This window comes from Myxocyprinus asiaticus, chromosome 29 (assembly GCF_019703515.2).
Source record: "Myxocyprinus asiaticus isolate MX2 ecotype Aquarium Trade chromosome 29, UBuf_Myxa_2, whole genome shotgun sequence".
Lineage (NCBI taxonomy): Eukaryota > Metazoa > Chordata > Actinopteri > Cypriniformes > Catostomidae > Myxocyprinus > Myxocyprinus asiaticus.
The window spans coordinates 19,370,142-19,442,230 of NC_059372.1; the positions used below are offsets into that span (position 1 = coordinate 19,370,142).

General features: G+C 38.5%; 3 protein-coding genes across 8 annotated transcripts in view; all 3 read left to right on the top strand.

Moving 5' to 3' along the window:
* Positions 1–1,463: 1,463 nt before the first annotated feature.
* LOC127420608 (ankyrin repeat and SOCS box protein 8-like) lies at positions 1,464–9,477 on the top strand. 2 transcript variants are annotated; one of them, XM_051663034.1, is made up of 4 exons: positions 1,464–1,697; positions 2,739–2,923; positions 3,007–3,111; positions 5,791–9,477. In XM_051663034.1, exons 2-4 carry the CDS (start codon positions 2,795–2,797, stop codon positions 6,424–6,426), a joined length of 870 nt encoding a protein of 289 aa, XP_051518994.1. In that variant the 5' UTR covers positions 1,464–1,697; positions 2,739–2,794; the 3' UTR covers positions 6,427–9,477. The 2 variants fall into 2 exon arrangements, with proteins under 2 accessions (XP_051518994.1, XP_051518993.1); XM_051663033.1 differs by lacking the exon at positions 1,464–1,697 and adding an exon at positions 1,728–1,940.
* Positions 9,478–9,870: 393 nt separating this feature from the next.
* Positions 9,871–59,969, top strand: LOC127420603 (cyclic AMP-dependent transcription factor ATF-7-like). Of its 4 annotated transcripts, none has more exons than XM_051663028.1 (12): positions 9,871–9,944; positions 30,175–30,246; positions 37,787–37,883; positions 38,420–38,550; positions 38,743–38,907; positions 41,180–41,337; positions 41,619–41,712; positions 47,040–47,159; positions 48,088–48,237; positions 50,477–50,665; positions 51,829–51,934; positions 55,410–59,969. In XM_051663028.1, exons 2-12 carry the CDS (start codon positions 30,199–30,201, stop codon positions 55,643–55,645), a joined length of 1,494 nt encoding a protein of 497 aa, XP_051518988.1. In that variant the 5' UTR covers positions 9,871–9,944; positions 30,175–30,198; the 3' UTR covers positions 55,646–59,969. The 4 variants fall into 4 exon arrangements, 3 of the variants coding, with proteins under 3 accessions (XP_051518988.1, XP_051518987.1, XP_051518989.1); XR_007893827.1 differs by lacking the exon at positions 9,871–9,944 and adding an exon at positions 52,447–52,530 and having other exon boundaries at positions 30,155–30,246; positions 55,410–55,547; XM_051663027.1 differs by lacking the exon at positions 9,871–9,944 and having other exon boundaries at positions 30,155–30,246.
* A 3,575-nt stretch (positions 59,970–63,544) lies between these two features.
* Positions 63,545–72,089, top strand: part of LOC127419814 (disco-interacting protein 2 homolog B-A-like) — a 102,770-nt gene continuing 94,225 nt past the window's right edge. For both annotated transcript variants that reach the window (XM_051661566.1, XM_051661567.1), the window contains exon 1: positions 63,545–63,780. In XM_051661566.1, coding sequence (XP_051517526.1) covers positions 63,696–63,780 — 85 coding nt within the window. In that variant the 5' untranslated portion in view covers positions 63,545–63,695. The remainder of the gene's footprint in view (positions 63,781–72,089) is intronic.

Consider the following 72,089-nt stretch of genomic DNA (forward strand, 5'->3'; position numbering starts at 1 on the left):
GATTTTTTTTTTCACAGCCTTCTTTGCTCATATTTACCAACGGTGCCAATATTTTTGGCCACCACTGTACTAGTTAAGTCTTCCCTTAAGAACAGGTGGTGCAACCAAATTAAGCACTGACTTAGTTACAAACTAACTAGTAGTTACTAAGCCCTGAGTGTGAACTTTACGTCTTAACTTACGTGAGAACTTACGCACAGCTGGTGCAACCCTACCCAGGTATACTTCGTTTTTGCGCGTTCCGGATCGTCTTTGTGAGCAGACTTTTTTGACCGCGAACGAACAGGATCGCGTTCGACGCATGCGCACTGCAACCGCTTATGACAGTCGGAGCGAACTCCAAACAGCGATTTAGCGCCCTTGAAGGGCACTGCGGGAAGGGGACACCACACGAAGGGGTGTACCAAACGAAAGTGGGCAACTCAAGCCCTCCACGAAGTGCCCTTCCACAAGGCCGTTAGCGAAGGGTACATACGATGGTCACTTCGAGGAAGTAATTTTACCGTTTATGATCACGTGACCCTGGATGGCGCGTCCTCGGAATATATTTTAATGAAAGGTTGTGGATCAGAACATATTATTAGATGTTCAAACGCACGGGCAAGCGCTATAGCCCTTTTATAACAGATACTTCTCCTCCGCTGTTTATATTAATCCTCATACATATGATAGTAGACAGCCATAAGCAGAGAGATACTCAGAAAACAGGGCCATTTTTTTCTGAAGGCTAGTCTAAACCCTGTGGTTTATTATTATTTATTTATTATTAAGACCTCTCGTGCACCAAATAATTTTCGGCAAGAAACTTTCATTCATGTATTTTATATACATTTATGTACATATATTATTATTACTATTATCAATATTATTAAAACAGCATCAGTAAGCAATTTTAAATAAGACACAAAAGGCAATGTTTGGAGAAAAACTATTACAAAGAGTGCTTGTGAGTAACATTGCTTTCAGACTTCTTATACTTCCTAATATGTATTGTTTATTTTATTTTAGACTTTATATGTCTATATGTACTACTTCTCAGAAACTTAACGGGTGAATTTCAAAAAACCCGTTAGGAAATGAAATATCATAATTCACCCCATAATGAAAATAAATTAATTATATAAATTTTTATATTTTTAAGTGGTTAATTTTCATGAAAATATATCATGAAAATGGTGTGACAAGGCAAAAAAAAAAAAAAAAAAAAAAATTGTCCTTAATGGTCCTAAAATAAACTTCATTAATCAATATGGCGGATGTAAAAAAGAAAGTCCCGCCTTACATGTCAAAGAGGCAGTCATCTTTTAGATACAGACATCACCTGGCAGTTAACTCGAGAATGCGCATGCGCATTAGCTGGACCAGCCCCCCCCCCCCTTTTTTTTTTTTTTTCTTTTTTTTTTGTTGCGTGATCTGAGTTAAAGAAGCACAATTTATAATATCGTTGTTGTCAGATTTTACTGTTGATTTTAAATATGTTCGTTACTTGTAATCTTGACCAAAGGTTATGGAGATTTCGGTCTTTCCACATTCCAGTAGACTGGAGCTGTCCTTTTAGGCCGCTTGTCTCCATAGAAAGTAGCTGGCCGGGAGCGGTCCCAAGATTGCCGCCAAGTGGACTGATTTGCCTTGAAAGCAACTTTGTTGACATTCCCTCAGCACCGAGCCCATCATGTCTAAAATGGTCATGAACAACGGTACGGTATGGAAAGGCAGACCTTTCACACACACAGACGCGCATGACTAATTTTAACCGTATTTCTAGCCTATCCTCGCTAAAACAGCGATTCGTTGATGAAAACAGACCGATAAATGGAGTTTTAAAATGCAAACGATTTGTTTCTCATATATCACTTCCTCTCATGACGTCACAGTGTTTGTGTTGAGCGGACACACTCGCGCATTCGCTTCAAACCTGCAGCTGTTTTCACTTCGTTGAGGTACCGTTTCACATCTTAAAATTTTTTGAATATGTACTTTACCTTGTGCTGTTGTTATGTGAATGACTAAGAAGATCCAGTGGTAAGAAAATATGCTATGTCGCGCGCGTTCCGGGTGTCGAAACTAGCTCCAAATGGCTAATGCACTCCGGCAGGACATTCTCCATACAACCACAAGCCGGAGTAATAGACATAAACGCAACACTGTCTTTTAGTGAGAATATTTGATTTCGATGCAATTAGATTAGTAGCACCATGAAGCTTGCATATTTTGGACTTTATTTGCTTGTTTAAGCTTGAATGTCTTCGCTAGCTGAGCTGTCATGATGCGACCTTTTGTTGACAGCATAAGACAGGAGGCGGGCAGCAAACAACGCTTTTGCTTCTTTTACGTTCGTTATTTGCATCTACATTCTGTATGCATGTTTTGATCAACACTATTACTGCATGGTCGAGCGTTTCAATTAGCTATTATACGAAAATAACCAAACATTATGAGCATACATAAATATAAACATTATGACTGCAGCCTTATAAAACCCATCAGACGGAGTTGCCACTTATACAGTCATACAGTTCAAAGTGAACTGAAGGGGTGTGCTTTAAAATATTCCTCTGATAGCTATTAAAACAATGGGAATGTAAACATGGCAGCTACAGTAAGCACACACCCAGTGCTAAAATACAACTGGGGTTCTCTCTGCTCAGAATGATTGATTCCCAATGCAAAATGTTGCATTTACTTGTATTATTAACATTGTTTTTTTCTTTCTTTGGATTTTTCTCTTGTTTTCAAAGCCTTCTTATCGAGGTGTGGTGTCACCCGTTCTGGGTGAAATGTTCTTTAGTTCCACATGAGCTCTACTATGTGGTACATAATGCAGAGTATTCAGAGCAAATACTCACTGTCGGAAAGGCTCATTCGAACCATAGCTGCCATTCGCTCCTTCCCACATGATAATGTGGAAGATCTTATACGCAGGGTAAGTTGTGTAACCAAAGCTTTAATAATAAACTGTTATGTTCGAAATAAGTTGGTTGGTTAATCAAACGTCTCCTTTCACAGGGGGCAGATGTCAATAGGATGCATGGCACACTGAAGCCTCTACATTGTGCCTGCATGGTGGCTGATGCTGATTGTGTGGAGCTTTTGCTGGAGAAAGGTGCAGAGGTAAAATATGCAAGACAGATTTGTAACAAGACTAAGTCCTGTCAGTCTTTATGAGCATTGTATTTGCAGGTGAATCCTCAGTGTTTTCACTGTGTGCAATTTCTGTGTCACTGTTGGCAACAAACTGAGTTGCAGAAATAGGCCTAATAGAGCACAACAGTGCCCATCCACTTTTTCAACTGTCTTGATTCCGGAAGTATTTTTCCCATTCATTTTTTCCTTCGGGATTTCATAAAATCCTTCATAAAAGAGTTCTAAGCCATGAACCAAACCAACCAGCTCCAATGTGAATTACAACATTGCAAACTTTGATTTGAAGCCAAAAGTATTTCAAATCAGACTAAAAGAAAAAGGTACAAGACATGAGGGCATGAACTACAATCCCATGAAGTATTGTGAATGACATAATCGAAGTAAAAACGATGGAAAAATATAAAACTATTGATTTAAAGTATATAAGATATATACTTTATATACTTTTGTACAGATATATAAGTAGCTTGAGAGTATAGGACGATTGCATCATTCACAGTATGTCATGCAACTGGGCAGTTGCTGCAGTGCTTGTTTGGTGCACTTTTCTGATTGGTGGATCTTTCTCTGGTGGATCATGGATGGTGTAGTTTTTCACCTGGAATTCCTCTATTAAACTTGATTTCTAAAAAATTACGTTGAAATAATACAGACTGATGGCTTTGAACAGAAGCATATACCATCGATTAACAACCTCGGAGCTCACAGAAGGACTCTCTTAAAAGGTTTATAATTTAGCGTTAAATTCTTCTATGGAAAGGATTAATGGGATTTTTACTTCTGGGACCTGACTGTTGTTCTGTATTGTTTCCATGCATACGGAAGCCCACATAGGTTATGTATTATTATTAATATCATTACTTTCTCTTCCTGTTAAAGGGAAGATTCTCTTGGAATCTTTTCTTCCGATTCTCTTGGAACTTTCAAGAAAAATCTAAAGACTCTACGTAATCCTACTAATGCACGAACTGTCTTCTTTCTTAAAAAAAAATTTAAAATTAAATCTTAAATCAGTTTTTTCACCACTGTCTCTAACTGCCCTCTCTGTTTGTACTTCTCTGAGCAAATTTGAAACTTTGTATTGCAATACTTTTCATAATATTTCCTCCTTACACTATAAAATCTTATTAGTTGACCTTACATAAAAAAAGTAAATGTACTTATTTGGCTCTAGTAAATTGAACTTATTTTTTTAAGTAACGTTAACTAGTTACAAGTAAACCTAACTCATCTGTAATTAAAGTATCATTGTTTTTATTTAATTATTTAAATTGAGTTATAGCATATCAAATACAGTATAAGGGAAATTATGACTGGAATCTCGGTTAGTCATTTCGCACATTGGATTCTCCTTAGAACTTCTTAGTGCACATAAATCTGCACTTTTGTAAAGTACAATTGAGTAAAAAAGAATGGCTTAAATTTAACAGGCTCCAAGTTCACCAGAGGTAACACTAACCACCCTAATGGTGACTTCATACAAATCACAACTATCAACCAGCTACAACAAAACAACAACAATAGTCATAAGTATTAAAACTATATACATTTTTGAACAGTTATTATTTTTCTACATAAGTTTTTTGTTTTGATCAAACATACACTACCGGTCAAAAGTTTTGAAACACTTACTCATTCTTTATTATAATTTTTTTTTCACATTTTAGAATAACAGTAAAGTCATCAAAACTATGGAATAACATAAATGGAACTATGGGAATTATGTTGTGACAAAATCCAAAATAAATCAAAACTCTGTTATATTTTAGCATCTTCAATGTAGTCACCCTTTGCCTAGAATTTGCAGACATTTACTCTTGACATTTTCTCAACCAACTTCTTGAGGTATCACCCTGGGATGTTTTTTAAACAATATTAAAGGAGTTCCCATCTATGTTGGGCACTTATTGGCAGCTTTTCTTTATTATTTGGTCCAACTCATCAATTTCAAAACTTTTTATTTTTTATTAAATTTTAGTTTTATAATGAAATAAATGAATATGTTGGCACAATTATATTTTTGTCTACAAAACTAATTTCAAACATTTACGCATACGCCTTCAGATCAAAAGATTTTTAAGATCATGAGAAACATTTCCGTCAAGTGTTTCAAAAATTTTGACCGGTAGTGTACTAAATTTATTCAAGTGCAAGGGCTTATGAGTATTCTACAAAGCTGAAAGTTTGTACTTTTATCTTTTTGAGTTAGTAGTACTTGAAGCCAAAGTTTAAAGAACGTATATATTTGAGCTATGATTCCAGAGTGTGACAATTCAAGTACTGTTTTATTTTTATTTATTTTTGTATTTTTGTATTGTATTTTTTTACAATTTGTGATAACTGTTAGTATTGACAGTGTAGGATGAACAGCTTTTGCTGAATTCGCTTTGTATAAAAGCATCTACGAAATGAATACATGCAAATGTATTATCTCTCTCTGTATTATTTGTATTATTATTATTATGTATTATTTCTCTCTCTTTTTCTCAAGATCAGAAAAATAATAATAATCCTTTGGCTCTGTGGGCTTCCATATATTTGGAAACTATTATTAAAGCAAATTTGTTTGGTACCCCTGGTTGCGCAGAAATTAAACATTGGCCTCATAAGTTGTTAATGCACGGCAGTCGTCTTGTTCTATTACAGGTTAATGCCTTGGATGGTTATAACCGCACTGCACTGCATTATGCTGCAGAGAAGGATGAAGGTTGTGTGGAGCTGCTGCTGGAATACGGGGCCCAGCCAAATGCACTGGACGGCAACAAGGATACCCCACTGCACTGGGCTGCCTTTAAAGATAACCCTGAGTGTGTACGAGCTCTGCTGGAGAGTGGTGCCTGCCCCAATGTTCGCGATTACAACAACGACACACCCCTTAGTTGGGCAGCCATGAAGGGCAACCTGGAGAGCGTGCGTGTGCTGCTAGAGTATGGTGCTCAAGTGCATGTCACCAACCTAAAGGGCCAGACGCCCATATCCCGGCTGGTGGCGCTGCTGGCTCGGGGCCTGGGCACGGAACAGGAGGAAGAGTGCCTTGAGCTGCTTTGCCGTGCCGCGGGGCGGTTCGAGATCCGCAGGGCAGATGGCTCCTTACCACGTGAGCTCAGTAAGGATCCTCAGTTACTGGCTCGACTCACTAGTTTGGTAGCCCAGCCACCTACGTTGCGAGCACTGGCACGCTGTGCTGTGCGCAGTAGCCTGGGAGTGCAGTTCCTCCCCACTGCCGTCAAACAGCTTCCCCTTCCAGAGTCAGTTAAAGAATATGTGCTCCTCAGAGACTGAGGGCAGGGTAGGTGAGGAAGAGTGAAGACTCCTTAATAGTAGATGTCATCTGTGTATGTGAACAAGTGATTGTATTCTGTTGTAATCAGACTGCAATCTGAAGTGTGTGTCCATATACAGTGAGTGAATAATGGAGGAAATTATTATATTTTCTTTTTTGTTGCTATAATATCATCAAACACATTCAGACTTGGGTTGCAGTACGATCAAGTGATGCAGAGAAGTACCAATCTGGTAGGACAGAGATACACGGTAATACTGAGATGCCAGAAATGTATGAACCTGTTATGTTGTTAACATCTCTGCTCAAACTCATAAATATATGTAAAATCTTCTAATTGTAAAAACAAGAAAATAATTGACTACTGTTATTTACCAGTTAATCATATGGAAACAAAATAATTATAAACACTTTAACATAGCACTTAAGTTATAATCCTATATAAAGTTTGTGTTGCAAACGTCTAAAAAAAGTTTTTTTGTTAATGTGTGCAGTAGTATTTGATTATTTTTAAAACATAGTTATTTATACCTTTTGCTCAGTTTTAAAGTCAAATAAATAGTCATTTTTATGTTCAGTTATTTTATGAGGTATCCCAGTCATCAAATATGAATCCATCCTGAAAGGCTTTGGAAAATGAAAAATGTGGTAAACCGGGCACAAAAGGCTAATTATATTTGTGGTGTATTGTCACTTTGAAACAGGACCATGAAAAAACACTTCTATAATGGCATCTATTTCTGTCCATCTACCACTTTAATAAACAAGTTCATCATAAATATTTCTCAATGATACTTCCACTACTACCTGATTTAGAGTGTTTGAATGATCTTTGGTGCTAATGATTGCAGAAAATGAGCTGTGATTCTAAGTTTGAGATGAAAATATAGCAGACCTTAACAAGAATTTTCTGTGTCGATATTGGGAATGTTCAATTCACAAAGTGTTTCACCTGCGGTTTGTCATGTTAGCTTGATCATTCCAATTTTTGGCAGACAATGAGGGGGATGTCTAAAAGGAATTAAGGTCAACGCTTGTATCACATCTTGTAAAACTCAAATATTTTTTTTCAACTCTGTTTTCATTTTGCTGTTGTCATATTGCTTGATTAAGAAGGATGAAGTGCTTACATCTGAACTAGTTTCATGCATGCAGACTTACAAGCAAAAGCCTCCATGCATTGTGCAAGCGTATTTGCTACAGTTATTTCTCAAACTAAATGAATCGTGAACGTTATGATAAAGAGAGCACGTGTGCGTGTGCGTGTGTGTGCGTGTGGCGTGCAGGTTTTACTATTTGGTCCCCACAAGGATAGTAAAACCTGAGATCACCTACGTTGTGAGGACCAGCCAGTGGTCCTCACAAGGGAAATGGCATATTAAATGATGTTTTATTGAAAATGTAAAAATGCAAAAAGGTTTCTGTGAGGTTTAGGGGATAGAATCTATAGTTTGTACAGTATAAAAATCATTATGTCTATGGAGGGTCCTCATAAGGATAGCTAAACCAACGTGTGTGTGTGTGTGTGTGTGTGTGTGTGTGTGTGTGTTTTGGTTTTGTTTTGTTTTTTTTGTTTTTTTTTTTCAAATATGGACCAGTAGAGGGCGATAGAATACTACATGACATAAAATAGTCGTAAAAGCAGTAGAATTACCATAAGAACCACTGCCCATAGGAATGTTTTTGTGCAATTGTTTTTTTTTTTTTTTTTTTTTTTTTTGGCCATTTTGCCTTGTTAAAAAATACAATAATGTATATATAGATTTTATATATATTCCCTGAAGGACCAATATGTGAATAGTATATATACACGTGTATATATACAGCACTGTCCAAAAGTTTTAGGCAGTTCTCAAAAATAATTCCATGAATATTTTTTATCAATTAACTAATTAACTAAGTCCAGTAAACATAAAACAAACTAAACAAATATTTTTTGTGACCACCCTTTGCATTTAAAACAGCACCAATTCACCTATGTACACTTGTGCACAGTTAAGTTCAAGGTTGTTGTCAGATGGGTTTTTCCAGGCATTTCGAAGGACTTGCCACAGATCTATGCATTTAGACTGTATCGATTGTTTCTGTCTCTTCATGCAATCCCAGACTGACTCAATGAGATCCAGGCTCTGTGGGGGCAATGCCATCTGTTGCAGGGCTCCCTGTTCTACTATTTGCTAAAGGAATGTTTGGGAATCTAAAGCTGATATTTCCTATTAATACACTGAAGCAGAAGATATAAAATAACCATCTTAAGACAAATGATTTTGTGAAACATCGAATGTGCCAAAAACTTTTGCAAAGTACTGTATATATATAATATTATGTCATACTGGCTCTTCAGGAATGAGTCAGAATAAAAATCATCCTAGTTATAATTACCTATATATTACTTATAATTACTTAATGGCCAAACAAACATCTTATGACACCATTAATTACTAACACTATATTATACTGATTAATTTCCCTCAGCAGCAAAACATTTATATTTGATTGTTGCTTACATTTCCTGTATGTTTTTTATATTGAAAAAACCACACTTCTCGAGTTTTTGAATAGGACATTGAAAAAGAGCACTTTTTTTTTTATTGTATACATACATTTTTCAATTATTTTGTTCAGCATGTAATGTTTGTTTTCCATCATGCTTTATTTAAACTCGTGTCCACAGGATGTCCTCTTAAAGAGAATTTAAATCAGTCAGGAAGGAAACTACAGTAGGACTGAATAAAGGCCCTCTACAACAATCTTCCTTTGTTTTCAAAGCCATCACCAATCACCTTCAGTTTTCTGTCAGTGCTATATTATTGCTTTAGTTTTACTAATCTGATCATATATATTAAAACCCCAAAATAATATGTACATAACAAAACTAGGAGTTTACAATCAGTAGCAGAGGACTGCATGACAAACAACTAAAGATAGGGGTAAAGCCAATAAGTATGTATGGTCTTTGGGGCTGAATGAATAATTAAAAACATTTCTTCCTTTGCCTTTTCTATAACTAATTTATGTCAGAATAATAAAAAAGTCTGTAAATAGAGAAATTGAAATTCCCCATATTTGTTCCACATCATTCTTTAATCTATGGCTTTATGATATATATTTTGCCATTTTCACATATTTGTCCTAGCTATATTTAAAATTGCATCTGGTTGTCAATTTTTACTGTGCATGTACAACGAGGAATAGTAATTTTGGCTATTACCTATAGCCAAGAGGAAAGGATTACTATTGGTCTGACTACAGCATCATATGGTTCAGATTTGCATTATGTACATTTACAGTCTAGATTAATATATCAAGATATGCGGGCAGTTTCCTACAGATTGAAGGCTACATTACATCTCATTTCATCTGTCCGGGTCAAATTTCTCACCACAGAACACTACGCGCCCTCAGGTGAGTGTTGATGGAGAGGGTCTGGTGTGACGTCAACATCTCGCGAGGCTTGACTGGGATGGGCGTGTCAGATTCCAAGAGAGGAGAGTGAGAGAGAGAGAGGGGCGCCGTGGTAAGTTTGTAAACATTCTTCTTCTGTCAAAAATGTCGAATCGATGGTAGCCTTTATTTGAAACCCTTCTCAAGTGTTATTTATATCTGATAAAAAATGGTTGTCTGTGATCGAGAGTAACTTTTATGAGGCGACTGTTCGGCTGTCAGAATGGCAGTGGACTACCGCATACAGTCTGTGCAGCTCGTCCAGATTTGTGCTCTTGACATGCGAGGGCAAAAATGTTAGGAATACAAAAATGCCCGCACGCCGTCATGTATTATCCGAAATATACTATAACCATATGACTTTAATTTTTGTCAATAATAATGTTTTAAACTGATATAAATAGGCAAATAAGACACCACAACAGTCACGTAATTTAGTTTATATGTTTCAAAGTACTCTCTGCATACTTTTTCTTTTCTGTCGGGGGGGAGTATGAGCGGCCTGTGCGCTGGAAGTCCTTGAATTCTTTTTTTGAGTGGGATTTCCGTCCACCAATGAGACTTAACTATGGCTCTTGATTGACGTGTATTGTAGCGAATCAGCAATCAGATTGTTTCGATTGACATGCTTGCGACCAATCACAACAAGGAATGGGCGGGCACATGCGGGAAAAGGCTGGCTTTAAAGTGGCATGTTCGCCTAACATCAAGTTAGCATAGGATGGCTAAATAGTTAGCGACATTTAGTTTCGGCGAGAGCACTGAAAAAGGAAGATCTTTTTTAGTCTAGTGCAGCAATCCAGCACACAAGTTTGAAATTGCACATTAATATGTCTGAAAACTATATTTAAACCTAAAGCCACCAACTCTTGTTAATTCAGTTGCCACAAGCACATTCCCTAATAAAAGTTGTATTTTGTTGTTGTTGCTTACGGACAAACATGCATGTCTAGGGTCAGAAAGAGAGTACACTGCTAGTAATGTTGCTCCTCATATTTTCAACTAAACTTCAGGTACTAACGTGCTCTTTGTTGCTAAAAGTTTTCCTGAGTTCTTGTAAAATTTCTGTTATTACAATTTCATTTGGGCATATGTTCACCTTAAAGGTTTTTGTCAAGAAGAGATAAGCCCCGCATAAATGTCAGGAATGTATATCACATAAGCAAATTATTCACATTTAAATAATGTGTTTTAAAACAGACACTTGTTGATGTGTGAACGAATTTGGATTTTTAGCCAAGATCATTCAGATTAACTGAGGTTTTCATAATTTTTATTCTGGTGCAAAAACACACCCCTTAAACAGCTGGATACAATCAACCTTATTTCATCTGAGCGTTTGAATGGCCCATTTTAGTGCCTATAAACACCATCTGTATGTTGGAGGACCTTTAATTGTAGTTATAGGTCATCTTGACATGGCAGTTGTTAAATTCCAATAATGTTGCACTTTGGAATGACTGGATGTCCCCATATAATACATCATTCTCTCAGTAGACATATATGTATGTGCACTAATGAGCATTTTTGCAGCTGTTACAGTAATTGCCTTAAAATGCTTGATTAATGGCTTGGAGCCATGCATGCATGTTGCTAATATGTGCTGTACCTCAAGGCTCTATAACTGCAGTGGTTCACAATGTATTAAATGAAGACGTTTCACAGGAAGGAACTTCATATGCCAGTTTGAGGTCTTTCACATGATGCAATCTGGTGTTTTTCAGTGCTAAGTCACCAGTTACATTGTTAAATTGTACTCAATGATTAGAAGTCAGAACTGTAAGAACAAATGAAGGGTTATTATTATCATTATGTAAGTTATCCAGGCAACAGTTGTATACAGAATAGTGTGATTGACCATGCGATGATGGGTGTCCATATGAAACAATGGAGGATTACAACAGATCAAATAGCAGACTGTTTAAACAATTCTGCACTTTTCCCCACTGTGAAAGAGACAAAAAGGGTGAATTGTCAACAGTGGTTGAGGTGATTCTGGGCATCTGCGCTGTTCTAAAGTTATGTAATATTCGGTTTGCTCTAAAAGGTGTGTCCAGCTCATGAAGCACTGGGACTTTCGAAGACGGCGGGAGTCACTCCGTTGTGGAAATAATGAATGGACAGTGTATGCGGCTGGAAAATGTTTTCCGGTTTTGGCAGGCATGGTGGGCTTGATGGATGCAAAGCGACAGAATTCTTAGATTTTGGGATCATTCAAATATGATGTTTACATTCCATCGTGCTGTTATAATGTTAAGGAAAACAGCAGAAAATGCCAAATTTGAGTTGGTCTGTCCATCTTAACTTAATTAGCAGCCCTTTCAGAAAATTTCCAGATCCGACTGGAATATTAGAGTTTGTGTAATGCGTATATACAAGTCATATTTTGCATTGTTTATAATCATAAAGCAGGATCTAACTTTCTTTGTGTTTGCCATATGCAGGTGTGGAGATTAGGCATCACTGTGTTTTTGGCTTGTAACATGTCTAATATTGTTATAACGACAGTATAAATTATCTACAGAGGGGAGCACATTGTTGCCAATTTCATAGCACTGTGTATTTCCTCACCATGGAAGTGGCACACTACAGTCATGCAGACATGCATATAGAGTTTCATTTGTTCCATTTTCCAAAGCTCAGATTCACTAAGGTTACATAGATCGCTTGTCCCTGACGCGTTCGATCCACACCATCCTTGGACTTTACCTGTGAGTTTCCGAACACACTCCGAAACCATTCATTCCATTCTCCGCTCCCTGCCCCCCACCCCCTTTCTGTGGCTCTCTTTTTATGGGGTCTCCCTTACTCTCTGGCAGCTCACACTCCAGATTCCTCATTCTTGGCTTCAGCTGGAGCTATTAATACAGTTTGTTTTGTCAGTTTCCTAGCAGACAGCATCAAACAGTGTATGCCTGAAGCTGATTATAGCTGGTCCTTGCTACACAATCCACCTGCTGTGTTGGAGAAATCCAAGTTAACAGCAGGATGCTGCTTGTCCCGGTGCTTGTCTGACTGATATGGCCCAATTGATCCCATGGAACTGGGCTGTGATGCAAAATGAAAATATAACAAAGGGTTCCTATGGTCATGGAAGACCTGGAAATATGAGGAAACTTTACAATTGTGATTTACAGGCCTAGAAATGTCATGGATATTAATAAGATCTTAAACGAATGTTCAGAGTTCAATTGAGCGCAACAGTCTGGTTCCAGAAGTAAAAATCCCATTAATTTCTTCCATAGACTAATTGATTTTCAATGCTAACTTATATAATAGTGGAATTCCTGTTGAACAACGACATTACCCATGGTCCAGCAGAGAAGGCTTCACCAATCATAGAACCGCGGCCAACAAAACCCGCAAAATAAGCCGACTGCCCACTCCCATGACGCACTCTGAATGACACAAACTAATCAGTCTCCTTGCATTCTCAAACTACTTATATATTTGTGTGTATCGGAATATTTTGCAATAAACGTAAACTGTATGTTTTTGTTTTATATAAACCGATTAGCCAAAACATGAACCACTCACAGGTGAAGTGAATAACGTTGATCATCTCCTAACAAGGACACGTGTCAGGTCTGGGTAGATTAGATGGTAAGCGAACAATCAGTTCTCGTAGTCAACGTGTTGAATGCAGTAGAAATGAGCAGGAGTAAAGACATGAGCAACTTTGACAAGGGCCAAATTGTTATGGCCAGACAACTGGGTCAGAGCATCTCTGAAATGGCAAGGCTTGTGGGGTGCTTCCAGTCAGCAGTCGTGAGTACCTACTGACAGAGGTCCGAGGAGGGACAAACCACAAACCGGCAACAGGGTGTTGGCCGCCCAAGGCTCATTGATGCATGAGGGCAACGAAGGCTATCCTGTCTGGTCCGAACCGACAGAAGGTCTACTGTGGCACAAGTCACAGAACATTTTAATGATGATTACGGGAGGAATGTGTCACAACACACAGTGCATCTCACCCTGCTGCATATGGGGCTGCGTAGCCGTAGACTGGTCAGAGTGCCCATGATGACCCCTGTCCACCGTCGAAAGTGCCTACAATGGGCCTGTGAGCTTCGGAGCTGGATCTTGGAGCAGTGGAAGAAGGTTGCCTGGTCTGGTGATTCCTGTTTTCTTTTACATCACGTGTACGTGTGCGCCGTTTCCCTTTACCTGGGACCAGGATGCACTATGGTAAGATGACAGGCCGGTAAAGGGAGTGTGTTGCTCTGGGCAATGGTATTCCCTGATAGCAGTGGCCTCTTTCAGCAGGATGATGCACTCTGCCACACATTGTTCGGGAATGGTTTGAGTTAGAGGTCGACTGATATATCGGATTTACCGATTAACCATGGCAGATAGTTGAGTTTTTTAAACTATTGGCTATTGGAAAAAATCAACTTTGATAGTTTCCGATATTTATTTTTGGACTAATTCCTCTGTGGCCGGTGCTGGAGGGTTCTACAGTCTGAACTCCTCTGTTCTATAGTATAACGGCGCCCTCTAGAGGTTAAATAAAAAACAATCAATGAATCCCAGTGGAGTATGTTTTGCAACCTGACTAGACTATTTATAGAGACGGATGCTTCAAAAGCTGGTTTAGAACATCGACAGAGAACAGCCAAGGTATGTATACAATAAAGACGTTATTATTGTTGTCATGTTACAATAAATCGATCATAATAAATTAATTTGTTTTTATTAATTTGTATAATTATTTTGTTTATAACTAATCGCTGCACTGGAGAATTGCATTGCCGACAAGGTGGAGAGATCATAACATTAGAGCTAACATTAGCTTTTCGAATGGTTAGAACAATGTTACAAGTCAAGGATAGAAACTGCTTACCTTTCCGCTTAATACACTGTTTTGAAGGAAAAAAAAGTCACTGATGAATTCGTGCAAATCCATTGAGTTTTTTTTTTCCGGGTTTGAGGGGCGTCCAATATGTTCCAGTCAGGTTATAAACATGAGTGCTCCGAAGAGGTTTTGTTTCAAAGTGAATTTATAATTTCCCAATCATTTTGCATTGCCCATTTTTTTGCATTGTATGGACAAACAGACATCTCTGTTAAAATATATTTGTTTGTGTTCCACTGAAGAAAGAAAGTCATATGAGTTTGAGACAACATGAGGGCGAGTAAGTTATGAGAGAATTACAATTTTTGGTTGAACTTTTCCATTATGTCTTGTGGCTATACTTTTGAAACTGTGTATTTTTTTTTTTTTTTTTTTTGGGGTGGGGGTTCCCCTTTTTCACCCAATTTGGTTTCGCCCAATTCCCAGTGCGCTTTTAAGTCCTCATGGTCGCATAGTGATTCTCTTCAATCCGGGTGGCAGAGGATGAATCCCAGTTGCCTCTGCGTCTGAGACCATCAACCCGCTCATCTTATCACGTGGCTTGTTGAACGCGTTGCCACGGAGACATAGCGCGTGTGTAGGCTTCATGCCATCCACCGCGGCATCCACGCACAACTCACCACGCACCCCACAGAGAACGTACCACATTATAGCGACCACGAGGAGGGTACCCCATGTGACTCTACCCTCCCTAGCATCTGGGCCAATTTGGTTGCTTAGGAGACCTGGCTGGAGTCACTCAGCACGCCCTGGGATTCAAACTAGCGAACTCCAGGGGTGGTAGCCAGCGTCTTTTACCACTGAGCTACCCAGGCCCCCTGAAACTGTGTATTTTAAAGTTTTGTGAATTGGCCCTGTTTACGTCCATTGTAAATGCCTTATTGTACACAATTGTTGCTTTACTGAAGAAAGAAAAGAGAGGAATAAGTCACATTTATTTTTTGTCGTAATCAACATTACGCCACAGATGCTGTCTAAATAGTATTCAGTTGTATTGAAACTGGAACATTCCTTTAAAAAGGAAATGTCTACAGTGAATAGAAAGATTTTACTTAGCAAATATCATATGTGTGACTCTTTCTGCCATTAGTTTTATTTGTATTTTAATAGCTTCTGACTGTTATATTAAAGCCAGCTTGTGATGTTTCTGGTCTACTGTTTTAATTATCTTTCTAACCACATGTAGGCACATCTGCAGTTTTAGCAACAGTAACACTACAATAACAATTATATAAAAAGAAAATGTTTCTCTAGCTCATACCTGATGGGGCCTATAGTTTTTCTGCATGTCATTTAAAATGTTCACTTCGACTCTTCCAGTGTAGACAGCCTCAAGCCGTCACGGCACGTCCGGTTAATACAGAGTGTTATACTGTATACAGCTCTTAAAGATTTCATTTAAATTGCTCTTTGTGAGTGCAATCTCTAATAAATGTCTCTAAAACTTCTTATTCAGTAATTACAAATGACTAGAAAAATTATGTAAAACTTATGATTTACTCTTAAAATTCGGTAATGCGGTCCTGCTAATATTGTTGGCTCTTGTATGATTTTTTTTATAACCCCCTCATTTGTTAGTCACTTTGGATAAAATCGCCTGCTAAATTATTAAATGCAAATGGAAATGGAAAAGTAATGGAGTTCATTGGTCTAAAGGTGTGTGAACCCTGATTGAGTTTTGAGATGTCAAACAAAGCAGTGTTGCTACTATTGCCAGCTGTCATCCTGTTTAAATGTTCAGTGATAGACAAACCCAGCTGTTGTTTTTCTTCAGTAGAACTATCAAAGATGGTGAATGTTGTCAGTGCTGTGGCCTAGCAACTAGTGTATGTGCAGCGTCACACTGAGTAGAGGTTCTTATGTGGGCAACACACATTCGAATTTGGTTTGCGTCAGTTCCCGATCTCACCCCCCTTCTTCTCTACATCATTTTCTGTCCTGTCTATCTATCACTAAATCAAAAAGTGACAAAAAGGCCCAAATTGTTTTGGATTTTTTTCCTTCATCTTTTTAGGCACACAGGGTTTGTACAAGGTGCTTGAAGTACTTGAATTTGGCTTTTTCGAATTTAAGTCCTGGAAAACCCTTGAAAATAGCAATTTTTACCAAGAGGTGCTTAAAAAGTTCATAAAATTTAATAAATTAAATGTATTTATTTATTTTCGGAAAAACAGACCACTAGACCACTGCTGTAGCAACAGCGCATAGATGGCGCTGTCACGTGGCACCTGTTACTTTTGGCAGCCCTGTTCAGAATGGGCCAATCACAATCAATTGTTAATGGAGGATTTAAAAAATATATATTTTATAGATACTGCTGTGGCGGATTTAGCAAGTATGAATCCTGGCAACTATCAGTTTTAATTAAAAATTACTCTCCAGAGTGAATAAATTATATGAGATGTAAAACGTTCTGAGATTTGAATGCAGATCAATGGAGGACTCAGTTTTACATTTACATTACATTTACATTTACATTTATTCATTTGGCAGACGCTTTTATCCAAAGCGACTTACAAAAGAGTGTGAGCCGTTGTGAGCCGTCTAGCGCCTCCTTGTGTAAAGAAAGCTTTGTGTCTCACAAAATAGGTTATTTCTGACAACATTTGGGTCAATTTCAAAATATGATGACAAACATGTCCTTTGACTTTTTAGTCATGAAAAAGCTTTCAAATAGCAAAATAAATACATAAAAAGGTATCATTCTATAACCTAACCTTTAATTATATGAAATGGCTTGACTCTTGTTTTGCAAATCTTTTAGAAAATATATTTGAATTTGTTAATTGCCTGAAAAAAATCCTTGTCCCCTTCATCTGGTACACCACTTCTGTGACATATAAAGTTATTTATGTATTTATTTTAAAAATTTTAAAACAAGCATTAGTGCAAGGCCGAACAAGTGTACAAAAAAGCCAAACAAAATTATTATTAATAATTTAAATAATTTAAAAAGATTGTTTGTCCCGTAATTTCATGGCATTGCTGTTATCAATGTTAAAACCTTTTTTTTTTTTTTTATGTTTTAACATTTTTTTTTTTAAATACAAAAAGTTGGTCAAAGTTCAGAGGCTGCTTAAATATGCATATAGTGATTTTTCCCAGCATGTTAAAAAGTTATTCATTCACATTTTAACTAATATTTTCACACAAAAATATTTGGCATCTAACCCTCATTAGTGTTAACTTAGTGTTAACTTGCTTCATTCGTGAAACAAAATAAAATAATAAAAGAAAGAACAACAGCCAAGTTGTCCTTAATGAATAAAAATGAATGTCAACATGTTACAAAATGTTTACCCTCAGCGCTTATATGCAAAAACTGAACTGAACAGAAAATTTTGTAAGTTGAAAAGTCAAAATATTTTGAGAATGACCCATTTGCAATATCGGTCAGTGACTTTAGAAAACATGGAACACAGCACATGAGTCATATGGACTGCTGTTTACGGACCCAGTTATTCACTTTTGTTGGGAAGCGAAGTGCGTTTTAAGGGAGCACACTACAATTGCACATAAATTTCATCACGAATTAACCAAGAAATGTTACTGAGAATATGTAGTTAAAGATGCTCATTGAGATATGTTGTACTTGTAATAAGTGGTGTTTTATAAAAATAAATGAACTGAATGAATAAAATATATTTATTTAAAATTAACAACTAAAAAATTAGTTTTAATGACATCTCGAGCATAGTCCTTGAAAACAAATAAAAATGTGCTTGAAAAGTCCTTGAATTTAACTTTGAAGCATCTGTACGAACCCTGGGCACACTTTGTTCCGTCAGCATCCCTCGGTTATGGAGGTCATCATTTGATCAATAAGGGTTTTATTAAGGATTATTTGGAAGTAGTTTCAAATGCTTCCTCTGATTTATATTGCTAACATAACCTTAATCATAACAGGAAATGGTCTTAGATTACTCTAGACTGTTTTTGTGAATAATTCATCAGGGCTGTATTTTTGTTCTGGATGGACAGTGTAATACACATAGACGCAGGTGGGACGATCTCTGATTTATTGCAGGGTTCCAGTGTGATGGGAAACTTCAGAGTATACTGTGAGCCCGCTCCCCTACTTTTTGTTCATTGAGACGTGGACACTACACCAAGGTTATAAGGAATGGTTGGTGGTTTTCATTTGTAAATGGTTTCCTTGCACTTCTCTGACAAAATTAACTGTGTGGATTGCAACCAGTCTGAAAGCTCTGGCACCAAGCTGTTGCCTGGCTTGCAGAGCGTGTGAGGTCTGCAAGAAATCAAGCTGCTTAGTTGTATGTCACTTTGATCTCAGCCATAAAGGAAGGATCTTTAAGGGGGCTTTCACACTGGGCACGTTTGCTGCAGTCCGATTCCGAGTGCGATTGTTCCCGGTGCCTCCCGCAGCGTTGGTCTGGTTTCACACTCACTTGATTCTATCGAACCCCGGTCCATTTGCGTTCATCTTACGTCATCATAAACACGCATGGAGAACACAACGCGGCTCATCATGCTTTTTGATTTTTTGTTATTTTGGTGCCATTATGCACAGCAGAGTGAACGACAACTGCATATATGTGCGCTTCATGGTGTAACTCATTAGATGTCCAGGGGAAGGCTGCTTGCTGCAGCTCGCAAACGGCGTTTTTTGAGGAGACAGCTGATTGCAAGGAATTCATCTGCATCTTTGTTGACACTGCACGCTTACTCACGCTCGTGTCCAAGGTGAAGTTATTGCCACTGTCATCTCCTATTATACCCTATATTTATTAGTCGAAACTAATGATGTCGTCATTGGCTAAAATGCATGCGCAGGTAACTTTACTTCCTGAACGAGTGCGCACCCGAGTCCAAGTTGCTTTCACATTCACACGAATCACGCTACAGTTGCATTGCAGCCGAACTCAGACCACCTCCTGCAGGTAGTCTCGGGTTCGGTACCGCGGTGCGCTCCCCGGTCCGCATGACAGCTTTCACATTACCAATTTTTCATGTGAATCGTGCTCTGTTTCGAACTAAACTGCCAAAGTGAAAGCCCCCTATGAGGCAAACAAGATGCAGTTATTTTCTTTATGGAAAACAGAACAAGGGTCTTGGCAATGGCTGCTAATTTCAGCTCATATCTGCACGACATGCCACACGGGACACATGAACACAGTTGATTTTAGGAGCTACAGATTCTGAGACTCTTGAGAGCAGTTGCTGTTGTTTACTGTAAACTTTATAGCACTGTGTTACCTAGAATGTCAGCTACTCATACCACATATCTGTTGTTTCAAATGACTTCTTTCTGTTATTAACATTTTTATTGATTCATAAATGAACACAAAAAATACAACAACATGTATATAATGAATCAAAAACTTTAAACATTAAACCCCCACTATATCCCCTCCTCCTACCAAACTCTCAACCCACCCTGACCCCCCCACGAACACCCCTGTGGTCAATAGAATATAGACACACACACAGAAAACTAAAACAACAACATAAAATAACACAATAATCAAGTATAATAATAATAAAAAAACTAAAAAACTAAACTAAACTCTAAATTACTCCCTCCATCGCCCCACCTCAAGATTCCCTCAAAAATGGTAAATAATTGCCCCATTTCTTATTGTAAGTTTCCCTAACCCCCATCCTAATGCTCGACCCCTCCTCGAAGGCAGCCACCCTCCCCATCTCCGCGCACCACTCCGGGAACAAGGGTGCTCCATCCGACTTCCAACTCCTCAAAATAACCTGCCTACCAATCATCACACCGGTCAAAACCCAGTCCTTCATGTACTTATCTACCAAATCCATAACCTCCCTATCTCCCAAAATACAGAGTCTGGGGCAGAACGAGATCTGAGTGCCCAACACATCACACACAAAACTTTGCACCTTCAGCCAATATTCTTGGATCTTAAGGCTACGTTGAAATAAATATCAGAATTAAACACTCTGGACACTTTTGTCCATATCGAGTGCAAATGCAAAATAACGGGGTGCGACTTAACCTCTCCAGCTAGTTTAATCGAAAGGCTTTGCAGTGGCGAGATAGGGGCAAGAACTTCCTTTTCAATACAAAACCAGGGAGGAGCTCTCTCAGGTGGAAGCGACCAATGAACCAAATGTCTAAGACTGAATGCATAATAATAAAATAAAATCTTGGATAGGCCTAACCCACCTTTGTCAATCGGCCTATGTAACTTACTGAAATTTAACCTGGGATGTTTACCATTCCAAATGAAGGACTTCACTATGCTATCAAATTGCTTGAAATAAGAGAGAGGGACATCTACAGGGAGAGATTGTAGCAGGTAGTTAAATTTTGGAATGCAATTCATTTTAATAACATTAACTTTCCCAATCATCGATAAGTGTAATGAAGCCCATCTGTCCACATCATTCGAAAACCTTTTTATTAAGGGATCAAAATTAACTCTAACTAAATCAGACAAATTTGCTGGAAATAAAATTCCCAAATACTTAATTCCCTGTTTGGGCCACTGGAAGGCACCTGGCTGGAAGGCCGTTACTGGACAGTACGCTGTTAAAGCCAAAGCTTCGGATTTAGACCAATTGACTTTGTATCCTGAGAATTTGGAAAAGGAGTTAATAATTCTGTGGAGGCAAGGCATGGATCTAGTGGGGTCGGAGACGAATAATAAAATATCATCTGCGTAAAGCAGAAGCTTATGCACCACACCTCCCGCAGTCACCCCTGGAAAATCATCCTCCTTTCTTATTGCGGCTGCTAATGGTTCCAGGGCAAGACAGAACAATAATGGGGAAAGAGGGCAACCCTGCCGGGTGCCCCTATCCAGAGTAAAATAATCTGAAATTAACCCATTTGTTTGCACCGCTGCTACAGGGTGTCTATAAAGTAACTTAATCCAACCGATAAATGTATTCCCGAACCCATACCTTTCCAAAATCTTAAAAAGATAATCCCATTCTACCATATCAAACGCCTTTTCAGCGTCAAGAGAGATGGCAGCAACCGGAGATTGATCATTCGCTATTGACCACTTGATATTGATGAAACGCCTAATATTATCAGAAGAACTACAGCCTCGAATAAACCCCACCTGATCTATATGTATAAGTGATGTCATAACTTTACTTAATCGATTAGCCAGAATTTTGGACAAAATTTTTACATCTAACTGGATTAGGGAAATTGGGAGGTAACTTTTACACTCGCTTGGATCTTTGTCCTTTTTAAGAACCAGACTGATCCGGGCTTGTGTCATGGTTGGTGGAAGCTTTCCATTCTTTAATGATTCTGTATAAACTTCTAACAAAAGTGGAGCCAGTTCTGTAGCATAAGATTTGAAAAACTCAGCGGCAAAGCCGTCAAGCCCCGGAGCCTTGCCTGTAGGCAAGGCTTTAATTACCTCAACAAGCTCCTCCAAGTTTATCTCAGAATCAAGAGAATTGTTTTGCTCAGTTGTCAGTTTAGGGAGATCTAATGGTTCCACAAAGTTCCTAATATCTTCATCAGTGGATGAAGACGTGGAACCATAGAGATCAAGATAGAACTCTTTAAAGGCATTATTAATATCAATAGCTGAGGTAAATATTTCACCATAAGCAGATTTCACTGAGGGAATGATAGAAAAAGACTCTCTGCTTTATATATCTAGCCAAAAGTTTTCCTGCTTTATCACCTGACTCAAAGTATGACTGTCTTGCCCTGAATAACCAAAACTCCACTTTCCGTGACAAAATAGTATTATATCTATATTTCAATCAGGTCAATTCTCTGAGGCCATCAGATGACATACGGCGCTTCAGCTATGCCTCAGCACTTTTAATATTTCCTTCCAACTTCACGCGTTCTCGTGCCTTGTATTTTTTGATGAATGAGGCATACTGTATGATCCGACCCCTAAGAACCACCTTAAGTGCCTCCCAAGCCACGCCCACAGAGGATACTGAGGACCAGTTGGTCTCCATATAAACACTGATTTCAGTCTTTAACATTTGTTGGAAATCAGGATTTTGCAAAAGGGACACATTAAGGTGCCAACTATATGATTTCTTTTTCTCTGTATATGGCAACACCTCTAAACTCACCAGGGCATGATCTGAGACTAAGATATTTCCAATTGAGCAATCAACAACAGATGAAATAAGGGATTTGGATATAACAAAATATATATATATTCTAGAATAAATCTTATGGACTGATGAAAAAAATTTATAGTCCCTACTAGATGGGTTCAAAAGTCTCCAAATATCTGCAAGACCAAGATTTTTACACATCCTGTGAAGCGTCAGTGTTGTTCTAGGGGGCTTGCACACTTTTGCTTCACTGTGATCAAGGACTGAATCCATCAAAAGATTAAAGTCTCCTTCCGATATTATATTATGAGGGGTGCCAGTGGCTTGCAACATCCCTTCAAGATCTATAAAAAAGCCCTGATCATCAGCGTTAGGTGTGTAAATATTAGCCAAAATCAACCTTTGCCCTTGAATTTCAACTAACACAATAATTACTCTTCCTAATTTATCTTTAATCTGTTGGAGACATTTGAGTTGTAGATGTTTATTTACCAATATAATGCCTCCCTTGCTCTTACTTGAGCCAGTACTAAAGAAAACATGTCCACCCCATATCTTCCCAAATTTTTCAGCTTCCTGCGGGGAGAGATGTGTTTCTTGAAGAAACACTATATCATATTTCTTACGTATAAGAAAAGCAATAACCTTCCTTCTTTTTATGGGGTGCCTCAACCCATTCACATTCCACGTGGAGAGAGTCAATCCACTCATATTAACATCTGACATATTGATATTGTAGAAAAAATAAATTGTGTGTCAAAAACAAAATTATACAGACCACATTCCCCATTAGTGAAACAATCAACCCCCGAACATCCCCCCGAACAAAACAAACAGAAAAAAGAAAAACGTGCGCATTAACCCCGCGCATGAAAGCGCCAACCGGCGACAATCCCTCTAAACTCAAAAGGTCCATGAATGCCCTCGAGTCCCCACGACAACTTTGCCATCGGATTGCTCAATTTTGCCTCACAAATTTGTGAGGCAAAATTACATAACAGAAAATACTTTGTAAAATAAACCCAGTCAATAGGAAGAATGAACACAAAGAATGTGTAGATTCATTTACAGAACTGTCTCAAAGGTGTGATCTTCCACAAAACAAATTTCAGCTGATATAAAACCATTCAGATTCCTCGGACAGACAAACGAATGTTCCGTGAGCCGGCTGTTATGAGTTCAGCGGATGACGTAATCATTCCAAAGTCTCGTAAAAAAAAAAAACTCAACAAAACAAACTACAGCCAGCAGGAGGAATAAGTACGAAGAACGAACAGATTAATCCACAGCTGTTCCAAAGGAGTGTTATTCAATAGAACAAGCTCCAGCCACTAGGCGGAACCAATACAAAAAGAAACAAAACCGGCATCCCGGTTCCCCGGATGATCGAGTCAATTCACTCGGAGGCTGCATAAAAGTATATACCATGACTTACATAATCCATCGACTTCATAAAAGACATCCTTTGTGTGAGCAGCATGTAGATATTTTGCGGTCATCTGTAGTGTGTACTCTCAATCTGTCCGGGAACTTCAATGCAAAAGTCATCTTTCATCAATGCAAAAGTTTCTTTAAGGAAAAGTGTTATTCACAAAACAAGCTCCAGCTGCTCAGCGAAGCCAACGCAAAAAACCCAAAATGTCGCCCAGCTTCCTCAAGAGTTCAGTGAGTCAGGCCTACTCACATGAGAAACATCCAATGGTTTACTCAGTCATTGATTCTATAAAAGACATTGCCAGATTTGGACATGTAAATACTTTGCGACCGACCTTCGTTTCTATTCTCAGTTTGGCAGGAAACATTAGAGCAAACGAGATCTTTATCTGATGTAAGAGTTTCTTACATTCCTTGAACCGATCGCGTTTCTCTCTTGTCGAACTCGCAAAGTCCAGGAACAAGAAAATATTATGGTTCTTCCAAGAAAGCTTCCCTTTGCTCCTCGCCTGGCGCAACACAGGATCTTTATCGGATGATCTCAGAAATCTGGGGCCTATCTCCCTCAGCAGATCTCCGAGCCGGCACTCTGTGAGCTCGCTCGATTTCCAGCTTGTGGCCTGTTATGTCGAGCAAACTCGGGAAAAACTTGTCTAGGAATTTCACCGTATCTCTGCCCTCCTCATGCTCAGGAATTACAACATTTCAAACATTATTCCTGCGGCTTCTATTTTTCAAGATCTTCGAGCTTTTCAAGGAGATGTTCCAAATCAACTTTGGTCGCGGGCGGATTAGCTGTTAATTCCCTCTCCGAAGATTCTAAAAAATCGATTCGTTTTCAACATCAGTCACTCTTGTACCTAACTCGGAGAATTTTATTTCCATCGCCGTGATCGATCGACGTATTACAGCGAGATCCTCCAAGTCAGCAAGAATCTTCGTCAACATCACCGAAATGTGGGACAACCGACGCTGGATCTCCTCTCCCGCCGCACCATCTAAATCGAGTCCCTGGTCTTTAGGCCTGTCGGGGCTTTCATCCTGAACACGTAAGTGTCTTTTAATGTCTCCAAAGCCCGAGAATTTTGACTTCTTTGCCATGTTTTGCAACAAAGGGCAAATGTGTAACTGGGTGTATCAAATTTCACCAGATTATAATCTGCTTCACAGAAAAAATGTGGTCGGAAAAAAATCTTGAATGATCAGAGATCACTTAAACGCTTGGTGAAGTCACATCGTAAAAAATCGACAGTAGAACTCACGGCTATGTTTAATAGTGAAAGTAAGAGAATTTCCACATGCACAATTGATGAGAATCTACAGGATTGGGACTAAACAGCTTTGTGGCCACAAGAATGCCGCTTGTTAGTGAGGCTAATTGGAAAAATCAACTTCAGTTTACTAGGGAGCATAAAGATTGGACTGTGGAACAATGGAAAAAGGTCATGTGGTCTGATGAGTACAGATTCACCTTATTCCAAAGTGATGGGCTTGTCAAGGTAAGAAGGGAAGCACATGAAGCGATGCACCCGTCATGCTTAGTGCCCACTGTACAAGCCACTGGAGGCATTGTTATGATCTGGGGTTGCTTCAGTTGGTCAGGTCAAGCTCAGCAACTTTATGCAGCAATAAAATGAAGTCAGCTGACTACCTGAATGTACTGAATGACCAGGTCATCCCATCAATGGATTTCTTTCTTCCCTGACAGCACGGGCATATTCCAGGACGAAAATGCCAAGATTCATCTGGCTCAAATTGTGACAGAGAGGTTCAGGGAGCATGAGGAGTCATTTTCACACATGAATTGGCCACCACAGAGTCCTGACCTTAACCCTATTGAAAGTCTTTGTGATGTGCTGGAGAAGACTTTACGGAGTGGTTCGACTCACCCATCATCAATACAAGATCTTGGCCAAAAATGAATACAACTCTGGATGGAAATAAATGTTGTGACGTTGCATAAGGTTGTTGAAACAATGCCATGACGAATGCACGCCGTAATCAAAGCTAAAGGCGGTCCAATGAAAAATTAGAGTATGCAACTTTTTTTTTGGCCAGGCAGTGTACCTGCAGTAAAGATGTTTGGTACAATCTTCACCTTGTGCTTGCTGTGGTAGTTGTGTAACTCACCAGACATCATTCCGAGCTGGTGGGGCATGATAAATCTTTAATGTTCTCATCTCCTCCTTACTTCCATATAAATTTAATGAACATTTTACTTTTTCCCCAACCTCTTTACATGGAGCTTTGGGTTTAAAGGAGTGAAAGAGGAGATTAAGCTGAACTGCTGTAGATGACATTTTCAGTCGGCCCAGTCAAGCTTGTTAAAGGCCAGCACAACTTAATATAAGACACATGTAGGGATGCTGCGGTGTAAGCTTTTGATGGTTAGATTAGGAAAAAAAATGCAGTTAACCGGTTTTACGATAATTTGCAAATGTTTTTATTATGCAACAGCACTGAGGCAATAAAAGTCATATCATATCACAATTGAATGTGTTAGTGGGATATATGGATGCTACTCGCAGCTCTACAATAGGAAAACTGATAAATAAATGACAAATAAATAGGAGGTATGTAATAAAAGCCGCTCCAACATTGGGCACATCACTGATTACACACATTCCAGGGTGCAGAATAATTCGCTACAATGTGGAGTCCCTTTATAAGTGCATAACTGTAAGATTATTGTGGGTGCACGTCATGTAGTTCGCAGCATCTGACAGTTTTTTTCTTTTGCAACAGTTTATTAAAGCAATCACTTGTCTGTCAGACACCCCACCATAAAGAATGTGCAACAGACTCAATAAAAATACTGTCCTTTAATCTGTCCACAACACCTCACTAATAACCTGTGAGTGTGGACTATGCATAATAATGGGAACATTGCTTTACAGCAGGCTTATTTAAAGTCCGAAAATCACTCAAATTGAAATGTATTGTTGAATGTGGTGATTTTGTACACAAGCAATGCTTTAAATAATGAGGATGATTTAAGACGCAACTTCTCAGAGTTGATCATGCTGATAGTAACTACACGCAAAAGTACATTTCAAAAAGTTGCATCTCTCAATCCATCCCTTTAAAGCACCACAGCTAAAAATATTAAACTCACTGTAGGTTGTTGTTGGATGACTAGTGGAACATCCTGTCCCATTTGTAGGATGTGTACATTTATTTGACATCTGTCTGCGTGTTTTACATCCGTCATCTTCAGTAACCCTCAGTCATTCAAATGCTCCCAAACAGCCGATTTAAGGTGCTTTTTCATAGGGCTGTGTCGAAACAATCAAATATCGATATATCGTGATACTTATTCTAACAGTATTGTATCGATACTTTAGATCCATGTATCGATATTTATATTTAAATATTTGTGTATTCATGTTCAGCATTTCAGTAAAGAAGAAGCAGGTGGTCTAAATAAGTGCAAACACTGAAAGCAGTGTTCAGTGCAGTCAGAGTTTCTATGAGTGAGACTGAAACTGAGCCAGTTTGTCTCGCAAAAACGCTTGGTCTCTCTCACTCGTTTGGCTCAATGGCTGAGCAAAAATATAGATTTTCCACTTAATCGCAATCTTCATTTGAAGAATCCCGATGTCAGTCCTTAAAATCCCAAGATCGCTCTTTCTTCAATCCGCAACCCTCACCCTAAATTACTTGCATATGCAACTAAAATGCGTGTGATTAGCCACTAGCTGGTATTTTTTTTCAAGTCAGCACCAAGATCTTTCACTGCGTGCTGAGAGCAAAAGTTTTTACTCTTTCTGTGAATTGGTGTTTACAGGCTAGACCCACGCTGCACGCAATCCATTTACCATTGAATAATGTCTATTGTAATACTCTTTCTGTTCTCTACAGTCACTTATTGATCAAAAACAACAAAAGAAACATTTTATTCTAATCACACATTGCACGGATGCTGTAAAGATACCATTCGACCAAAATAAACACTTCTAAACCATGTAATCGCGACATCCCTAGACTCATGAACACATCGATAAAGGATACTGAACATATAAGTGTATCATACATGCTTCCAATAGATTCTGAACTAGAGTTAGCTGATATAACAAATATTCATGACATATTCATGATGATTTTACTGCCGATATACAGTTAAGCAACATAGCAAATATTACAGTTTTAAAGTGATTTTTTTGTTTCCTAAAGAGTAAAGACCATGTCATAAAGGAATGCTCCCAAGTTTAATACAAGTTAAACTCAATCAACGGTGTTGTTTACTACAAAAAAAATATTTTAACTTGTCACTTGTTTTTTTTAAAAAAAAAAAAGCAGAAACCACAGTGACGGTGAGACACTTACAATGGAAGTAAATGGGTCCAGTCCATTTCTAAACATCATTCTAAACCACTTCTAAACATCAAAATATACCTTTTGTAAACATGTACCACAAAATACCTTTGAAGACGTAAAGGACTACGATAATATTCTTAACCAACCATTATATAGTCGTAAACAGAGAAATACACACCAAAGACCTTATCCAAGTCAAAATACATACATAGAAAATTTCATGTAGGAAACTTCTTGTAGAAAAATTCTGTATTAGAAATCATTACAGGAAAACATTGTTTTGGAATGACACTATTAGACAAAAATCTTTATGTTAGTTATTCTAATAGTGACTCTGATTTAAACTTCATTAGCGAAAATGCCGATAGAGTTGGTAAATTTGATTGATTTCCGTGATCATTTCAAATGAATTGATTAAACTCTGACTCAACGATTTGTTTGTGTCATCACTCAAAAATGTTAATGGAAGTGTATTTTTCATGTGTTAGTAAATATATGTGTGGGTAAATATTGCTGGTTTTTACTAGATGTAGCTCGTTATTTTGGTGCATATTAATGAATGATTTAATATTGTTCCTAGAGCTTATTTAGTGAAAAACAATGAGGAATACATGCCTAGATTTTGATTGATATTTTAGACATAATTATGATATAATGAGTCTCATAAAAAGGCTGAATAATATCAAGGTAACTTTTAATTTTGCTATATCATCCAGCCCTATTCTGAACATATACCATATCATGGGTCCATTAGAGTCCAGGGAACCTGTTGTGTTGTTTGATTACAGAGTAATGTTGAGCATGTGTCTGTTTGTGTGGACAGTGCTGGCAGTTCGTCTGGAATAACTTCAGTTAATAGGAAAAGAGGGAGTGTCTTTGACAGGCCAGTGCACTTGCATGCCATTCTTCTGGATCTAATTCCAGAAATGTCCCAGAAGGGGCTAATTCCAGAAATGTCTCTCCCAAATTACAATTATTACGCTGTCCATTCATCATTTACAACACTTACTCTCATTACAATCTCCTGTTGCATTCAGTTGTATCATTATGGTGAAATCAATCAATCGTTTCTCTATTTTAAGTCAGTTCCTGGCGTCTGGCAAAACAGTACCAGCTCAACCTCTTGATGTTGATGTAGATGGCTTGAGTTCCTTTGAAAAGTAATGAGCGTCTGGGAGTGCGGTTGCTGATATTTGAGCCTGAGAAGCGGGTGGAAGAGTTCAGAGAATGACTGTGGAGGAGTTACAAAGGTGTAGAGTGGCACTAGAGTTGCTGGAGAAGAGCTTCGAGGAGATAACTGGAGGACTACAATGAAAAGTAGAGGAGGGGCCAGAATTACAGGGAAAAAGGGATTGCTTTGCTTTAAGCAAATCTTGAACGCCCTCTCATCTGTAAACTGTACGCCATTGGTCTGCCAGATGCCCCCAGTGTGAAGGAAGTATCACCAGGGAAACTTGTAGTTGCTGTGCTAAAATGCGTGTGCACACTTCTTCCCATTATTTTTAAACACCCATTGCTTCCTGTGCTGAGTGAGGATACAGCCAGAAGCATCTCTGTTTTGTTTTGTGGAAACAACTGTAGAACATTTTTTGGAGCTTTTTCTTGGGGTGCAACATCAAGGATACCACCAATAATGTTCTCGCCTTCTCCTCTTCCACAGTTACATTGCAAAGTCTTTGCAAAGATGGGGGACGACAGACCTTTTGTGTGCAGTGCTCCCGGCTGTGGGCAGGTAAGTTTGCTTTCTATTTGTCTTGGGTTTCAGGTGTGGGTGGGTGAGTGAATATGGGTGTGTGCTGTGCTGGTTCAGAGTAGAGACATATTTTTAAAACCGACTAGCCGTTGGGTTGCCCGAATAACTAGTTGACTAACTGGTCTTTAGGAAGCCCCGTATAATTAGACTGGTTTCGTGTTTACCTGACCTTGATCAGACATGTGTCTTAGGGGGCCGTTACATAAGACTTGTTCTTGCATTCAAAAACAGCTGAACAGAGCGCAGAGAAGTGACATGTTTTTAAAAGTGGAACTGCTATATATATATATATATATATATATATATAATTCACAATTTAAAATAAAAGTAAATTACATTTTCATAAAATTGCTAAAAAATGTATTAACTTTTCTTTAGCATTAAAATCTACAGTATGCATTGTATCAACTGATCAGTGACCGTGTCATCTTGTATTTGGACTTGTTTTTTCGGGTGCATTTGCTGTTTTTTATATTCTGTTTATTGTTTATTGTTTATTTTAAGTGAAAACAAGACAAAAAGACACATCTGTTTACAAATGATAAACTCTGTGCTTTTTTCCCTGGGCTTAGACGCAATATAAGTGTGGTATGAGAGTGACACAACATTTGTTGTATTCTACTCGAGAACTTTTGTCCGTATGTTTGACAGTAAGGTGTACAGTAAAACACAACACAAAGGGGGGTGCCAACAGGGGGTCGCCAACATGAACTAATGGTGTAGGTTCGACACAGAAGTATAAATCTGCCTTAATTGACCATTGCGACCCATCCCTAGTTCAGAGGCCATTCTCCTCTGGTTACTGGAGACTGTGGGCTTGCACATTGTTCACAGTGCTCTCAGCTGTACGATGGCAATATGTCTGTCTGGCTGTATGGAGTGAGGCGTACCAGCTGTAGGCCACTTGTGCACCATTATGTAAACGTGTTGTTTTTGTCACACTGCAGGCTGGGGCCACACTGATGGAGCTAATAGAGCACTTGTGAAACTATGCTAACGTCTCTCCCACTCTCTGACTCACTGACTTAGACAATGAGTAATTGCAGCACAGTTATCGTCTAAACTTGTCCTGTCCGTGCAGATGCTGAGCTTATTGATGCATATTAACATATTTATGCAGGGCTCAACAATAAGGATTTTTTCTGCTGACATAATTTGTACCAGTACGTCAGATTCTGCTTCACCTTGCGTCTGGGTCCTGATCACACTGTCGGGCTGACTGTACATTATCCCCTACTTACATAGACCTTTGCTGGAAAATGATAGGGCACATACCATCAGGCCATCCTTATTGTTGAGCCTGGTTATGTCAAACTTGCCAGTGAAGTAGGTCAAAAGAAGGCACAAATTGAAAAACAATGTGGCCTTTGGTGGATTGTGTTGCTTTGATGGCACTGAAACTGAAAGAGGAAGTGATTGAGAGACCTATCCTACTCTGTGAAACAGTGATGTCTGTTTTGTGGTTTTGATCTAAATGTTCTTTCACTCTTACATAGAAAACAGCATGCGAGACGTAGTGCGAACTGAGATACGACAATTTAACAGTTACACCTCGCCCATCCTGTACCAAATGCAACAATGATCATTTGACTATACCATTGGCAGCATAGGCTTGAGAATTGAGAGAAACAACATGAGCTTGATGAATAATTTACGTAAGTAGTTGTTTGCAGATGTTTCTTTCTCAGAAACCACAGGGATTAAGATTGTTTACCTCTTCGTGCTCTGACCTGAGCCAGACTTTGAGCAGAATAATTCCATTTTGCTCACATAAATGAAGGGGCCTAACCACCACTGTAGCACCACCAAATAAGTCAGATATCTAAGGTAATAATTATTATTATTATTATTATTGCTCATGCTTAGGGTTAGGGATTTGAACAAACTTAAAGGCCTGTTCACACCAAATTCGTGATGAATTTGTGAGACAAACTGCCAATGAAAGGTCACCGAGACCAAAGCAAATACATATTTATTTATTTTTTACCCCTGTACAGCTGTTTTACAAAAATGTATTCTGGAGCATGGATCTTTAAGCATTCAGCTGTCAATGCATGATATTAATATATTTAATGCAGTTAAGGCATTTATTTACCTAACTGTTATTTACCTACCCAGCTGTTTAATTTTGTTCTTTCCATGTATTTGATGCATTTTTAAGTAGTTAGAATATGTTTTTTGTGTGAGTGAGATGAGTAAATAGTGCTGTTGTATATGTCTCGTGTCTTTTGTCTTCATATTTATGCACTTATTTTGCTACGAGTATATTCCAAACAAACTCTCGAACCCAGCTTCTCTTTTTATAATTTCTGGAGAATATAACGCAACGTAAAGTAACATGGAATTATGTGAAACAGGTAGTAGGGTTGCGCGGTATACCAGTACTAACGAAATATCGCGATACCAAAAATGTTTTAACGGTACGATATCATCTTGTTGTTAAATTCGGTACCATATTAAAGTATGCTGCCATTAGCAAAATGTTATATAATGTGAGAGTTTTGAGATGAAATCAAAGACCATTTGAAAATAATAATATAAAGGCCTCTATTTGGCTAAGTGCGATCATTAAACAGCAGAAGGATGTCATTTAATGAAATAATATACAGTCACATGTGCTGCACGCCACAGGATGAAAAAGAGATGCCTCTCTGCCCTGTCATCTCCTTCATACAGGCACGCACACGAACACGCACACACACACACACACACACACACACACACACACACACACACACAAACGCAACACACACTACGAATGCTTGATTTTCATGCAGTGTGTCCAATTGTATCCATCTGCAGAGCCACAGATCAGTGTGTAGAGTGTATAAACGGCTGTGAACTCTATAATTAACTTGTTCTCCATTGCAGCTCAGAGAATTTAGCTTTCGAGTCGCATGAAGCTTGATATAACGAACTCTTCACAAACAGGAAGAACTTCAAAGTTCTTTCAAAATAAAAGTCCCGCTGAAATGAGAGATTGCATGAAATTGAAGCCATTACGACAGAAAAATATTACTACTGTATAAAAATGTAATATTAAAAGCAGTTGTAATAATACTCATAGTAACAATAATATAATATTAAATGGTTATATTATTAGTATTATTATCTGTAAGCAATATCACATAAACAAGTGTAGTGAATATCAGCATGTTGTGATTCAGATATGGCAGCCTTTTGCCTCAGGTAATCAGATTGTTTTCATTTAATGTAATCATTAATACTGTAAAGCTCTGTTGTGCATCTATTTTTTTTTCTTTTTTTAACCAAAAATAATATATATACACTGGTGGCCAAAAGTTTGGAATAATGTACAGATTTTGCCTATACTTTTGACTATACTTTGTGAGCAGTTGAATGCCACTTTGGTGAATTAAAGTACCAATTTCCTTCTGAAACAGCAAAATCTCTACATTATTCCAAAAGGTTGGCCGCCAGTGTGTGTGTGTGTGTTTGTATGTATAATTTATTTACTGCATATTTGCATTGAATTCAGAGTTTTTGTGCATGAGATGAGTAAAAGAGCACAGCACATGCTGGATTTTGCAGCAGCTGAGCTACTCTGTAAAAATTACAAAAAACTCTTAGTGGTCAGTCAGTTTTCATGGCAGTCCGAAGAAGAAAAAAAATAGTGCTGCTCTCCGTAACAAAAACCTTTGGATTGTTGGCAGATGATTTTTCACACCTGGTGTAAATAACTCCATGGGAATCCATTGTTCCTATTTAACAGCTCATTCGGAACAAACATTCGCACCCTAAATTCAGTTCTGGTGTGAATAGGCCTCAACTAAGTATTAAACTTTGGTGAGTAACTCATCCAGCACAATTTGTGCTACACACATGAATAATATCTCAAATCCTGCGACCTACTGAGAAGAAGTGTGCTATTACTTTTCTATGTGATAAGACTTAAAATTAAGATAATTTTCGTCTGGAACGATAAATCGAGGTTGAAAAATCCCATAGACTAACATTGAAGCAGAGACCTTAGCCATATCTAGGGTCCAGAATTTCATAAATATTTGGCGGTGGGCCCTTTTGACTTGGGCCAGTAAGCATATTACAGCATGCTGAAAAACCATTCAGAACACCTTAGCAACCACATAGCAATGCCCTGGCAACCACCCACAGTACCCAAGCAGCATGGCAGGGTGTTTTGCGCAGGCAAGCACCACGTATATTTTTATCAGGACATTTACAAATCTGTTTTTTGGACTTATAATCTTGGGTTTTGACTCCCATGGAACACACGTACTGATAAAATGCATACATTGAATGCACTTTAAGCTACTTTAGATAAAGGCATCTGCCAAATGTACAAATGTAAATGTTTTTATGCCAAATATCTTAATTCTTAAGTCAGGATCCTCCTGTAAACCAAAACTGTTAAGGCCACATGAGGGGGAACAAAAAGAGTTTGCTTGAAAAAGAGATCAGGTTGTACATATCTGTCAGGCTGTGTTAACACTGGTATGTAGCTGGATGAGGGGAGTGAGGGTTTACGGTAGTGAAGGTATTGTTCTTTTGTTGATGAGCGAACACAGTTTGCGTCATACTGAAGGCTGTAGGGGTTTAAGATTGTTTACCCTTATCCCAGTGAACCAGATTTTCACGTGACTACTATTTTGTTCAGCAATTACTGAAAAATAACACGCCAGAGGCAAATGAGATCTGAGATTATTGTTGGCATTGCTTGATTTACGCTATTTTCAGAATAAATGAATACCATTTAGTGTGCTCTCATTATAATGTCTTTTATATGATTTTAAAGACTAGTGTCCTCTGTATTTTAGCCTTTAAAAATGTAAAGAAACAACCAAAAGCAAAATGCGAAAATGTTCTCAAAGCCAAACGTAGTCAAATTGGATACAGTTTAGCCAGTGCTTGCTAGTCAAGTTCATGCTTTAGTTTTTACAACCAGGACAACAATACTTTGACCAACTATAGAGTCCAACAGTAAGTAAAATTGGTTTGTAGTTGTTTTTAGTTGACTTTTAGCAACAAAAAAAAAACAAACAAAAAAAAGCTGCTTGAAAAGACCAGCTAAAACCAGCCTGACAAGTGCCCAAAACCCATCTGAAGCCATAAAACCAGAACAGTCTGACCATCTTGATGACCAGCTTTGACCAACAAGCCACCTTAGGTGTGTTTCAGCTTGTTTTTCAGCAGGGTTACCAATTTTAGACAGGAAAGGATGAGGAGAACAGTGTGAAACACAATCGGGAAATAACGCGATCCAGACTCTAACTTACATTGCCAGCATGAACACCACAGCTCAATGTGTAGTGGCGTATATGGTAACCACTAAGCACAAATTAAATGACAATGCCCTCATAGGCCATCTGAACATGACAACACATTTTTATATCTTCTTTAAATGTTTAAACAAGATTTTAGAGAAATGCTTAAATTGACCTTTAATGTATTACGTAATACATTGCATTCATAATTACTAGAAAACTCTTTTATTGCATTTCCCAAAAGTAACATTCCTCTTTGCAAACATTAGATATTGCTCATTATTCTACAAAAGAAGTATGAAACAGTCTGCTACATGCTCGTCATCTGCCTACATTTCAGTTTGTTGGTGTAAATTAGCTTTTCCATTTTATTGAATCATGCTGTGCTGTCCTTGTCAGTGTAAATCATGGAAGGCGAGAGGAAAGAGGCTACAGGCCTTGCAGTTGTTGTATCGGTGATGCTGACACATCTAAAAATAAGCCTCTGACACTTGACTGTGTTCCCACTTTGCGCAGTCACGGCTAAACTTTAACCGTGACACAGAGCCAGTCCAGGCAAATTTGTCCTCCAACAACATGGCTTGAGTCATGAAATCCACTCAAAAGGAGGAAAAACTAAATGTACAATAGAGGCTTCCATGTCTATTCAAACCGTAATTTAAAGTCAAAAGTTCAGAATTTAAGATGTGCCTTCTAATAGGCTAATTGTTATTTTCCCCATTCAAAACCTTATAGATTAAGACCTAGCACCTCTTAAACACTCTTTCTGATCAGTAGAAATGCATGAGAAATTAAAGGTTAAAGGTGCTATATGTAAGATTGACAACAAGCGTTTGAAATGGGTACTGCAGTCCAAATTCAAAATATTGGAGAGTAGTCTGCCCCGCCCCAGACTCGAAGCTCATGCGGGTTGCCAGAATGTTGACATGCAAATTAGCCAACCCAGCGGTGTCGAAATACTATTGGTGAGTGGGCAGTGGACGGGATCACACAGACCAAAACATAAACAGAAATTCTAGCCTGGAATGGAAACTTCAAAGCAGAATATACTGGCTGTAGCATTGTTATTGGAGAAGCCAGTATTTCAACTTAGCATGATTCCTAATTCTCTAATACATATTACGGTCATTTTATGATTTAGTACAGTAAAAATATTACATACAGCACCTTTAAAGGAATATGTGTATGACTTCCTTTCTTCTACAAAAACAAACAAAGATTTTTAGAAGGATATCTCAGCTCTGTAGGTCCACACAATGCAAGTGAATAATGAGCAAAACTTTGAATCTCCAAAAAGCACATAAGGGCAGCATAAATGTAATCCACATGACTCCAGTGGTTTAATCAATGTCTTCTGAAGCGATCCAATTGGTTTTGGGTGAGAACAGACCAAAATAATACTCCTTTTTCACTATAAATCTTGACATCTTGACGTCTCCTTGGCGATCATGATTTTAAGCTCTATTACACTTCCTAGGGCCATGTAGGGCTCTGCGCATGTGTCAAGCACTAGGAAGTGTAATTGATCTGTAATGGCAAGATGTACAGTGAAAAAAGAATTCTATTTTGGTCTGTTCTCACCCAAAATCGATTAGATCGCTTAAATCGAAGACATGGAATAAACCTTTAAAGTGAGCTGTTTTGTTTGAAAGGTAAATATAAATGCATGTTGGAGAATGTAAATGTTAATTCAGTACATCTGTGTAGTTTGCTCAACCTGTAAGTAAGCTGCTGTTCCCTGCATGCATAATATCATGGCTTGAGTAGTGGGTCAAAGTGTTAAACCACAAAAACTCCACCATAGCATCAGCGCTTTTCTTATTTGCACAGTACCGTCAAATCTAGTTTTGTACAGTCATGAATGCCGGCTTAACATTCGTTTTCATGGTGTGGCAAATGAGGAAGTTCAGTACTTCTAAAGGGAGCATAAAGAAATGTAAGAATGCCTTGAAGCTATAAAAGGGCACAAAGGTCAGCTGGGAAACAGATAGCTGACTCTACTGTAAGTCTTTGTCGTGTAGCACGTACTGACACTGTATAGTCACATCCTATACCATGGAGACTTTCAATAGGGCACGGGTTCTGCGAAAGCCGATACCTCATTATGAAGTCCTCTCTGGCCTACATTATCCATTTCCAAAGACAAATCTTGTCAGTGCCACTCCCTTTTTCCTTTGGAAACGTTTCTGCCCTGAGGTCTTGAAATGCTCTTCCCCTCCTCTCTAATTCTGGTCTAATTTGTTTTGTTATCCATTTTGTAATCTGCCCCTCTGTAGAGGTTTACTAATGAGGACCACCTGGCTGTCCACAAGCATAAACATGAAATGACGCTCAGATTTGGACCCCCCAGGACCGACTCTGTCATCATTGCAGGTACATGCACCCAAACAGTATGACACAGTGAGAACAGTGCCTCAATTTTAAAATGTGTCTCATATGATGTGTTTAGATGAGATCATTATAAACTGGCTTTGGTGGATGAAAAATGCTTATTTTTGTATTTCTCTGCTTTTGTGGGTATTGGCAGCCTGGAATGCTTGTTTCAAAGGCACTGATGAAACATATATATAGTAATAAGATTTAACAATGCAATTTGATATCATTACTTTGTAGCTGCGTAGTGCCCTTAAAGGAATAGTTCACCCAACAAATTTAATTCTCTCATCATTTACTCACTCTCATGCCATCCCAGATGTGTATGACTTTTTGTCATTCACGGAAATTCACGGCAATGCTGTAACATTAAACCCTTGGGAAAACACAACATAATGACATACTAAACAGCCTTATTGTGTTAAATCGAAAACAGATCATGGCTGTTTAGCTGATCAGCAAAATTTGAATCGTCCTTGAGGCCCTCTTACATGAGGAAACAATGAGATCTCTCTGTTTCTCGCTCTGTACCCCAGACCAGACGCCGACTCCCACTCGTTTCCTGAAAAACTGTGAAGAAGTGGGCCTGTTCAATGAGCTGGCCAGCTCGTTTGAGCCAGAGTTCCCTAAGGCCCAGGAAGACGAGGGCAAGAGGGCCAAGAACCCGGTGAGCTGCGGGACTGGGTGGAGCGATTCTGTTCAACAGGCAGATGTGGTCAAAACATGAGGAGCTCTGGCTGCCTGCTGTCAAAACTCAAATTTATGACTGTAGAGTTCCATATCTGTTCTCATGGCTCATTCCTTCCTCTCTTAATGTTGCTTTTTCTCTCTCTATCTGTCTTTATTTCTTTCCATGTAGTTGCCTGCTCCTAATTCAGGAGCACTAGACATGAGTTTACAGACACCCTCAGATTTTAAGGTGAAGGAAGAGGACCCTGTCGATGTGGATTCGTCTCCGCCTGACAGTCCAGACTCCATCTCAAGCATGTCAGATAGCAACAGAGAATCCGCAGGCAGAGAAAAGGTAGGAAGAACTTGTGCAAACAAATGTGACCAATGCATGTAAATAATAAATAAAATTGTTAGTAGTAGGGAAGCACAGATAATGAGAAGCTGATTAATATTTTTATGTTATGGCTACTGTTAAATGGCTGAAAATATATAACTGTACTATTTATTTAAAAAAATATTAAAACACGCTAAAAACTGGGGGGCCTGTGTAGCTCAGCGAGTATTGACGCTAACTACCAGCCCTGGAGTCGCGACCAAATTGACCCGGTTGCTAGGGAGGGTAGAGTCACATGGAGTGGTTCTCGCTCTCAATGGGGCGTGTGGTGAGTTGTACGTGAATCGCGGAGAGTAGCATGAGCCTCTACATGCGGAGTCTCCGCGGTGTCATGCACAACGAGCCACGTGATAAGATGCGCAGATTGACTGTCTCAGAAGCGGAGGCAACTGAGACTTGTCCTCCACCACCCGGATTGAGGTGAGTAACTGTGCCACCATGAGGACCTACTAAGTAGTGGGAATTGGGCATTCCAAAATCCAAAAAAACACGCTAAAAACTGAAAGCTGAAGGCTAAGGTTAAAAATCCAACATCAGCTGATAAATATTTAAAATCAGCCAATACGTTAAATAAAAAAAACAAAACGGTATATGATCGCAATATATTGTGCATCCTCTTTAGTAACAGCACAGATTTGGCATTCAAATGCTCATTTAAAGTAAGAGTTCACCCAAAAATGAAAATTCTGTCATCATTTACCCACCCTCATGTCATTCCAATCCCGCAGGACTTACTTTCCTTTGCAGAATTCAAAAGAATTTGAATGAATATTCTTGTCCCTCTTCTCAATACAATGGCAGTTTAAAGCTTTAAAAAGGACCCAAAAGTAACATAAAAGTAGTAAATTTTTGGGTCTTTTTCTAAGCTTTGAAGTGAGTCACTATCAACTGCCATTGTATTAAGAAGACGACAGGGGATATTCATTACAAATTATCCTTTTGTGTTCCACATAAGAAAGATAGTAGCACGAATTTGGAAAGACATAAAAATATGTAAATATATTTATTAGAGCTGTCAGAATTAACGCGTTAACGTATGCGATTCATTTAAAACATTTAACCTGTTCATTTTTCTTAATTGCGATTTACGCATTTATCGTTAATACTGCATAAGTACGGGTGTGAAGGGCGGAACTGTTGTAATGTGTCCACCCGGAGTCATTACACTGACGCACACGCCACAGCACCAGAGCCCTTCTACCAAGTAGAGCCTTCAAGCTTAGCATACGTGGCGGTCCCATAGACATTCTATGGGCGGAATTGTCTTAACTGTAACACGCTAAAGTTGACCGATATGCTCTCTCCTATGATAGAGCTGTGGAGGTTGTTATATCATTAAATAAAATAATCTCTGATAGTGCTTCCCTGTCAGTGACAAAATGATTGAGAAAGGAGCTCTTTGCGCTAGATGGGACTTGTCAAAGCGGCGCGAGATGCAGATGTTGACGCTCTGGCACGAATCATGAATGCAGCTTTACATTTGCTGTAGGAAAGCGGATAGCCACAGTCTACTGGCAGATTAATATTGTGGAGGATTTGAGTTTAAGAAATGTAATGCCCATTGTAATGAATATGCAACCTATGTGGGGACTAGTTCTTTCAATTAGTCAAATTCCCACTTAGACTTTGGGAAACATTTAATTTTACTTAAATTGGTGCTATTTTAGTGCATTTCTATTTATATTGTGCAAGGCTTTGTTTGGAAAATGTTAATAAAACATAATATTGTTACATTTTGTTTTGTTTTCTTCCTAAGATGGAAATAAATAATTTTTGACAAGAAAAGAAGTATATATAGTGTCACATTTCAGCACTTTCAAAATCAGCAGTTAATCGCAATTAACTACAAAAAAAAAAAAATGCGATTAATCATGATTATATAATCGACTGACAGCACTAATATTTATATATTTATTTTTTATATTTATTTATTTATATGATTATACCGTATATTTAATATAAATATGTACAAAAAAAAATATGACAAATAAAAACTATGACCATTTAAATGTTTGGGTGAATTATCTACCTAACTGTAGAGGGAGATCTTAATTATACATTGCTCTGAACTGTGTATTTGGCAAATGGTGAACTAGTGTTGCATTACTAAACAAACAAATGTGCTTGAATGACGTCTCATTTGGATTTTACTGTAGTAGCAAATGGTGTTGCATTTGAATTAAAAGCTTCAAGATGATTGTGCTTATCTTGCTGATTATCTTCCTTGCAGGATTCTCCCCCAAAACCGGCTATCAGTTCGGCTCCTACCCCAGCCATAGTGCGTCCTGGTTCCCTCCCCCTGCACCTGGGTTATGATGGTCTACATCCCACCATGCCCTCCCCTACCTCCGTCATCACACATACCCCACCATCTAACCGCACACTGGTGTAAGAGAAGAGCCATAGTGCTTTATTTTGCTTAGGGCATTCAGATATGGCATCTTAATTCTTTGTAACTCATGTCTATATGACTCACCATGTTGCTTTACATTGGTGTGGTGGTCATTCTTAGGAAACTATGGGCAGCTGTCTCATTCATGCTGCCATGCTTTAAGTTCCAAGAATTCCTGGTCAGATGATGGACAGGAAGAGAATAGAGCTATATTTTTGCATTGCTTGTTGGTGTAGTTACTTTTGCATCTCTGGAAATGTCTCTACTTCTCTTTCAGGTCTCCCACTGGGCCGTACCCAATGATGATGCTTCCAAATGGTCATACAGTTCCTGTGCTTCCAGGTCCTGTTCAGATGCCCTCAGTAATATCTGTAAGTTTTAATGACGCCATTTATACACTTTTATAGTAGGGATATTTTATTCTTGCAAGCCCATTTATAATGTGATTCACTATATATTTGTAAATAATTTTTTATATTTGAAATAATTATATTATTTTAAATAAAATATATAAACAAATATATACATATAGATTAGTGCTGTTAGTCAGTTACAATTTTTAATCACGATTAATCACATAATCTTTTGTAGTTAATACAATTTTGAAATTGCTGAAATTTTACTCTAAATATACTTCTTTTCCTGTTAAAATGCATTTATTTCCTTCTAAGGAAAGAAAACAAAACAATATATATCTATGTAATGCTTTACATTTTTCCAAACAAAGCCTTCCACAGTATAAAGACAGAAATGAACTAAAATAGCACCAATTCAAATAACATAAACATTCCTCAAAGTCTAATTGTGAGTTTTGTCTGCCGCTAGACCGTGGCTATCCGCTTTGCTACACAATCGTGAAACCACGTTCATGATTAGCGTCAGGGCGGCAACACCAGAGTCCAGTGCCGCTTTGAACTCCACATGAAAAAAGCTTGCAGACAAAAACGTCTCTGTGGAGGCGGGGACGTGGCAGAGCACCGTGCTGTGGAGAGTGAAGCAGGGGAGATGAGTGGTGAATGATTTCCACCTGTGCTTAACACCTGTTTTGTGTTTCAGTGAGGAGTGATTGGGGCTTTTAAGGAGAGGAGGCAGTGAAGAGAGAGAGCCCAGCTGAGATGCTGTTTGTGGGTGTTGGCTGCTGCCGTTTTGGATATTTGAGTTTTTATGTGAAGCTATATCGTTGCACGTTTAAGCGAACGTATTGTGTTGTCATTCAATAAAAGTGACATCCCTTAGTTGGAATTGCCGTTTACCGCTTCCTCATTCCTTGGACCTCATTACACTGGTGCGAAACCCGGGATTGAGGGAGGTACATTGTCATGGAGTCCTTGCCGTTGGCGGACATCATCAAGACCCTCGCTGGCATCCACCAGACTCAACACCATGCCCTCCTAGAACTTCGAGCGAAACAGGAGCAACGTTTCGAGGCGCTCCTACAAACCCAGGCATAGGACCAGAGCTTGCTGCCACGTGGCACACCAGCAGTGACACCGGCCGCAGGACCCCCGCCTCAGATCACCCTGACCAAGATGGGTCCCCAGGATGACCCTGAGGCTTTCATTGAGCTGTTTGAGCGGGCCGCTGCAGAGTCGGCTGGCCCCAGACGCTTTTGTTGGGGGAGACTCAACAACTGCCGGTGGCTAACCTGCTGGAGTACCCAGATCTGAAGTGGGCCATTCTACAGCGCATTTAGGCGCTGACCTACGGGGAATTCGGCCGCCCATTTGCTTTCGGACAACAGCTCTAGGATGCCAGCCGGAGGTGGTTGCTAGCGGATGACCGTGATGCCAGGGGAATTGTCAGCTTGGTGGTGCTGGAACAGTTTGTCGACCACCTGCTCAAAAGGACCGTGGAGTGGGTCCGGTGCCACCACCCAACGTCGCTGGAGGATGCAGTCCCCCTGGCTGAGGACCACTTGACGGTTTATCAGGGAAACGGCCAAGCTTTTTCTCTCTCTCTCTTCTCCTGCTGTCACTGATTTTGGGTATGAATTGGCCTGCATTTCAGTCGTTATTGGGGAGGTTATGTGCGAATGGGTCCTGCACCAGAGTGTCTTGGTGTGTGGTTTGCTATTTGCTGGCTGGGGAGGCGGAGCTGGGGCCGTCTGTGTCAGTTCTGCATCAGGATGATGCAAGGGAGGGGGAAGTCCATACCAGTCCATACCAAGGAGTGTGTGGCAGACCGGACGGTTCCTGGCCTGAGCCGGGGGGTGGTATGGCCGAGCACCGTGCTGTGGAGAGTGAAGCAGGATTTCCACCTGTGCTTAACACCTGTCTTGTGTTTCAGTGAGGAGTGATTGGGGCTTTTAAGGAGAGGTGACAGTGGCAGTGGAGAGAGAGAGCCCAGCTGAGAAGCTGTTTGTGTGTGTTGGCCGCTGCCATTTTGGATATCTGAGTTTTTATGTGAAGCTATATCATTGGGCATTTAAGTGAACGTATTATGTTGTCATTTAATAAAAGTGACATTTCTGATTTGGAATCGCCGTCTCCCACTTCCTCATTTCTTGAACCTCATTACAGTCTCAGCCTGTGTTTTGATGATAGTTAAGACTTGCCGTGCTTCTGTGGTAATTAAAATGTGCCTTACATAGGCTGAAAAATACTTGATTTCTATCACAAGTCCCATCTGGGTTTTTGTACATAAAATTCCCATTGAGATTTTGTGGGATCAGCTAGACTATAAAGTGCATGAGAAGTGCCCGACAAGATAGCCACATCTATGGCAAGTGCTACAGGAAGCGTGGGGTGAAATGTCACCTGAGTATCTAGACAAACTGACAGTTAGAATGCCAAAGATCTGCAAAGCTGTCATTGCTGCACGTGGAGGATTTTTATGAGAATTCTTTGAAGTAGTTTAAGAAGTTCTGAACATTTTTTCAAATTGTAATAGAAATTTTTCATGTTATTAATGTCCTGACTATACATTGTGATCAGTTAAATGTCACTTTGGTGAATAAAAGTACCGATTTCTTTCGATTAGAGTAAAATCTGTACATTATTCCAAACTTTTGGCCGCCAGTGTGTGTGTATATATATGTATGTATGTACGTACGTGTATATATATATATATATATATATTAATATATATATATATTTATATATATATTTACATATAAAATATTATATTATAATAATATAAATATTAATCGCATCATTTTTTTGTAGTTAATCTCAATTAATCGCATTATCTTTATAAAAATGAGTGGACAAAATATGCTTCATCCAGATGTATTTTTCAGTCATCCACACTAAAACCTACCCCACCCTCAAAGTTGAACAACAGAAAATGAACACAACTCAATTCAAATTATGTACAAAATATGTTGTAAGTGTATAATAACTTTCCAGGAGCACAGTGGAATTAAATAAATAAACACCGGTAATCAATACCGCCGCTCCCTATTCGCATATTATGTTGTCTGCATAGGGCACCAGTTCCCTAGGGGTGCACAAGAAAGTCCACCGGCTGCCCTTATTCGCACGTTATATGTTATTCAAGGACCCGATAGCAGTCACGGAACACAGACGATTGCCTCGCGCTCCCACTTTCTCTTTGCGCTCGCACCAAGCCTTACTCGCACCACCTTACTTTCGTAACGCGCCTCACAGTGCAAGGCAGGTGTTCAAATGGTAGCTGTCTTGCTGCTGCAGTCATGTTACAAAGTTCCTGTGCTTCGTGGGCATGTTCTACTGCTGTGCTACATTGATAAAATGCTTGGCGCAGGTCCCCTTATAATGTGTCCCACCGTCTGTTTTCCTGATGGCAATGTATGTGACATTAGCGCCGTTTGCGTGAACTGACTCGCTTCTCATGAACTACGGTTTATTCAAAGGGTCATATTACGCGTAAACGGCATAAAAAATTTTGCGTTAATATGTTATTAACGCATTAACTTGGACAGCACTATATATATATATATATATATATATATATATATATATATATATATATATATATATATATATACACTATATTGCCAAAAGTATTCGCTCATCTGCCTTTAGATGCATATGAACTTAAGTGACATCCCATTCTTAATCCATAGGGTTTAATATGACGTCGGCCCACCCTTTGCAGCTATAACAGCTTCAACTCTTCTGGGAAGGCTTTCCACAAGGTTTAGGAGTGTGTTTATGGGAATTTTTGACCATTCTTCCAGAAGCGCATTTGTGAGGTCAGACACTGATTTTGGACGAGAAGGCCTGGCTCGCAGTCTTCGCTCTAATTCATCCCAAAGGTGCTCTATCGGGTTGAGGTCAGGACTCTGTGCAATTCCAGTCAAGTTCTTCCACACCAAACTCGCTCATCCATGTCTTTATGGACCTTGCTTTGTGCACTGGTGCGCAGTCATGTTGGAACAGGAAGGGGCCATCCCCAAACTGTTCCCACAAAGTTGGGAGCATGGAATTGTCCAAAATCTCTTGGTATGCTGAAGCATTCAGAGTTCCTTTCACTGGAACTAAGGGGCCAAGCCCAGCTCCTGAAAAACAACCCCACACCATAATCCCCCCTCCACCAAACTTCACAGTTGGCACAATGCAGTCAGACAAGTACCGTTCTCCTGGCAACCGCCAAACCCAGACTCGTCCATCAGATTGCCAGATGGAGAAGCGTGATTCGTCACTCCAGAGAACGCGTCTCCACTGCTCTGGAGTCCAGTGGCGGCGTGCTTTACACCATTGCATCCGACGCTTTGCATTGCACTTGGTGATGTATGGCTTGGATGCAGCTGCTCGGCCATGGAAACCCATTCCATGAAGCTCTCTACGCACTGTTCTTGAGCTAATCTGAAGGCCACATGAACTTTGGAGGTCTGTAGCGATTGACTCTGCAGAAAGTTGGCGACCTCTGCGCACTATGCGCCTCAGCATCCGCTGATCCCGCTCTGTCATTTTACGTGGCCTACCACTTCGTGGCTGAGTTGCTGTCATTCCCAATCGCTTCCACTTTGTTATAATACCACTGACAGTTGACTGTGGAATATTTAGTAGCAAGGACATTTCACGACTGGACTTGTTGCACAGGTGGCATCCTATCACAGTACCACGCTGGAATTCACTGAGCTCCTGAGAGCGGCCCATTCTTTCACAAATGTTTGTAGAAGCAGTCTGCATGCCTAGGTGCTTCATTTTATACACCTGTGGCCATGGAAGTGATTGGAACACCTGAATTAATTTATTTGGATGGGTGAGCGAATACTTTTGGCAATATAGTGTATGTATATATGTATATGTATTATAATTAAATATCTATATATTAACTATATAAATTTATATAGAATATTATACTTTTTATGATTATATATAATCATAAAAAGTATACTATTATATATAAATTGATATACTGTATATATATATATATATATATATATATATATATATATATATATATATATATATATATATATATATATATATAAATTCAGCCTCTCTTTGGCTGTTTTTGCTGCTGTGCCTTTAGGACCTCTGATTGGCTAATCTCTACATTCTGGTGTAGTTTGCGCAGTTGTTTATCTGGGCGAATTGTTGAATATTGAATAGGCATCGATATGTAAATGTGGGCAGTCATTTATTAATATACTCGTGGTTGTGAAATCATAACCACGTGATTTCTAAACTACCTGTTTTTGCAGCTTACTTTGGTGGAATGGGGAGAGAGCTTTGCACTGTAAATGTTAGAGTTTTGCTCTGTGTTGTAGTTGGCAAGACCCCTGTGTATGGTGCCCAACATTCCAGGAATACCCGGCCCTCCACTAGGAGGCAGTAGCAGTGGATCGTCCTCACCCTCTGGTTATAACCCCCACCATGAGGCCAAGATGGTGAGGGGGCATCTTTTCTTCTCTGTATACAAGTCTTTGGATCTTTCGTAAAATGCTCAAACAAAACAAGCACACTTGGCTTTCATTTATTGTTCCCATGTTAAAAGTCTTCATCTAGCACATCACATGGGTGATACATTTCACAACAAACAAACACTGGCTTGTGCTAGAACAGAGCAACCTTGTTGTTAACTATCTACTGTGGCCTCAAAATATTTTGGACACTGGACTTTCAAGCCACATTAAAATTTATGAATTTCAATGCATTAGATATACAACCAATAAAACAAACCAAGTGCCATCTGCAAACAAATGGTGCCAAATATTTTTTAACTTCACTTTTCTTTTCTTTCTTTTTTCACTTTTAACCAATTGTTTGTAACAACAATTTAGTGGATGTTTGAAGTCAGTTCCCCTCAGGTGCAAGTTTACACAGGTGTCCTTGCAGAGTAACCACAGGTGCAGTTCATCACATTAACTATGGTCAGTTTGACAACTAGAAAGTGCACAAATATTTTGTATGAATTTTTATCAATATGTCTGTTGTTTTATTATTTTCATTGATTGATAAATGTCCATGTGCTCTCTTTCTATAAAATAAGTGTGATTTGTTTGAAATTTTTGTAGATAATGCAGTGACATTCATATATTTTAAGTGTGGCTGAGTGTCCAGATATTTTTGGTGCCACTGTATATTTAAAAATCTGTCAAGTCAACTTGTAACAAGAAAATTTCACACATTGGTTTCATTTCCATTCAATCACATTATTCTGTTTTTAATTTCTTGATGCGTTAAAGCTCAGTTGTCCATCTTGTCTTTCCACAAAAACAAAAATTAATTGGGTTTGAGAATTATGGCTTTAATAACTGAGTTATAATTAGGTAGAATGCTATCTTGTAACAACCATGTGTTTGATTTTATTTGCAGAGGCTGAAGGCAGCATTATCTCATCAGATGCCCGCAGCTCAGGGTTGTCTTGGTGTGGCGATGGGTTCTAGTGCGATGGTGCCTCAGAGGGCGGAGCAAAGCCAGCTGCTGGTCCAGCATCCAGATGCCCCATCCCCAGCCCAGCCACAGGTACATTACACACACACAGATTCATGCAGATTTTCACACTCATTGGGTGTTTACACAGGATTCTTTCTTGCATACAAAAACATCAAGATGGAGTTCAATGGACTGGAACTGAATGCAGGGGCCTCAAGACTTCTTAAAGAGTTTTTCAAATTCAGTCTCTTCCATCAATTAATGTCTTGAAATTGCATATATTATGTTGCATATATTTTTGGTAATGTGGTTATTGTTTACTTGCATCATTTGTACTATTTACAAGTATTTACATTGATATGTAGAACACTAAGCTTTCGCTAAATTGGTACTGTCTCTTTAAGACTAGTGGGATCAGCCATTGAGCACATATTACGAGAGAGGACGTGCATGATTTCTTTTGCACATCCATGTGTGATTATAGTTAATTGTTTCTTTTTTGTTGTTTTTAATCAACAACTGATTGTAAAGAACAGAAAGGGTATTAAGAGACATTATTACAATGACATATGGATCCATGGGTCCCATCTTTGGACACACAGAACGAGTTAAACCAAACTTTTACTCTCAACATGCAGTGAAAGTATACCAATGAGCCAAAACATTATGACCACTCAAAAGTGAAGCGAATAACATTGATCATCTGCTAACAAGGCCACATGTCAAGGTCTGAGTGGATTAGATGGTAAGCGAACAATCAGTTCTCGTAGTCAATGTGTTGAATGCAGGAGAAATGGGCAGGAGTAAAAACCAGAGCGACTTTGACAAGAGCCAAATTGTTATGGCCAGATGACTAGGTCAGAGGATCTCTGAAATGGCAAGGCTTGTGGGGTGCTTCCGGTCAGCAGTGGTGAGTACATACCGACAGTGGTCCAGGGGTTACAAACCACAAACTGTCAACAGGGTGTTGGGCGCCCAAGGCTCATCGATGCACGAGGGTAACGAAGACTATCCTGTCTGGTCCGAACCGACAGAATGTCTACTGTGGCACAAGTCAGAAAATGTTAATGATGGTTACGGGAGGAAAGTGTCACAACACACAGTGCATCTCACCCTTCTGTGTATGGGGCTGCATAGTCGCAGACTGGCTAAAGTGCCCATGATGACCCCTGTCCACCGTCAAAAGCGCCTAAATTGGGCACGCGAGTGTCAGAAGTGGACCTTTGAGCAGTGGAAGAAGGTTGCCTGGTCCGATGAGTTCCATTTTCTTTTATATCACGTGGATGGACATGTGCGCCATTTACCTGGTGAAGTGATGGCACCAGGATGCACTGTGGGAAGATGACAAGCCAGTGGAGGGAGTGTGATGCTCTGTGCAATGTTCTGCTGGGAAACCCTGGGTCCGGCCATTCATGTGGACGTCAATTTGACACATGCCACCTACCTAAACATTGTTGCTGACCAGGTACACCCCTTCATGGCAGTGGTATTCCCTGATGGCAGTGGCCTTTTTCAGCAGGATAATGCCCCTGCCACACTGCACACATTGTTCGGGAATGGTTTGAGGAACATGATGAAGAGTTTAAGGTGTTGCCTTGGCCTCCAAATTCCCCAGATCTCAATCCGATGTGCTGGACTAACAAGTTTGATCCATGGTGGCTCCACCTCGTAACTTACAGGACATGAAGGATTTGCTACTAAAGTCTAGGTGCCAGATACCACAGGACACCTTCAGGGGTCTTGTAGAGTCCATGCCTTGACGGGTCGGCGCTGTTTTGGTGGCATGCGGAGGACCAACAGCATATTAGGCAGGTGGTCATAATGTTGTGGACCACGGTAAGCCATAAAAAATGTTTGGTCCGTTTCCCGGAAGAGGAAGACTTTCAATTTTAAATGCGCATATCTGCATTGATTTTTGATTTGGTCAACTTTTAGGAGTAAACTAGCATGAAAATGGTTTCAACTGTGTGAACAGCCCCCTCACACTGTTTTTACATGCATGCATAAATCAATATCATCCTTTTAACCTCAGTACCTGATGGTGGTGGAAGTTCTTTCCTGAGATGCAAAGTTTGCTGTGTACTGCAGACATTGATAAATAAGTGTCCCCCTCATGACCCTTTCCTCACTGGATCCTCTGAACACCTAATAAATTACAGTAGGTCATCTCAGTTTTATGGTGTTTAGCCACAAAGGACAATTTCTCCTTCCTGTCATATCATGAACAGATGCCTAAACAGATGCTTGCATGTTTGACAAACAGCATCTTTCACCTTGCTGTTGCATAAATCAGTAAACGTTTGTGTTTACTCTACCCCGCTGTGTTCAGGTGTCCCCCGCTCAGCCCACTGGGGGTCGCAGGCGGAGGACGACAGATGATGACCCTGATGAGAGAAGGCAGCGCTTCCTTGAGCGGAACCGGGCAGCTGCTTCCCGCTGCAGACAGAAGCGCAAGCTGTGGGTCAACTCTCTGGAAAAGAAGGCAGAGGAGCTCACCTCCATGAATGTCTCACTGTCGGTTAGTATGCATTGAAAAATTTTGACATGTAATCTAAAGATCAACAGCTCTGAAATATTACCTATAGCAACTTGTTCTAACTATGTTAGAAGTGGTTAAATTTACATATACATGAATGCATTTGGTAGATGCTTTTATGCAAACGACTTACACTGCATTCAAGTTATACATTTTATCAGCACATGTGCTCCCTGGAAATCAGTCCCATGACTTTGGTAGTGCTAGTGCCATGCTCTGCCAGTTGAGCTACATGAGCTGTTTGGGGAAAAGTTTATTCTTATGTTCTCCAAGATAACATACTACATTCTAGTACTATTTTTACATATAGAACATTATATCCCACAACACAATGTGGCCAAATTGACCTTCAGTTTCTAGAAGCAATATCAACCATGATTTTTAAAAATGCAAAATAACAGTATTTATTTGTTAGAGATAATTGTGTGCCACTCGCTGAATTAAACATGCATTGAAAGGTTATGTGACAATAATGTAGCATACTACTGGTTAAAATGTTTATTGTTACATCAAACCTACTGCATAATGTTTTACATACTATTATTCTTGTTCAAATTGTTTTACTTTTTTTTTTTTCTTTAATAGTATGAAGTGAACAGCATATGTATACTGCACAGTATGGATCAATGGTAGTATTCCACTAAGAACATATGAAAGTATGGATCAATGGTAGTATTCCACTAAGAACATATGAAAGTATGGATCAATGGTAGTATTCCACTAAGAACATATGAAAGTATGGATCAATGGTAGTATTCCACTAAGAACATATGAAAGTATGGATCAATGGTAGTATTCCACTAAGAACATAGCATGACTTACTAGATACAAATGTGTCTATTTATTTTTTATGTATCCCCCTGTATGTTATGTTCTGTAATGTTTTCTTTGAGGCAATGAAATAAAAAATAAAATAAAGAGTTCTTTGGCTATGCAAAAAGAAAATAGAATGTATTTTAATGCAATTAAATGGTTTATCTTAAAAAAAGAAAAAAAAAAGAGAAAGAAACAAATGTGTTTGCAAGTACTTAACAGTTGTGTTGATACTGCAACTGTAGCTTTTGTCCAAGCCTGATGTTCACACTCTCATCAGCCTCTCGTCACATTTTAATTTTTGTTTTCCTTTATTTTTATATGTGCACAAGAATGAGGTGTCTCATTTACGAAACGAAGTTGCTCATCTAAAGCAGCTGCTGTTAGCCCATAAAGACTGTCCAGTCACCACGCTGCAGAAGAAAGCCGCCTATATGGGTGAGTGGAGCTCGGAATGAAACCAGTTGTTCAGACAGCACATAAATCCAATTTGTTTTTCAAATCCGATCTTAAGGACTGACTGTCTGCACTGTCATTTTGCAAGTGATGAAATCAGTTGCAAAAGAAAAATTTTGCCTCTGCTCACGTCTCATCATGACATCTCGCCTTGGTGCTGAACTCATGAGGCACATCAGACAACATGAGCGTTGGAGGCATTACTGTATTTACACATGTGTTTGCATATGTTGTATCTGAAACCTCTCACGAGTTTGCTTATTTACTCTTCACTATCTATTTAATGTTAAGTGTAAATGAATGAATTCAGTCACAACTGCACGTTACATATGGTGTTACAATCACATTGCGAACCGAATGGCGGAAAAAATGACTTGAAATATAATCTGACCTTTCAGACTAATACACTAAAATGGTTAGTTCACCCCAAAATACAAATATATTTTTGAATTAGTTCATTCATTTTCATTGCATCTTTTTCCATACAATGAAAGCGAATGGTGACTGGGGCTGTCATTCTGCCTAACATGTCCTTTTGTGTTCCACGGAAGAACATGGAACGTTGGAACAACATGGGGGTGAGTAAAAGATGGTTTTTGGGTGAACTTTCCCTTTAACAAAAACATTTTAAATTTATTTTTAAACTGGATTTCATGTGTTTTTTGCTGTTCTGACTACAGACAACAAAACAGATTTGAGTCGGATATGGGGATGTGCCAGCATGGTTGACTAATCTTCCAACAACTGACTAATCGATTATTGGGGGTGACTACTAACATTAATATATTTATATATATATATATATATATATATATATATATATATATATATATATATATATATATATATATATAATTTTTTTTTTTTTTTTTTCACCCAATTTGGAACGCCCAATTCCCAGTGCGCTTTTAAGTCCTTGTGGTCGCGTAGTGATTCGCCTCAATCCGGGTGGCGGAGGACGAATCCCAGCTGCCTCCGCGTCTGAGACCGCCAACCCGCGCATCTTATCACGTGGCTTGTTGAGCGCGTTGCCACGGAGACATGCCATCCACCGTGGCATCCACGCTCAACTCACCAAGCACCCCACCGAGAACGTACCACATTATAGTGACCACAAGGAGGTTACCCCATGACTCTACCCTCCCTAGCAACCGGGCCAATTTGGTTGCTTAGGAGACCTGGCTGGAGTCACTCAGCACACCTTGGGATTCAAACTAGCGAACTAGCGAACTAGCGAACTCCAGGGGTGGTACCACTGAGCTACCCAGGCCCCAACATTAATATTTTTAGTGGTGGTGGTCTTAATGGGAGATGCAACTTTTTGGAGAGCTTTTTTGCATGATTATAGCTTGCTGTACTTAACAGTGAAAAACAGTCAGAACAGTAAAACCCTCTGCAAGAAGTTTTGTCTCTTTAATGCTTCAAGTTTAGTCCTTTTATGTGTAATCAAAGCGGCGAATCAACAATACATTTAAAGACGATCACTGTCAGACATGAAATCCAGGGACTAAAAACTAAATGTTTTTCAATGCGGTTCATTCTGAGCAAAAACTGTATTTTTTGTTCCGGTTCAGAAGTTCCTCAGCCTCCTTCCCAAAAGGTTACTGGTTAGAACAAAATAAAAGAACGGTTAATAACGTCTGAAAAAACAAGCCCAAAATAAAAAAAATTCCTGTGTGGTGGATTTATCGGCACAGAAATCATAACAAGCAGTTAATTAACAGTTATGTATAATGTTATTTACAGATCTGCTTCTGAATTAGGCAAAGAAATGTGTGATGCAGCAGTTTCCTTCAGGATCAGTGGTGTAGTTCCAAGTTCCAATTTGCTGTGATAAACCCTTTGGCCTTTGGTTTCATGAAAATTATCGGAACAAAATTAACCGGTTATAACCGGTTACCAGCATTTAAAAATAAAGTTTTTACTCCAGAACAATTGAAAACCACTTTGTTCCGGTTTTCGGTTACGTTCTGCTAAAACATTTGTTTGTTTTTGGTTTTTGTTTTTGTTCCTTGAACTGTTTTTAGTCCCTGCTGCTGAGTAATATTCCCAGGTAGTGAGGTGCTGTGGAGAGATTAAAGTCTTTTGTTGGTTCTGTCTGACACTGCTTAAATAGTTGCAGTGAAAAAGGTTTAAACTGCTTGATGTCATGAACTAGATGTGAACCCACAATATTATCTTGCAGGATCGCCCTGAAGCACTCCGGTTACGTTGAAGAGTGTCATTCTGCGTTCAGGATGTGCATAAGTGGTTTGCTGTTGCTCTGGATTGGAGACTTTTTTATTTCTTTTCTTACTTTGATAATTTTGTGCCATATTATGTTATAATTAGGTCTGTCAATTGATTTACATTTTTAATCAAATTAATTACATGAGTTAATTGATTGCATACATAAATATTTGCTGAGAAAGCCCCTTAAATAACAATAATTCAATATATAATGATTAAATATAAATAGTTATATTTAAATAATTATAAATAAAATATATATATTATAAAAAATAATAGTACAGATAATTAAAATGCATTACATTATTTTGGCATACAACTGAAGCATTAAAAAAGACAAAACAAAAAGTGTTTTTACAATTCAATATATTGTTTATTTCCATATTATTGAACACAAGCCTATCATTGGCCAACAGTTCACAGCAATCAATTTTGCAATTGAATTTGTCAATCAGTCTGAGATTTATTATAAGGGCTCGTCTAAGGACACATCAATGTACACCTGCGTCAGACGGGCGCTTTTGGAGCATCATAAACATACAGTTTTTGGTCGCTGTGTCAAGTTAAACAATGTTTGAAACTTTGAAAAACACATCTTGATATCCCTGCCTTTGGATTTGTGCTCCATCAAGCTGTGTTTGTACACAAGAACGTGTTCTTATCTTGTGTTGTCTGCTCTCGGTAGGTGTGGTTTGTTCTCTGTCTGTATACGCTGCGCGTTACCTATACAGCGAGTTTCGCTTACTGCCCCATGGAGAAAACAGGTGCTACTCCATGCTTGAATTGCTCAGATGGAAGGAATATTCCTTATTACGGTCTGGGGACATGATTAATTGTGTTCATTTTTTTACGTGTTATTTTTTATATAATTAATTGCACCGAATTAACGTACAAAATCGACAGCCCTATTATTTCTTATTTAGCCGGTTTATCTGTTAAATATCCGTTCATTTTCATGTTGAAGTGCTGCACTTAGTGTCCGTAAATCCCTCTGAAACGTGTCTGATCAGGGTCACGTGAAGAAAACTGAGACTAATTATACATTTTTATCCTTAACACCGACTATTCAACAAGTCGTTCGAACAACTGAAAATTTGTAGTTTTGCACATCCCTAGTTGAATATTCCAAAAAATCTGATTTTCACTGCCTGTCTGAACAAAGAATAAGTTCTTTTACATGTAGGATGTGCATAGTATCATTAAACCTTTGTTTTGTTGTGGCTTTTAGGAGAGGAGCACATGAAAGAGACGTCTGAGCCCACGGGCTCCCCAGCGCCTGTCATTCAGCATAGCTCTCTGGCCCTAAGTCCTTCATCTGCAGTTGGCCCCAATGGTTTGAGCTCCCGTGCGGCGGCCGAAGCTGTGGCCATGTCGGTGCTGGCAGGAATGGGCAGCCAGCGAGGGGAGAGCGGCGGGCCATCACACATCATCATAGCCACACAGTCGCACCCTTCCAACAGATGATGAGAACATCTAACAGTCTGCCTGGGACTCTCTGCACTCTCCCGGCAGAGGGGCAGATCTACAGGAGGAGAGCGTGATGAACGCACCCTCTTCCTCCTCTTCAGTCTTGTTCTCTCTCAAGCCATCATACTCTGGCCTGGAGCTCAGCTGTATTCTGGGAATGAACAGGGACTATATACACACAGAGAGAGAGACAGGAGATTGTTGTTCATTATGCCATAGACTACGGGGGCTGGACTCCATACCACGCTCTCCTTTGCATCCTGCTCCTTCCTTAAACTTCCTCTCCTCACTCGCCGTTGTCCCTGACCTCCACTGGCTGTAGGACTGCAAAGCACTTCCTGTCATTAAACATACCCCATAGACTTATGCACATACACGCGCTGCAATAAAGACATCTTCTGAAATGTGATCGTTAAAGGGATAGTTCTTTCATAAATGAAAAGTCTGTCATCATTTACTCACCTTCATGTTGGTTCAAATACATATGGAACACAAAAGGAGATGTTAGGAAGAATGTTAGCCTCAGTCACCATTCACCTTCATTGTATGGAAAAAAGATCCAATGAAACTAAATGGTGACTGAAGCTAACGTTCTGCCTAACATCTACTTTTGTTTTCCACATAAGTAACAAAGTCATACTGGTTTGGAACAGCATGAGGGTGAGTGAACAATGACTTAAGATTTCATATTTGGGTGAACTATCCCTTTAAGCGAGAGAATGCAACACAGAACACTTGGTGCACATGTGCTGTATTGCACATTAATTCACATCCATGCTGTGTCTCGAGGTTGCAAAAATGCAATATTTTATATATCTTCTTATATATATGTATTTGTATGTGTGTGTATTTGAGAAAGAAAAAATGATGCTTTAAAGTTCTATTTACTCTTTACTTTAATTCCTTTTTATTTTAGAGCCTTTTTTTTTTTTTTTTCAGGTTGCCATCCCCTCATCTGTTCCTCGCTGATATCTTACCTCATTGTTAACCTGTTATATACAGTTGTGCTCAAAAGTTTGCATACCTTGGCAGAAATGTTGAAATTTTAGCACTGATTTTGAAAATATGACTGATCATGCAAAGTGTTATTACACGTCTTTTAAGGATAGTGATCATATGAAGCCATTTATTATCACATAGTTGTTTGGCTCCTTTTTAAATCATAATGGTAACAGAAATTATCCAACTGGCCCTGATCAAAAGTTTACATACCCTTGAATGTTTGGCCTTGTTACAGACACACAAGGTGACACACACAGGTTTAAATGGCAATTAAAGGTTAATTTCCCACACCTGTGGCTTTTTAAATTGACGGTGTGCATTTTCAAGGCTTTGGATATATTTTTATATCCTTTTCCATCTTTATAAAGTGCCATTACCTTGTTACGCAGGTCTTTTGACAGTTCTTTTCTGCTCCCCATGGCTCAGTACATAGCCTGCTCAGTGCATCCATGTGAGAGCTAACAAACTCATTGACTATTTATACACAGACACTAATTGCAATTCATATGATCACTATCCTTAAATAAAAGAGTTTTTTTGCATGATCAGTCATATTTTCAAAATCAATGCCAAAATTTCACAATTTCTGCCAGGGTATGCAAACTTTTGAGCACAACTGTATGTTTATAATCGATGTGTGCATGCATGCTTCTCACGTAAGTGTACAGTAATGTACGATAAAATATTGCAGTTTGTGAAGGACTGATACACTAAGACTGCCTTGTTAGCATGCAAACTATTGGTATATGTAAACTATTGTATTGGCACATTGAGTTAAGTTTGGGTATAGAACCTGATAGTTGTTGTTTATTCGGTCATTTCTTTGTTTTCTTGTAACTTCATACGACAAGCTCAGAAACCACAAATTGCAAACTGACAAAGGTCATGATTGACAATTAATTGTAATCTGGACCCTTGCGTCTGGTCTAGTGTCTTGAAAAATCAGTGTACCAAGTGTCCACTGTCAAGAAATGCCATTTCTTTCCCCTATGAAGTGATCACAATGCTTAGTTTCACGTTAGTTTGAGTAAAGTTAGACCATAAGTAATTAATGAGGCTTCTGAAGTAATCTTGGTCTTTTTATGCCCTATCATTTTCTATTTTTAGTCATTTTCTTGCTACAAAATAATTCATGAGATTAAACCCTGCTGCTGTGTTTTCCGCTCAGTTTACAGAAAAAACAGCCTAGTGTCCCTGCGTCCATGTGTACTTCTGTTCAGCCACTTTCAATATCACCTGACTGTTAAAGTTCATATCAGGATGCACTGTAACACTATTTGTTTCTCTGGTTGTTTATCCATATATACATGCTCACAAAGACATTAAGCCCTGATAAATATTTTGAAAAGACAAGGATTCAGCCTTACAAATCACATGAGAGCCTCCAATGCTTTCTAGGTTACCCTCACTGTGGATTACATGCCCATGTGATTGACTCAACTGGTCATTTGCCATATTCAGGCATATATCAGGAAATCTGACACATTTATATCTGTAGCATCAGGCCTGGGGGATTAATTAAAAATGCCTTAAATAGTTTAATGGTATGCAGTGAAAGAACACTGCCTTTAAAGGGATAGTTCACCCAAAAATTATAATTATCTCATTATTTACTCACTTTTATGCCATCTCAGATGTGTATGACTTTCTTTCTTCTGCAGAACACAAAGATTTTTTAGAAGAATATCTCAGCTCTGTAGGTCCATAAAATCCAAGTGAATGGTGACCAGACCTTTCAAGCTCCAAAAAACACACAAAGGCAGCATAAAAGTAATCCATACCACAAATGGTTTAATCCATGTCTTTTGAAGAGAAAGTGAAAGTGGAGATTTACAGTAAAAAAAAGGACTTAAATATTGATGTGCTTCTCACTCACACCTATTATATAGTCTCTGAAGACATAGATTTAACCACTAAAGTCGTTTGGATTACTTTTATGCTGCCTTTATGTGAATTTTAGATTTTGAAAATTATTGTCACCATACACTTGCATTGTATGAACCCACAGAGCTGAGCTGTTTTGCAAAAAATCATTGTTTGTGTTCAGCAGAAGAAAGAAAGTCATTCACATCTGGGATGATATGAGGGTGAGTAAATGATGAGAGAATTTAAATTTTTGTATGAACGATCCCTTTAATTGTAATCATATTCTATACTGCCACCTAGACATAATAGGGTGTTATTACATCTAACCAGAAAGGCTGCAGGGAACAAAGTGTCCAATTCTACTGTTGTTTAAATGATTCACTGTACTAAGATGCATGTCCAAACACATGGTCTTTTTACACATTATCAGACACTTTTACAATTTAGGCAGAATATAAACAGGGGACTAAGATTTACTGTTGTTTCTCAATATATGTAACTTGAATTTTCTTTTGTCATTTATGTTATTTGCAGTGTGTAGTACTGCTTCAATACATAGGCCTGCAAAATGCACTAAAAAGATAAGAAAGAAAGAAAGTCTTGGATTTAATTTTTCTGTTTGGGATCTCAAAGATTGTCATATTCTCTTTCAAGCAATGTCTAAGCATCAAAACCCAATAGTGACCACTTGACTGATGTCTCACAAATGACTGCTAGTTTGTGTTGACCCTGGCTTTTTGTGTTGTATTATGTGCTGGCACTGTCAGCAGAACCATATAAAAGGATTGCTGATCTGAAATTAGCAGAAAAGAGAACTTTTAAGCTTTCACTGGCACTTTTTTATAGATTTTTTTCTTCATTGTATGCTGCCAGGACTATACAAATACATATTGTAATTAAATGCTTCTTTAAATTTTTTGTGTCATTATACAGAAAGGTAGAAATTTATTTGTAGACTTTATTTTTTTTTTCTTCTAACACTTTGTATACAAATATTTGTAGTTATTTGTATTTTTAAAGAATAATAAGAATGTCCTGAGATGATCCATGTCTGCCCCTCTCACTGGTAATCACTTTGAAGTTGTACCAGAATTCATAATTTTGATGGACTTAATGATCCATAATTCCAACTTAATACGCAATTAATTTATTATGGAATTAGTTCACACAAGTCAAATTGAATGCAGTGTCCCTGAGATAGTTAGAATGAAAAAAGTTAAAGTACTTTTAGAATAGGATGATCTTATAGGCTAAAGAAAAAGAGATTTTGAAAGAATTTGTTTAAGGTGAATGTCTTTTAATGGGAAATATCCTCACTCCAAGTTGGACTGATAGTTTTTGGAATTGTCCTTGTAATGTACATATGCGTACCATACATATTTACTATTTTTCATGCATGTTGAAGTGAAATACTCTGAACACAGTGCTGCAGTTTTTATTAAAGAAAAATAAATAAAATGTTTCTGATCTTATTTAGGTACCATGAAAGATTATCCATATTTAAACTTTTTAACAATTAAGTAAATTGAGCTCAATTTGATGTCATGTTTCATTCTTCTAAACCAGGAGTTTTCAAACTTTACAGACCCAGGGACCCCCATCCAGACTCTCAGTCAGCCCAGGGCCACTTAATATAAATATTCTATATTATTTGTGTAACGCTTTACGACAACTTTAATAAATAACATTAGCAGTCATTATTACCTTCTATGATGCTTAACAGACCATTAATGTACCACATTTAGAAATACATTTTGAAATATATAGAATTTAAGAAAATCCATTATGTTTTATATACCCTTGTTGAAAACCCTGGCTGTAAACGATTTACATTTGTAAACACGACTGAAAGTACAAATGCAAATGTAGGCTATAAAAATTCTAGACCGGGAATATGTGATAATGATATATACACACACACACACACACACACACACACACATACACACATATATTATATAAATATAATTACAACCCCAATTCCAATAAAGTTGGGACAGTATGAAAAATTAAAAAAGCAGAAATTAGTGATTTGTAAATTATAATCACCATTTCCTATACTGAAAGCACTACAACTAAACATGATGTTTTACCTTGTGCATTTCATTGTTGTTGTTTTTTTTTTTTTTTTGTACAGTCATTTCAAATCAGATGATTGCAACATCCTCCAAAAAAGTTGGGACAGTCGAGTGTTTACCACTGTGAAACATCACCGTTTCTTCTAATAACACTTATTAAGCATTTGGGCACTGAAGACACAAGATTGTTAAGTTTAGAAAGTGGAATTTTCCCCCATTCATCTATTATATAGGTCTTTAGCTGCACAATTGTATGGGGTCTTCATTGCCGTATAGTGTGCTTCATAATGCACCTCACATTCTCAATTGGAGATGGTCAGGACTGCAGGCAGGCCAATCTAGCACCCACACTCTCTGCTTATACAGCCATGCACTTGTAATCAGGGCAGTATGTGGTTTGAAGTTGTCCTTCTGGAAAATGCAGGGACGTCCCTGGATGGCAGTATATGCTGGTCCAAAATTTGTACATATCTGTCTGCATTAATGGTGCCCTCACAGATGTGCGAGTTACCCATTCCATTACCCCCTGGACCATACAGACACTGGCTTTTGGACTTGACGCTGATAACAGCATGGATGGTCCATTTCCTCTTTGGCCCAGAGAACACGATGACTGTGTTTTTAAAAAACTATTTGAAATGTGGACTCTTCAGACCAGAAAACACAGTTCCACTGTTCTACTTTCCATCTAAGATAAGACCGAGCCCAGGGAAGTCGGCAGCGCTTATGGACAGTGTTGATGTATGGCTTCTGCTTTGCATAGTAAAATCTTAACTTGCATCTGTGGATTACATTTACATTTACATTTATTCATTTGGCAGACGCTTTTATCCAAAGCGACTTACAAAAGAGGAAAACAAAAGCGAATCATCTTAAGGAGACAGTGGTATGAAAAGTGCCATACTACAAAGTTTCACTAGCATCAGAATAGTATTCAAAACAGATTAAAAGTGCAACAAGAATTATTATTATTTTTTTTTTTTTAATGACTGGTTAAGTGCTCATGGAAAAGATGTGTATTTAGTCATTTTTTGAAGACAGAGAGTGAGTCAGCTTCACGGATGGAGTTGGGAAGGTCATTCCACCATCGTGGTATGATGAAGCTGAAAGTCCTGGAAAGTGTTTTGGTGCCTCTTTGTGTTGGTACAACAAGGCGACATTCCTTAGCCGACCGCAGGCTTCTAGTGGGCACGTAGCTCTGCATAAATTATTTTAGGTATGCTGGAGCAGACCTAGTGACTGTTCTGTATGCCAGCATCAGAGCCTTGATACGTGCATCAACCGGCAGCCAGTGAAGAGAGACAAGGAGTGGTGTAACATGCGCTCTCTTTGGTTCATTAAAGACCAGACGTGCTGCTGCATTCTGGATCATTTGCAGGGGTCTAATTGCACATGCAGGGAGGCCTGCAATGAGAGCGTTACAGTAGTCCAGTCTAGTTATGACAAGTGACTGAACAAGCAGTTGTGTGGTGTGTTCAGAGAGGAAGGGTCTTATCTTCCTGATATTGTAGAGTGTAAATCTACATGATCTTGCGGTCTTTGAGATGTAGTCTGTATGCAGCGGTGAGTGGTTTACCTAACAAAGGTTTACTTAAGTAATCCCAAGCCCATGTTCATGATATCCATTACAGATGAATGGTGTTTTTTAAGACAGTGACATCTGAGGGATCAGAGATCACGCACATTCAGAAGTGGTTTTCGTCTTGCCCTTTACGCACTGAGATTTGACCAGATTCCTTGAATCTTTTAACTATATTGTGCACTGTAGAGGGTGAAATGCCCAAAATCCTTCCAATTTGTCTTGGGAACATTGTTCTCAAACTGCTGGATTATCTGCTCATCTGTTGGCAAATTGACAAGTCTTGAACGATCGTTGCTCTTGAAGGACTAAGCTGTTTTTGGAGGCTTCTTATATACTATGACACAATTGCCTCACGTGTTTGACATCTCCTGTTTCACATTGCCTTGTTATTTCAACTCGCCAAATTGTTATTAGTCTTAAATTGCCCCTGTCTCAACTTTGTTGGAGCATGTTGCAATCATCTGATTTGAAATGACTGTACATTTTCAAAAAAGTAGTTGTAGTGCTTTCAATATAGCAAATGGTGAATATAATTTACAAATCACCTTTTTGTTTTTATTAGCATTTTTCATACTGTCCCAACTTTTTCAGAACTGGGGTTGTATTATTATCTATTAATATTATGTTGTTGGTCACACCATCATGATATTTAGTTTATTGATATGTAACTGTACACACACACACACACATACACATATACTGTATATATACATACATATATATATATATATATATATATATATATATATATATATATATATATATATATATATATATATATTATTATTATTACATATCAATAAAAATTTAGAATGCAATATTAAATCATTTCAAATCAATAACTTTTGATTTGAAAAATGTATTAGTATATGTTAAAAATTAACATGAATTAAGATTAATAAATAATCATTGTTAGTTCATGTTAACTAATGTTGTTAACTAATGTTAACACATGTGCTGATAATATCTACTTTATTGATATTAGTTTATGTAAACAAAGTAATATGTTTCTTATGCACCAAACACTTTTATTCTAAATGCCAGAACTTCTTTTCTTGCCCGTATAAAAAGTAATGTGGTGGTACCATGGTATAGTGATGGTACTATGTCACTTTGAAATTGATCATGGTACAGAGTTAGTATACTCATGTACTATGGTACTTCAAAGAATACCATGGCACTCCCATTTAACATTACCAAAAAACTGGGTATTACCTTAATACACTTCAGTACTCAGGAAGATTTTCCAGATCACTTCTGTCATGTTGTCGCAAGAGGGCGCATGAGTCTCATCTCGAGGTGTGTGTTTGGGGGTGTTTGATCACACACAAGGGAAGCGCGATCACGTGACCACACAGTGCCGTTGGTGAGTTCTCACACAGCATGGCGGAAGGAGTAGTTGTCTGGATGGATTATTACTCACCTTTTACTTTACGTCTTCTGTCTTGACGAGAGGATTTTTGGACTTTCGAGACGCATTTCACCACACTTAAAACTACTTAAGCGTATTATCGCTACGATGGCAGACCGCGGGTTGGATTTGCTGGCTCTGCCGAAAGAGGTTAGAGAGCAGTTGGCGGAGTTGGAGTTGGAGCTGTCTGAAGGTAAGAGATGAGGAGTTATCAATAATGTTTACCAAGATGAGCCTTTTATTTGACTCCCATGGCCGTATGGCGCTATAACAGACACATATGAGCTGGAATTGACGGCTGTCTACTGTCTTGTGTTGGTTTTACAAAGCTCCCTTTTTATCTTTCTCAGATAATTTCATTTAAAAGCGGCTTTGTCTCACAAACTAGTGAGCTGCTTACATAGGCAGCATGTCTGACGCTGTAACAGACACATGAGCTTTAATAGGCGGCTGTCTACTGTCTTATGTTGGTGTTACAAGCCTAATTTTGTCTCTTCCTGAGAGTATTTCCTTTTAAAAGAGGCTGTGTCTCAAAAACTAGTGAAATCTGGGCATCATAGACTCGTTCGAATCGAACGTTCGAACGCACAAATGATTCCCAAAAATGCATTCGAACGTTTCAAATGCTGTTCGAATGTTCTGAACACGGTAATGATGCCCAACCCCAGACATAGACTAGGTTGGCTGTTCACTAGGTGTTTGAGACACAGCCAGAGTGTGAAATGATGATTTTCTCCTCTGAGATTCTTTCAAACTTATGCAAATGACTGAACAGAGACCCTAGAGTGTGTGTATGGGAATCGGGAAATGGAATGTTGCTCTGTAGGTTCAAACACACGCAAAAGCAGTAGATATTACCTTAAGAGACTGGGACCTTTGTTTGTTCGATGATTCCCATTCAGTCATCAAAAAAAAAAAAAAAAAAAAAAAAAAGACAGTTCTACTAGACGCAATTCCATAGTACTACATACTGTCAGTAAGCTAGATCTAAGGCAACCAAATGCACAGTTTTGTGTCTGTTCGGATCCTTGTTCTTCTAGAAGCCCTTTGTTTTCATATAAGAAATATTTGTTAAAGTGCATCACAGTTTGGTGTCAGTGTCTGGACTGGACTCTTTTTTTTTCAAGTCACGTACATTGAGCAACAACAGTAAATCTTAGTCCCCTGTTTATATTCGGCCTAAATTGTAAAAGTGTCTAATAATGTGTAAAAAGACCATGTGTTTGGACATGCATCTTAGTACAGTTCATCATTTTTTCAGCTTAGTAATAGTGTTACACAACTGGAATCATGTAGTGTTTGGGCCACACTCTCAAACAGCTTGTTCATAGCTTTGTCAACACAGGATGTATACTGAGAAAGCCATAAATAGAAACTGTAACCTGGGTAATTCCACATTTTATGACTGTTTGATGGTATACCTTAAATTATTAGTGACAACTGATAAGCCACATGCTTGCGATACAGCCACACCATGATATGAGTTTATCTAGGGCAAAAGACCTACTGCTTTGCATGTGCTCTAGAGGTCTGTGACTTTTGGGAGTGTGTGAAAACAACATGAATGCTCTTGCAACTGCGTGTTTAGTGGAGGGGTTTAGTGCCCTGGGGGCAGGTGAGTGATCTGGTGTGTTTGGTCAATTGGAGGGAGGTTGCAGGATCCCTAACCCCCTCCTCCCATTAGAGCAGCTGCTTCCCGGACAGTCACTTCCCCATCAGCACGTCACACTCATGTCCCATGCTCTCCTCTGTTTGCGCCATCACCTTCTCTCTCCTTGAGGGACTTGCGTTGACTAGTTCCTGCAGAGATAACTCAAATGACGCACCACTCGCTGACCAATCAAAATGTACCTGGCTTTAACCCAAGCACTTTAATCAGCTTTATAGCATTTGATAAGTTTATCAAGTTGAGTGTGAAATTATGAATGAGTGTGTTAAGACTACATGCACCCCAATACACAGATAACTACCAAAAATCAGCTGATTTAAAAAAAAAAAAAAAAAAAAAAAAAAGACAACGCAAGAAAAATGTGTTTACATGAGATTTGAAATCATCTGATTCTTCTCTGCTTTTGACGTCAACCTAAACTGTCGTGTGCACAACACTTAAAAATACCAGTAAAGGTGTTCAAAGCGAAATTTGCGTAATGGGCAAAGTCTACCTGTGTCAGCTGGGTTTTGTGAAACCCGTTTATGACCTTTCCCCAAAGGAAAAACGTTTCAGATGTTTACATGACCACACACATTGTCGGCCAGTTAAAGGGATATTTCACCAAAAAAGTATAATTCTCTCATAATTTACTTAGCCTAAATGGCGTCTTAAACTTGTATGACTTCTGTGGAACACAAAGATATTGTGATGGAGATATGAGGTGTTTTTATCTATACAATGTAGGGCTGAGTATTGATACAGATTTCCCAATTCGAATCAGATTCACAAGCTTTCGATTTCCGTTAAATATAGATTTAAATGGGTATATTTTAGTTATAATATCCCTTTTGCTTACATTTGAAATAAATGTATTTCCCAGCTTTTGCTGTTAATTATACAGGGGCCTTCTAACTAGGTACAGTAATAAAATATACATTTTACTAATTAGGTTTTATTAGCTTTTCATCATTTTGTTCTCATTTTAGCTTTTTAAAAATGAAGAAATCAATGAATTTAATCAATAAATACAATATTTTGCATATATATTTTGTTACATGTTTAATGTTTAATTACATTATTTGTACTATTTACAGGTATTTATTTACATACATTTTTTGAACACTTGCTAAAATCCGGTATTGTCTCTTTAAAGGTGCAGTATGTAATAATTTTCATGTAATACTTGCCTTTTTTTACCAATGTGTGAACGGCTTGTAACGCAACTTAAAAACCTAGGTTGCCTATTAAAGCCTGTAGACTGATTATCATGAGAAGGGAGCGGGTCGCTTTTGCCAGGAAAATCCAAAGGATGTGACATTTATGCGCGCTCCCGAGAGCCTGCTACTGAATCCCGTCTGGCTAAGCGGGAACGTGATCGTGGTCGTTTGAAAATTAGAGTGAACATCGGCAGGGCATTTGATTCCTGGAGGGACCTTCGTTCGGTTTTGGGGATCAAAACCGAACCTGAATTGCCGTTCTTCTTATTGGACAGGTAAGCTTACATAACTGAAAAGCATGTGAAATATAGTGCCTTAAGGATTGATCTGTGTAATTTTAGCTAACTTGATCTTGTCTGCTTACACTGACAAATTGCAAGCTACCTTGCTTCGTAACTTTCAAATAATTTGAACGATCTTCTCTTTATACTAAAAGTCAGGTATACAGGATAAATTTAAGCAAATATGCTGGTTTCTTGATTGTAGTACAACATATGACATACAAAACATACAATAGTGCAACATAACAGTGCAGTGCAACAGTAAACTGTCTGGTATAGTTCGGTAGTATGTAGCTGTATGTGTGTATTAGTATACTATGTTAGCTGATAATTAGTTTTAGTTGAGTTTTCAAATTTGTAGTAAAACAATCATAGCTGTGTAATTTTAATTATGCTACCTCATCTGTCAGCATGATGCCGGTGGATCACGTTCAGTCTCTTTGTACGTTACGTCGTTATTTTGGCTGATGCTCGCTCGCTTGTGTCCCTATGGAGTGTGTGCACGAGCACGAGCGAGCAAGTAGCTGGCTGCAGTTGACTTAACGGCCACAGGTGTCATTAATAACAAGGGTTTCTGACTCTTACATACTGCACCTTCAAGGAAACCGGCATTTCTGTTAACAGTGTCTTTTAGAGCCCGACCGATACCAATTTTAGAGGGGGAAAATTCACCGATTACCGATATGGTTGCCGATATATAAAATTTTTGAGCTGGAATGAAAACGGACCTTTTCTATTTGGATTGTGCACCGATGTTGCACCGATATGACTATGCAAAGGTACTCAGAAGGCTGCTTTCTTAAATATTTTTATCTAAGAATATTTGAAGTTATTATTATACATTGTCAACAAATTCTAGAAATGAACACTGAGAAAATAAAGAATAAATAAAAATACAATAAATAGCTTAATAAACATCAGTACTGTATGATTAGTATACGTCAATTGCTGACCATTAAAATAAAGAATAAATGAAAATAAAATAAATAGCTAAATAAACATCAGTACTGTTTAGTATCAGTCAAATACTGACTATTTTAATACTGCCAGTCATTTAGAGGCAGGGTGTAAAACGAGAAGCATTTACACCTGCCGAGACAAGAGATAAACAGCGGCAGCAGTGTTACACCGTATTGTGCTATACAAGTTCAGGGGAAACTTTCAACGGTGGAAAACCAGACTTTTAAATATTACATTTTATAAATGCAGCGACTGGAATTGTTCGGTTGAAGGGGGTACCAAACTGTGAATCCTGAACAAAACAGTTTGGTGAATACATGTTTACACATTAGCTTCCTCTCAGCTGACAACAATGAAAGTAGCTACATGGTTAGCTAGTTAGCTATAAGCTCCTTGCCACGGAGAGCAAAAGACGGACAATGTTTATTTTACTTTCCGGTATTGTGTCTCACCAATTAGGTAATAACATCTCGTGAAATCAACACTCAACAGACACATAGAGTAAAAGATCGATCTTGGGATTTAAGAATCAATATCAAGATCGTTCAAATGAAAATGACGAATGCAAAGTTTTACCCACCCCTAATACAATACAAGTCAATGGGGTCCAAAACTTTCAAGCTCCAATAAGGACATAAAGGCAGCATAAAGGTAATCCATACGACATACGAGTGGTTTAATCCACAAAGTCTTCTGAAGCGATACGATCAGTTTTGGGTGAGAAACAGACTAAAATGTAACTCCTTTTCTCACTATAAATCTTGCCATCTGAAGGCTCTTTGGTGATCATGATTTGAAGCTTGATTACATTTCTGTAATCGAGCTTCAAATCATGCCACAAAAATATTTGTTTGTGTTCCACAGAAGAAAGAATGTCATATGAGTCATACGACGGCATAAGGGTGAGTAAATGATGTTTGGGCAAACTAATATAAATGCTTCACAAATCTTCCATGTTAATCTGTGTTTTTCTAACAAGCCATCACCGCTACAAGCATCAAACGAAAGGACGTTTAGTCAGTCTCTTGGTTTCTTTTTGGCATGACATATTTTTTTTTTTTTAATGTTTTATCAACGTCAGTCCCTCACAGCCTCATTTTTATTCACAAAAAACAATATAAATAAAATATGGTGTTTACCATGAATAAGGTGTATTACACATCGAATATGTTCAGAATGACTGTGATTGTGTCGCTCCATGCAACATTTTTGCTTTCAGGGTGGACAGACAAATTATGCCTACTTGTTGTGACAAATTCCTTGTATCTTAAGATACAGTGTTAGGTAAACTATGGGCACTTGATATGGATGTCTTTTCTTTAGTCAAATATTCGGCTATAGTAGACAATAGACATACTGTAGTTGCCTGATCTGTATGTGAAACACTTAAATTAAACTACACTACTGTGTACCATAACCACAAATAATACAAAACCCATATCCCTTTTTGGTAGACAACTAAAAAGCATGTTGTCTGAATTTAAAATGTGTTATTGCCATTGTCATGTCTTGTCATGCCATTGTCATGTACTTGAATTTTGTACTAGTGCATGGTTTTCAGAAGGTCAGACTGCCTGTTTGATCTTGAGTTAAACACAAAGGGTAGAAATGTGTCCCATTATCACGGTTTGTGGGGCTATTTACAGTAGGAAAGAGACTGGCCAAATTATTTCCTAAATAATGACCCAATTCTGCAGGATTGTGTTATCATAGTAACAATAAGCACCATTGAGATGTTCAGGAGGACTATGGTGGTTTGGATCTGAATTGGCATTTGGGCCTTTCAACTGAAACCTTTGTGTTTCCAAATGAGCAGCTCTTTTAAGAGAGGAAACATAGACACAATCTGTGTGTGCAAGTATCCACCGTTTGGGTTCCTCGCCAAACAGGGCATTTTCTAATTGAAGGCTATTCAGCAAAAAGGCTTGCTGGCTACAAATACCGTAAAGCCCTGTTCACATTGTCAGTGATTTTGTCGCTGGATATTGCTAGTCTCTGTATTCTGTGTCGCTATTGGGCATTCCTACTGTTGTCGCTCTAACGTTATTGGTCGGTTGCACGACTGGCCATAGCTATAGAAAATCTGATCACAGATGAGATAGATTTTGCAGGTAAAACTAAGATTTAATTCTTATTTATTTGACAAGGAATATTTTTTTTTTTTCTAAAATGGAAAAAGCTGAAGGGAGAGTGTTTTTATATAAACTGCAGCAGTGCTAAATGCATCATATCATTAACAAGACGAACAATCTTTGAATTTATGAATCAAACTTACTCAGAATGTTGACAATGTCTGACGGTTTATCATGCATAATTTTTTAAAATTATGACAAAGTATATAAACTCACTAAGCACTTTATTAGGAAGACCTGTACACCTACTTATTCATGCAATTATTTAATCAGCCAATCGTGTGGCAGCAGTGCAATGCATAAAATCATTCAGTTATGGCTCAGGAGCTTCAGTTAATGTTCACATCAACCATCAGGATGGGGAAAAAATGTGATCTCACTCATTTCGACCGTGGCATGATTGTTGGTGCCATGCGGGCTGGTTTGAGTATTTCTGTAACTGCTGATCTCCTGGGATTTTCATGCACAACAGTCTCTAGAGTTTACTCAGAATGGTGCCAAAAACAAAAAATATCCAGTGAGCGGCAGTTCTGCGGACGGAAACACCTTGTTGTTGACAGAGGTCAACAGAGAATTGCCAGACTGGTTCGAGCTCACAGAAAGGCTACGGTAACTCAGAGAACCACTCTGTACAATTGTAGTGAGCAGAAGAGCATCTCAGAATGCACAACATGTCAAATCTTGAGGCGGATGGGCTACAACAGCAGAAGACCACATCCGGCACTTTATTAGGACCATAGTTCCTAATAAAGTGCTCAGTGAGTGTAGAACAGTGAAATAGGGCTGCTCGATTATGGCAAAAATCTGAATCACGAGTATTTTGGTCAATATTGAGATCACGATTACTAACACGATTTAACACGATTACTTATTGACTTTGGAAGCATCATGCATATATTGAACTTTTTTTTGTTTTTAAAAAGTTTTTTTTTTAACAGTGGATTTCCTTGAACTTGAAACGTAAACTGCACTGGGTAGGGGAGGAGGCTATTGTCATATGATAATTATTTTATGTTACATATGACTAGTAAACAGTCAGTAATAAAATAACAATAAAAAAAACTGATTAGATTAAAAATAACAGAACAAATTAAGAAAATTCAGTGCTTTTTTAACAGCTTTAAAAAAATCAAGCATTCTAGTAAACATTCAGAATGAAATGCAACATAAAACTACTACTGGTCTTTACTGTATGATTATTATACATTAATACTTTTTAAAGCTACTAAAGTTACTCAGACAAGGGCAGTGAGTGGTTTTCTTGTTATGGTTGTTTGATTATTACACTAGACAGCAGCAGGTCTATTAGCTTACATTTACACTTACAAGTCTGACATTTTAATACAAATCTGCTTTTTTATCCGCTGTTTACGTTCACTTTAGACATCACTCTCTGTGTTTACATGAATACCTCACCAAGACGGGCATTTTGGCGGAATTTTGAAATGTATCTGACCGTTCAGGCGCGCATTAGCGCAAGCATTTTCGGAACACGTGCATGTTCAGCACACACACATATGCCACCTGTCAATCAAACAGGGCACAGCTGTTACTAGATCACTTGCGGATTATAAAATTGCATGCTCTTGATTACTTTCAACAGCAGAATAAGAATAGGAACTTTCTATAAGTGACACAGGCCTAGCCTATCACAAATATAGCCCGTTATTTTTTCGTTATTGATGTTTTAATCAGTCTGCTTGTCCAGTCGGGCAAGTAAATTCTCTTTCACTTGCCCCTTCAAAAACGCACTTGTCCCGGACAAGCTTTAATGTCGAACCCTGATTAAATATTGAATTCAACATTCTCAGATAACAATTTTTTCTTCTGCAGTGTAGCTCCTGAAGTGAATGTACATTGTTTTAAAGGAGTTTTAGATATTATTTTGGGAAACAAGCCAAAAAAGACTAATATAAAAACATATTTTGTTCCAGTGTTTAATGGGCTAAGACTACACTCACATTTATGTTCACTTCGATCCATCTTTAACTCATAAAAAAACAAAGTTTCTCTTAATAGAGCTGCGTATCGGCAATTTTCTTCATGATAAGATACACATAGTGAACGTGACACATATATTATGATTCACTATGTCGCGAGCCATCACGTTATAATCTTGCTGCAGCAAACGCACGCAAGTGATGAGCGTCCCCGTGCCAGAATGTGCATCAGCCGGGAGAAGATTCAGTCTCTTCCCTGGTCACTTCACACAACTTACAGATGCTGCTCTGACCGCACAGAGAAATGCCAGTTTCGGAGTT

What these genes read in the sequence shown, in the direction of transcription:
- LOC127420608 (XM_051663034.1), top strand. Translation starts at nt 2,795, where the DNA reads ATGAGCTCTACTATGTGGTACATAATGCAGAGTATTCAGAGCAAATAC. An exon ending in TGGAAGATCTTATACGCAGG is followed by an intron (nt 2,924 to 3,006) that starts GTAAGTTGTGTA and finishes CTCCTTTCACAG; the next exon opens with GGGGCAGATGTCAATAGGAT. An exon ending in TGCTGGAGAAAGGTGCAGAG is followed by an intron (nt 3,112 to 5,790) that starts GTAAAATATGCA and finishes GTTCTATTACAG; the next exon opens with GTTAATGCCTTGGATGGTTA.
- LOC127420603 (XM_051663028.1), top strand. Translation starts at nt 30,199, where the DNA reads ATGGGGGACGACAGACCTTTTGTGTGCAGTGCTCCCGGCTGTGGGCAG. An exon ending in GTGCTCCCGGCTGTGGGCAG is followed by an intron (nt 30,247 to 37,786) that starts GTAAGTTTGCTT and finishes GCCCCTCTGTAG; the next exon opens with AGGTTTACTAATGAGGACCA. An exon ending in AGATGCCCTCAGTAATATCT is followed by an intron (nt 41,713 to 47,039) that starts GTAAGTTTTAAT and finishes TCTGTGTTGTAG; the next exon opens with TTGGCAAGACCCCTGTGTAT.